The sequence below is a fragment of the Oryx dammah genome, unplaced genomic scaffold (genome assembly GCF_014754425.2).
Source record: "Oryx dammah isolate SB20612 unplaced genomic scaffold, SCBI_Odam_1.1 HiC_scaffold_24, whole genome shotgun sequence".
NCBI classification, from domain to species: Eukaryota; Metazoa; Chordata; class Mammalia; order Artiodactyla; family Bovidae; genus Oryx; species Oryx dammah.
In genome coordinates, this window is record NW_024070208.1 from 78321572 (window position 1) to 78393660 (window position 72089).

A 72089-nucleotide genomic window follows, 5' to 3' on the forward strand; every position below is an offset into this window, starting at 1 on the left:
TGGCAGTCATTCAGATAGAGTGTAGGAGACAATTACATAAGGTTGAGAGGCACCTGGAACTTTGTAAAAGTCAGCGGAATATATGTTTTAAGAGTAAAACTGGTAAGTAAAATGGATGCCAAAGAGGAGTTTTCATAGGATAAATACTGAACTTAAAAGCTTGTAGTGAAAAGCTTTGAAAATAGCATTGCCATGAACCCTCATTGGAAATATAGATAATCTGAGAAAATGAGCAGGCTTAACCCAAAGAGACAACAATAGGAGCTGCAATCTGAAGGGAGGTAATTAAGTCAGCAGGGAGAAAGAAATTCATGGAGGAAACTAAGAAATAGAACTAAAAAAAAATGAAAATGTTTGGTAAGAATATCAGCTGTAACGTTTGAGTCCATGTAAAAGAAAGAGACAATGGAATAGAAAGCAACAAAGCCGGGGGTTGGGGGGGCGGAATTTAAATTTTACCCAAAGACATCAAGGATAGAAGTATGGTTAGAACTACTTGGTCTTGCAATTCCTGATGGAATCTTGATACTAGGTTGCTTCTGGATCAGAACTGCGTGCACTGGGGTCATTTCTCACCCATGTCTTCCAACGTCTTTGTCACCCCTGAGGCCAGGGTTTACTATCTATCTGTGCTTTTATTAGGTAATCAGCAAGCCTTGAGTGGGACTTCCTACATGCTCTCTAGGTTGAGAATATGGCATGGTTTTGCTCCTGCTTCAAGAATTTCACAGAATCTTATGGGAGATAAGCAAGTAAATAAGCTAGGAATTGTGGCCATGCAAAGTGTTGCAACTGGAAAAATATAATGTGCTAGAGGAACACAGAGGACCTACAAACCCAATCATGGGCAGCCAACAAAGATGCCCTGGGAACTAAGTCTGCAGGAGTTCTGAAGGGTAAGTGGGAGCCATCAAAGTCTGAACAGAATCTCTGGATTAGAGAAGGCAGTTTTATATATTTTTGAAATTTTACACGGTGAGAGACGTGCACAGTTCCTCAGAGATGAATGTGGCATCCTAGAGAATTTAAGTAGTCAATATGGCTGGAGTCCTTTGGAAAATAGGCAGGTGAAGACAACTCTTTTGGGAAGATAGATAAACAAAAGGAGCTCATGGAGGTCTTGTTTCCCAGGAGAAGGAATTTGAACTTTATTCTGCAGAAAAGAGCTATTAAGCAGGGGAAGGGCATAATAGGGTTTGATTTTTTACTCTGAACAGTGTGAAGAGATCATTGGAGAGAATGATGGAGAAAAAGAGATTGATTTAAGAGGTTTGTCAGGAGAAGGCGATGGCACCCCACTCCAGTACTCTTGCCTGGAAAATCCCATGGACGGAGGAGCCTGGTGGGCTGCGGTCCACGGGGTCACACAGAGTCGGACACGACTGAAGTGACTTAGCAGCAGCAGCAGCAGCCAGGGTTCTAGTACATTAGGAAAAGAATTGTCAGGTTGCTACTGCATTTGCCACGTTTGTGAACTAAAAAGAAACAAATACAAGCCTTATGTAATCTCAAAAATATTTCTTTTAGGAATATTGACAGTGCAAAGCCAATTTCAGAAGAAAATAAGCATGGGAAAATAAAACAGAGGCACATAAAACACACTGTTTAAGACTGTAGTTATTCACTGTGTCATTCCTGAATTTTTTTCCATAATTTGTTGGGAAATCCAGTACAGAACCAAATATCAAGTTCTCAAACATTTTTATTTTTGTTTCAATTATAATGAACTCTAACAACGTTGAATAATTTTTAGTTTCATTAACAGTATGTACATATTTAATAAACAGTAAATATATGCATATGTACATGTATATATTAATATACCCATGTGCATCTTACATATGTACAAATATATTATATATTATACAACTAGCTCCTCTGTCCATGGGATTTGCCAAGCAAGAGTACTGGAGTGGGTTGCCATTGCCTTCTCCGATACAAATAGATATGTCAAGTTTTAAAATATTTGTTTCTGGTAGACTTTAAAATTACTGTTATGACAAAGAACATTAACATCAATTCTGTATTGGTAAAGTTAAATAATTGTAATTGTTTAAAATTAGAATGAAAGTTCTTTTCCCCACTTTTAATAGCCATAAAATTTAAACAGCTATTTTCTTAGTATCTTTCCAGCATTCTCTAAACAATAAGACAATCTAAGCTGATATAAAATGATATTGTAGTTAGATTTATTGAAGGCTTAATTTGTGCTAGCCACTCAGATAACCAAATGATTTAATCTTTTAGCCCTTATCACAAACCCATGGCATGATGTACATAATAGCAATACTTCACAGATCTTAGTTACCCATTTTTTCTTTCATTAAAGTATTTTCACTTTTCACTTTCATGCACTGGAAAAAGAAATGGCAAGCCACTCCGGTGCTCTTGCCTGGAGAATCCCGGGGACAGGGGGAGCCTGGTGGGCTGCCGTCTATGGGGTCGCATAGAGTCGGACATGACTGAAGCGACTTAGCAGCAGCAGCATTGACCATGTATCATTGAAGTAAATGTATAAAAATCCCCTGTCTACTGGGACATGCCTTCTACCTGGGACAGATAGACAGTAAATGATAAATTAATCTTTAAAAATCCATGATTATATAGGCTATTAGGAAGTGATAAGTTCTTTGGAATCTGATCTACCAAGAAAGTACAGCAGGATAATAGGAATTGCGATGGTCTGGGGGGAGCAGAGTTCAAAGTATTAAATAATGGGTGAGTGTAAACAACACTGCAAAGATGATGTTTGGGCACATGGAGATAACAAGGCAGATGTTTGGGAAGAGCATTCCAAACAGAAGAAACTAGGGCTTTTTACTTCGTAGTGTAGAGAAGAGTGGGAGGGAGGGATTATGAGAAAGTTCTGAACAGAAAATATGACATACTGTGACATAAAATAATATTTTTAAAGGATCCTTCTGGTACCAAAAAGTATGACGAAAAGAAAAATGGAAACCAAGAGAAGTTAGTCTACTGAGATAAAATAGAAGTGATATTTCTCAGATACGGTAGAAAAAGAAATGAAGGATGATGAACAAAGATCTGATTCTGGATATATTTCAAAGGTAGAGTTAACTAGATTTCCTTTCAGATTGAGTGTCAATTGCAAGTTAACTGGGCAGATGAAGACAACCCTCTGAGTTTGACCCACGGAATGCTAGAACGGAGTGCCATCAACATAAATGGGGAACAATTGTGAATAAAACAGATTCGTGGGGTATCAGATATTCAGCTCTGAACATGTTCAAATTGAGATTAGACATCCAAGAGGAGATATCTTTGCTGGTATATATAGCAATCTGAAGTTTGGGAGAGAAGCACAGAATAGATAAGTAAATTTGGAAGTATTTATTATATAACTAACATTTGAAACCTTCAGTTGGAAGAGATCATCAAGGACATGAGTGTAGATAAAGAAGAAGTGTCCTGGGGCTCTCAAACAGAAAGCGAGAGGCAGAACAAGACTGCTGCGGCTGCTAGTGGACATCAAATGAGGAGGAAAGTGAAACGCAAGAGGAGTAAGACATCCTTGAAATCAAACGAAGAATATATTTTAAGAAAGAAGACTAATCAAATGTATATCATGCTCTGATATACATTTATCAGAATTTACCATAGGATTCAACAGCAAAGTGGTCATTGATTGCACTTAGACAAGCAGTTATTTATGTTGGGATGGAGAAAATCAGATTTTTGGGTAGTTGTGAGGATGGAGGGGAAGACACTGGAGGCAGTAACTCAGACATTTAGAAACAAGTAGGTTCACAGAAAGAGTTCTGGTTACTTTACATTTTAATGAGTGACATCAGTTCAGTTCAGTTCAGTTCAGTCACTCAGTCGTGTCCAACTCTTTGTGACACCATGGACTGTAACACGCCAGGCCTCCCTGTCCATCACCAACTCCTGGAGTCTACCCAAACTCATATCCGAGTCAGTGATGCCATCCAACCATCTCACCCTCTGTCATCCCATTCTCGGCCTGCCCTTAATCCTTCCCAGCATCAGGGTCTTTTCAAATGAGTCAGTTCTTCGCATCAGGTGGCCAAAGTATTGGAGTTTTAGCCTCAACATCAGTCTTTCCAGTGAACACTCAGGACTGATCTTTAGGATGGACTGGTCAGATCTCCTTGCAGTCCAAGAGACTCTCAAGAGTCTTCTCCAACACTACAGTTCAAAAGCATCAATTCTTCAGTGCTCAGCTTTCTTTATAGTCCAAATCTCACATCCATACATGACTACTGGAAAAACAGAGCTTTGACTAGACAGACCTTTGTTGGCAAAGTAATGTCTCTGCTTTTGAATATGCTATCTAGCTTGGTCATAACTTCTCTTCCAAGGAGCAAGCGCCTTTTAATTTCATGGCCGCAGTCACCATCTGCATTGATTTTGGAGCCTAAGAAAATAAAGTCTGACAGTGTTTCCACTGTTTCCCCATTTATTTGCCATGAAGTGATGGGACCAGATGGCATAATCTTAGTTTTGTGAATGTTGAGCTTTAAGCCAACTTTTTCACTCTCCTTTTTCACTTTCATCAAGAGGCTTGTTAGTTCTTCTTCATTTTCTACTATAAGGGTGGTGTCATCTGCATATCTGAGGTTATTGATATTTCTCCTGGCAGTCTTGATACCAGCTTGTGCTTCCTCCAGCCCAGAGTTTCTCATGATGTACTCTGCATATAAGTTAAATAAGCAGAGTGACAATATACAGCCTTTCCATACTTCTTTTCCTATTTGGAACCAGTCTGTTGTTTCATGACTGTTGCTTTGTGACCTGCATATAGGTTTCTCAAGAGGCAGGTCAAGTGGTCTGACATTTCCATCTCTTTCAGAATTTTCCACAGTTTGTTGTGATCCACACAGTCAAAGGCTTTGGCATAGTCAATAAAGCAGAAATAGATGTTTTTCTGGAACTCTCTCACTTTTTCAATGATCCAGCAGATGTTGGCAATTTGATCTCTGTTTCCTCTGCCTTTTCTAACACCAACTTGAACATCTGGAAGTTCACAGTTCATGTATTACGGAGGCCTGGCTTAGAGAATTTTGAGCCATACTTTACTAGGATGTGAGATGAGTGCAATTGTGCAGTAGTTTGAGCATTCTTTGGCATTGCCTTTCTTTGGGGTTGGAATGAAAACTGACCTTTTCCAGGCCATGGCCACTGCTGACTCTTCCAATTTTTTTGGCATATTGAGTGCAGCACTTTCACAGCGTCATCTTTTAGGATTTGAAATAGCTGAACTGGGATTCCATCACCTCCTCTAGCTTTGTTCGTACTGATGTTCTTCAGGCCCACTTGACTTCACATTCCAAGATGTCTGGCTCTAGGTGAGTGATCACACCTTCGTGATTATCTGGGTTATGAAGATTTTTTTTGTACAGTTCTTCCGTGTATTCTTGCCACCTCTTCTTAATACCTTCTGCTTCTGTTAGGTCCATACCATTTCTGTCCTTTATTGAGCCCATCTTTGCATGGAGTGTTCCCTTGGTATCTCTAATTTTCTTGAAGAGAGCTCTAGTCTTCCCCATTCTATGGTTTTCCCCTATTTCTTTGCACTGATCATAACATCATCGTTTTGGGATGCTAATGGAAATGGTCCATTAGAGAGAAAATGACTGATTATGTTGGATGATTGGAGAACTTAAATTCTGTGTAGTGTAATGGGAAGGAATGGCTACCCACTCCAGTGTCCTCGTTTGGAGAATCACATGGACAGAGGAGCTTGGCAGGCTACAGTCCATAGGGTCGCACAGAGTCAGGCACAACTGAAACCAGTTAGCACGCATGCAGTAGAAGGCAACAGGGGTCGGTGCAAAAGTGGAAGGAGTCCTGAGAGCTGTTGGGTCTCTAATGGCTCATCAACAGTGGGATGCAGGATGGCGGAGTTCAGGGATGCAAGTGCTAGGAGCTGGGTAGATGTGTGTGGCTCTAGTCTAGGTCTCGGGTTAAAAGTGAAAGTGGTAGGGGATCACTATGGTCTGAGAAGAGAATAGAGACTGAAGGATTACTTTGGAAAAAAGGAGAGTTAATATTCTAGGAACTAGGAAGGAGCATGGTTGCCTGACGTTACTGAGGGCACACTTAAGGTCTGTTGTTAAGCACTGAAAGGGAAGCCAAAGGTGGGATGTTCTGGGAGACTAGGGTGACGCATGTACACTGTTGATACTATGTATAAAATAGCCAGCTGACGGGGCCATACCATGAAGCACTGGGAACTCTACTAATGCACTGTGGTGACCAGAAAGGGAAGGAACTCAAAAGGGGGGGTATGAGTTAGGATGACGGATTTCTTTTGCTGTACAGTAGTTGCTAACACAACATTGTAAAGCAGCTATATTGCAATAAAAATTGTAAAAAGTGAAGCCAGCCACTTAAGTGGTATTTTTTTTCTAGCTGCATATGTGTAATGTGTAGTAGGCAGAAGTTTAGAATAAATCAAAGTTTTGCTTTTGCCTAGTGATAAGGATGGAGGAGCCTGGTGGGCTGCAGTCCATGGGGTCGCTAAGAGTCAGAGACGACTGAGCAACTTCACTTTCACTTTTCACTTGCATGCATTGGAGAAGGAAATGGCAACCCACTCCAGTATTCTTGCCTGGAGAATCCCAGGGACAGGGGAGCCTGGTGGGCTGCCGTCTCTGGGGTAGCACAGAGTTGGACACGACTGAAGCGACTTAGCAGCAGCAGCAGTGATAAGGAAGGAAAGAGAAAGGAGGCTGAAGAAGAGAGTGAGAGAGAAGTGTAACTGAGTTAAGTTCATCAAGTTTGTAAGGGAAGGGGTGGTTATAATAAATTATCAGGGACTGAACTCCCTGTTGGCTTTCCCCATTGCAGGCGGTAAAGAATCCACCTGCAATGCAGGAGATCTGGGTTCGATTCCTGGGTTGGGAAGGTCCCCTGGGGGAGGGCATGGCAACCCACTGCAGTGTTCTTGCCTGGAGAATCTCTATAGACAGTCCACGAGATCGCACAGAGTCGGACATGACTGAAGCAGCTAAGCTGCAACAGCAGAAGTTGGTCAGAAGGAGAGAATTGAAGCCAAGGGAATAATGGAGAGGAAAACTTTGGTAGAATCAATGAACTGGAAATCCTGGTCGAGTCTAAAAGTTGACAAAAATATGGTACAAGATAGAGAAAGCCAGAAAGAAAAGTGGAGGGGACTCCAGACAGGGATATGCAGAATTTACACTGGAGTGGTGGCCCTTATTAGTAGTGACAAGGTCTAGCTACAACTGTGAGCATGCTAGAAATGTAGGTGAACTGAGATTTTTAGATTAATTCATTTTTACAAAGTTTAACAGGCTAATGGAGTGGTTTAATCGCTCAGTGGTGTCCAATTCTTGCGCCCCCATGGACTGTAACCCACCAGGCTCCTCTGTCCATGGGATTCTCCAGGCAAGAATACTGGAGTGGGTTGCCATTTTCTTCTCCAGGGGATCTACCAGACCCTGGACTCACACCAGGTCTTCTGCTTTGCGGGCAAATTCTTTATCGACTAAGTCACCAGAGAAGTTCTCGTGCCAGGATGCAAACCCAGGATGTAGGACCTCAGAGCTCACACAAGACTGCATCGAATTTTCTTTTTTCAAGCTTTTTTGTTTTTCCTTTAGCTATAGAATAATATCAACTACATGGTAACCTCAGAGCTCACACAAGACTGCATCCAATTTTCTTTTTTCAAGTTTTTTTTTTTTTTTTTCCTTTAGCTATAGAACAATATCAACTACATGGTAACCTCCATTTGCCAGTATTGCTGTCAGAAATATGCAACAGACTTTGGTTGTAATGAAGGATAGCTTTCCATTTGTTCTGACAAATACTAAAGGTTCTTACCCCAGGAGGCCTTCAATGTATCCTCAGCAGCATCTGTGGCCACCAGAGTAACCTTGCCAATCAAACTTCATCCCAGAAACACTCAAAGGAGTTTGCAGTGAGGGCTTGACCGGAAGCTGAGCTGCTTTTAGAATTTTCCTTTTAACATCACAGTTGTTCCTCCAACTTCCAGGAAATGATCTGCCCTTTCATATTACTCTTGGATATAAAATGGACATTTTTTACTCTTGGAGTTGTTTATTTAAGTTTGCATTCTTAATGGGAATTTGTACCATTGGCTGATGTTGTTAATTCCTACACTACAAGGGTTGTTTGTATTTAAACCATTTTGCATTTCTCATAACTCAGTGCAAAAAGTATGTTGCTTAGTAAATGGCTTTGGTAATCAGAGTTATTTGCATTCCTTAAGATTGAAATCATTCATGGACTTCCCTGGTGGGCTGATGGTTAAAAGTTCCACTGCAAGGGCCATGGATTCCATACCTGGTTAAGGAACTGACATTCCACATATAAACTGGTATGGCCAAAAAAAAAAATTCTTTTAAGTTTTTTTTTTTTTTTTAAGATTAAAATCATTCTTATGACAACCAAATGGTAATGCATGGTGAAGGAATGGAGAAAGGAAACATGGAAAAGGTTTACTCCTAAATGCCATATCACAATGCACTGAAAACAAAGATTTGTAATAATTATTCAAATACAAATGATATGCTTCTTTTCTTCTAAGGTTTCTGAGTTGAGACTCAATGCCAACCAGATATTAGTGAGTGAAATCATAAATACCTATCATGTAATCTCTTTTTTATAATTTCTGTAACCATGATTTGTGACAACTTTTTTACTGTTATAAAGCAAAGAGAAACAAGAAGAAAAATCCCTAAGAGATAAAACTTGTTCTATTATCTGCTTCCTAAAGAAGATATTAATTTAAAGAAGCTCATTATTTTTCTTAAAAATTGTTCCCTATTATCTTTAAAGTTTGAAGACAGATTCTATTAACATTAATACTTGAGACTAGCATTTCACTTTGTAAATGTGGGCCTTTTGAGAATATATTTGTTATAGACCTCTAAAAATTTTTATTGATTTTCTTATATTCAGAAATATTCCTCACCTCATTTACTGCTATAAGAAGAGAAAGATTTAGAGTTTTAAGGAATACATAAAACTATATTCAATTGTAGAAAATCAGAAAATTTGGTTGAAATTGTTAGGTGCAATCAGATTTCCACTCTATTCCCAGAATCTAAAGAAAATGAGAAAACATGAGAGATAGAAGGGAGTGTAGGAGGCTAAGAGAGGCATAATTTATTATCAGATATGGCCATGAAAGAGAAATTTCAGAAATTATAAGAGAATAATCAAATGGATATAGAGCATATCTTTTAAATTTCCTGGTTATAAAAGCACTGATTCAAAGAGACTGAGAGAAAAAAAAAAAACCACGCTAACTCAGAGACATCAAGACAGATTTGAGTTGAATGACTTGAGAAAAAGAAACTTAATGCTAGGGTGATTGCATTTAGGGGGCAGGTGTCCCAAAGAAAAACCCTGCACAAAAGACTTTGGAAGAAGCAGGAAACCGATATGGCAGACATCTTTATTCAGTGAGCAAGAAGGAAAATAAAAAGAAAGGCTGGAGGTGATCTGTGAGAAAATGCTGAAATCCAAACAAGGAACAACCCAGAGAGTAAAAGCAAAATAAAATAAATTAAAAATGATTAATACAAAGAATAAATATGAGATCAACTTTTAAAACTATGAAATAATAAAATAAATATAATAATGGTACTAAAATAGCATTCATTTTTCTTAATTTCATTAAAGAGGACATTGTCTATAAAGGTAAACACATAATCATGATCATATAAAATGGCAACAAAATTAATGAAAGAATGCTCACTTGTGGCAACTCTTTGCAACCCCATGAACTGCAGACTGCCAGGCTCCTCTGTCCATGGAATTTTCCAGACAAGAATACTGGAGTAGGTTGCCATTTCCTTCTTTATGGGATCTCCCCGAACCATGTATCAAACCCACCTCTCTTTCATCTCCTGCATTGGCAGATGAATTTTTTTTTTTGCCCCTGGGTCACCTGAGAAGTCCTATGAAAGAGAAGGTCTGACTTGTGAGTTCACACTATCCTGCAACAAGGAAGAGGAGTTATAGTGTAAGAAAGTGACACGTGTGATCCTGAAAAGATGAGAGCTTTGTTTTATAGGAAAGATTGCTTGTTTATGTAACAGAGTGGCAGGCAAATGATTTGGGGCTTGTATAAGGATCAGGAAAAATAGAAACTACCCATCTTGCCTCTTCCCTGATGGTTCAGACAATAACAAATCTGCCTGCAATGTGAGAGACGTGAGTTCATTCCCTGGCTTGGAAAGATCCCCTGGAGAAGGCCATGGCAACCCACTCCAGTGTTCTTGGATTCTCCAGAGAATCCCCATGGACAGAGGAACCTGGAAGGCTACAGTCCACGGGCTCACAAAGAGTTGGACATGACTGAGTGACTAGGAACACAGCACACCCACCTTGCCAGTGAGTTACGGGGCGGGGTGGCGGGGGGTGATGGTGGTGAGAGTATAAATTAATCATATGGTGGATAATGGAATAAACATTCCATTTACTGAGAGATAAAAATGTCATCAGTACTATGTAAATCTTGGATATTCTTAATATAATTCTAGAGCACAGATATTTTATTCAATATGCAGAAACTGTAGTTCATAAATACAATTATGGTGTACATTAGCTTACTTATCTACATCAGGACATAAATCCCGTTCTACATGAATACAAATTCCACGTTCTTTCAATTATAATCGATTCTACTCTGTCTCGAGGGATACTTAGTTACTGGAGAGACATTATTAAAGGATCAAAAGATAAAAGAAACACTATATATACAGTATATATATATATAAAAAAATATATGGATATATATATATCAGCTTTTTTGTGTTTAGTCTCTAAGTCATGTCCAACTCTTTTGTGACCCCATGGGCTGAGTCTACAGGCTTTTATATCCATGGAATTTCCCAGATGAGAATGCTGGAGATACATAAACTACAAAAATAAAAAAGTTAAAACTGAAAAAATCTATGGTGGGGAAGACACTCATAGGCTAAATAGTTAATTTCCTTTTTTGTACTTTAGTTTTTACCCGAAGGATTTGATGTCATGGGGACAAAGATCAGGACTGAGGCATTTTGGTAAAATCTCTTATTTAGAGCCACAGCATTAAGACAGACAGCGACAACATCCATATCCCATGTCAGTCAACACGTCTCACATGGAAAAAGTGACAATTTCACAGGACTCCATGCAGCATGGTCTCCATGAATGTGTCTCCAATATGCACCTATGGTCATGATATCCAAGTCATTGAGACTAGTTCTCTCACCCTATGGTCACAATTTTACTTAATTAGTTTTTAAGGAGCACATATTCTCATTATTTTTAAAATGATTTACTAATTCTCCTCTTAGGACACACTTGCTAATAGTGATAACAAGTAGGCCAAACCTTTTCTAACCTTAGGAAATAGGTTTAAAGCATATGCCTTAAAAGATCGTAAATAATTCCGTAGAGATTATAGGTAATGTATATAAAATGGCAGGTCTGAATTCAGTTGCATCAAACAAGGACCATGAGCATGAAACTGATTATACTGAGATCCCTGAAAGCTGCTGCTGCTGCTGCTTCTGCTGCTAAGTCCTTGAAAGCTATGTTTACCTATTTCTCCCCAGCTCTCTTACCCTTTGTCACCATTTTGATTCACTTAAAGGTCTCTACTAACTTGCTTTACAACTCTAAATGGCAATAATGATTGATACAGTCATTTTAGGCGTTTTTAGTTTTTAAGTTTTTTATAGATTTTGTTTAATGTGGACTATTTTTAAAGCCGTTATTAAATTTGTTACAATATCACTTCTGTTTTATGTTGTTTGTTTGCTTGGTTTTGTTTTTGGGTGCAGGAATGTGAGATCTTACCTCCCTGACCAGGGATGGAATCGGCACCTCTTGCATTGAAAGGCAAAGTTTTAACCACTGAACCACCAGGTAAGTCCCTAACATGTTTTTAAACATCTTACTTAAATTTATTTATTTTTTCTAGGAACTCACTCCATTATACCACTATTACTTTATTTTCGAAAACATTAGAGATTTCCTACTCCTACACAAATAAATAGAAACCTCTCTATAATACAAAATTTATACCAAGTCACCTGGTTGCTTTTATTCTGTTTTATTGTCAAATATCATTAGCATTTTTAATTTACAAAAGAAATGTTTTAACCTTCAAAACATTGCATTGCATGAAAATACTTTGTCAATTTTATGAGATTTATTCCAGGTCCTATAATTTAGGCAAGTTATTTCATCCTAACTTAAACCAACAAGAATTGTAATAATCACCTGATTCACTGTTAATAGCATCAAATTGTTGTATAAATTTAATAATATAACAAATTAAAACAACTTAATACATAGAAACCTTCAGTACTCAGTAACTTGGCAACTGTAATTATTCTTCCAAATTACCTCTTTGCCAAACCCTTGTGAATATCATTGCTTATAGTAGACTTCATAATATTTACCTTTTAATTGAGTATATGAAAGACAATCTTATTCAAAGTTTTTAAATTCCTACTCTCGGTGTTAAAAATAAACCTAAGTGTTGAGATTTAACATAGAGTTTGTGTTTCTAATTTCTTTAAGACAAGCTCAAGCTTTTCACATCCCGTGTTACATCAAACCTAGTAGAGAACTGTTACCGAACTACCTAAAATTGGTGGTGGGTTTGGGGGAGCATGCTCCTGGGAGTTAAGGTGAGTCAAGGAAAACTAAGAAAAGTAATTAAGGAATGTCAAGGGGAAGGGTGTCTGACACAAAAATAGTCTGGCTTTCCTGCTGTGCTAGCGAATGTTGTGGAATCTGGCAAGCACCGTCATTAATGAGGGTAATTATTATCTCCTCCTGCTTTTTGTTATTGTTAATTTTTGAAAGTTCCTTTAGCAAGAGCTTGCCAGAAGTTGTCATGATACAGCAAATAAGGTTATTAAGCAGATACTGAGTGTTCTGAGATGCACATGGGAATACGATTTTTAAAAATTCAATCTTTTATAGGCTACATGAGATTGTAAATAGTCCTGAAGGTAACACAGTATTGTCTCTTTTATGTTTTACCTGAATTGATGTTCTAAAAGACTGCGAGAAAGGCGATCTAAATTAAAATTATACATATTTTGAAATTCCTCCATGTTTTAAAAGTGTTTGTGTTCATGGATTTGGAAGAATTGAAGACTAGGATTGTGTGATTTCTCATGACTTTCTGATATATTGATTTAGGTCAGTTGATGTCTAATTTAAGTATTTACAATATTTGGAAACAAAAATACAGCACTATTAAACATTTTAGTGTCACTTGCCTTTAATTCAGAAAAGCAATTGAATTTCATTAGACATCCTTTCTCTTCTGAATCACTATAATTCTACAGATTTTAACCAAGTGCTTTGTCATGGTAGATTCTAAGGCTCCTGTGAGCTTTACTTTAGATCATTAATTCAGAAATATACTGGTTATTGCCATATTGCTATAGCATCTTTTCTATGTTTATCCATATGTGTGTGTATTTTAATTTCCATTCATGGGAATTATTACCTTATCTCTTTTGCTATATTTCTGATTTAGTCCCACATGTTTTAATCCTTGGCTATTATGTAAATAAGATAGACTACCTTAAGGGTTCAAATTCAAATGTAACATATGGGCAGCCAGGTGTCCCTGTCTTAGAAAAAAAGCTTGAGGATTTAGGAAAATATTTTACAGAGCCAACACCCTTGATTGTATATTTCACCCTTAAAATATAGGAATTAAGAATGGTGCTTGCTAATTTTGTCTGAAGATGTGTAAAGCTGATATTCATTCCCTCCTTCTGTCCTAGAAAGAACAAGGAGAACTACGACTAAAGTGAAGCATTACTTTATTTATTTATTTTTATTTCTTTAACATATAACTAGGAAAAAGTTATGGCCTCCATATGAGGACTAGTTGGAAGACCCTCCAACTAGGATGTATGAAGAGACCAGAATATGATGAGAAAGATACAAAGAAAAGCGGACCAGGTCGTCAAAAAAGACCCAGTCAAACAATTCTCAAGGGCTAGGTGTGAAATCCAAACCACTGGTTTAAAACAGAGGGGAAAAATGACTGGAAAGGATGATAGCAGAGAAACATTGAAATGCTGTTTGATTTCAGAAAGTGATGCCACAGACTAATAAAGAATTGCATTAAAAAATCCATATTTGTAGAATAAAATTTGCACCTGTGGAGTGAAAAAATCCTGTCTTTGAATTTAAGATAAAAATATAAATAAGAAAATGAGAAAAAAACACCACACATATTTTATTCCCTCTTGGCTAGGAAGAAGCAAGTAAAACAGTAATTTGGCCATAAGTTTTGGACTAAAAACTATAAGGTAATCAGAAAAAAAAAATCCCAAAATAAAAACAAAAGAACAATAAAACAAAAAAGCAACAAAGACCTGTAGCTATATCTGATACAAGAGAGCCTGCCTGTAAAAATCTGAGACAATAAAAGAATAAAAGGAACTAAACTAATAAGTTTTCCAGTGGTCATGTATGGATGTGAGAGTTGGACTGTGAAGAAAGCTGAGTGCTGAAGAATTGATGCTTTTGAAATGTGGTGTTGGAGAAGACTCTTGAGAGTCCCTTGGATTGCAAGGAGATCCAACCCGTCCATTCTAAAGGAGATGAGTCCTGGGTATCCTTTGGAAGGACTGATGCTAAAGCTGAAACTCCAATAGTTTGGCCATCTCATGCGAAGAGTTGACTCATTGGAAAAGACTCTGATGCTGGGAGGGATTGGGGGCAGGAGGAGAAGGGGACGACAGAGGATGAGATGACTGGATGGCATCACTGATTCGATGGACATGAGTTTGGGTGAACTCCAGGAGTTGGCCATGGACAGGGAGGCCTGGTGTGCTGCAATTCATGTGGTTGCAAAGAGTCAAACATGACTGACTGACTGAACTGAACTGAACTGAATCTAATAATTTGATCTCAAGCATCTTCTGATTGTAAGCAGAATAGAGTAGCTGATGGCAGATGGGACTTCTGCCTAAACAACTAAAAAAGACAGAATCAAAACTGGTAGATTATCTTTTGAAGTGTGCTGAATGATGCAAGCATAAGTGGAAGCAGAGAGCTGAGAACCTGAAGGGGAGAATCTTGTCAGGTTAGGGACCTGCAGAAATTTCACTCAGGCTGATTTATGGAGAGAGAAAGTGACTGAGCATCAGACGTTACATCCATAGGAAGAAGCTGGCAGGGAGGGGTCAGGAGAACAAATAAAGCAAAACCCCCAAGCTTTGCCAAGGACCTGTGGGCTTCACACACTTGGACAGTTTTTCCCTAGGACGTTTCCAGAGACTGGACAGGCAGGATGGAGCCAGGGTGGGCTTCACAAAGGACTGCAGACTAACAGCCAGAGCAGAAAGCTTTTGAAAAGCAGACTGGAATTCTTCTGCCATAGGGTGAGACATGATCGGAGGTGCCCAAGGTAAGTGGCGTGCAGAGCACAAGGGACTCTCTGATTAAAAAAAAAAAAAAAAAAAAAAAACCTTTGATGGTTAAGGACAAACCTCAGGCAGAATTGTTTCTGATTCAGTGACTGTGGTCAACTTGACTCTAGAGATCCCTCCCAGAGAGTCAGAAGAGAAACAGAAAATTGCACAATCTTAGTGACAGATTTTAACATATTTTTCTCACAAGCAACAGAAGTAAAACAAAAAGTCTGTAACGATATAAAATTGGCTTCTTTGTGGCTCAGAGGTTAAAGCGTCTGCCTGCAATGCAGAATCAATGGGTTTGATCCCTGGGTGGGGAAGATCCCGTGGAGAAGGAAATGGCAACCCACTCCAGTATCCTTGCGTGGAGAATCCCATGGACAGAGGAGTCCACGGAGTCGCAAAGAGTCAGACACGACTGAGTGACTTCACTTCACTTTCTCTAAATGACATAAGGATACTATCCCCATCAACATCATGGAACACGTTCTCTTGACATACACAGGTAACATACACCAAAATTAACCATACCAGGGTCAGTAGGTAAAACTGATGAAATTTCTAAAGACTCCATTCACTCAGGGTAGATTTTCTGATTGTGATAGAATTAAGTTAGAAATAAATGATCAAAAGGGAATTGAAAACAGCCCCAACATTTTAGAAAACAAGCAATATGCCTCTAAATAAAGCAAATCATAGTGGAAATTATTAATAGAAAATATGTCAAACTGAATGTTAAAAATATCAGACTTACAGGAAAGCAGATAAAACAGTGCTAGAAATATAATTCATGACCTCAAATAAATCTATTAGAAAACATTCCAGAAAAATGGGTGTTTTTATCCTCTATCTCTAAGGCAAACAATGAACAAGACAAATATTGGTTAAAAATATGATAATCTCTTATTAAGTCTGCTGCTACTGCCGCTAAGTTGCTTCAGTCTTTTCCGACTCTATGCGACCCCATAGACAGCAGCCCAACAGGCACCCTCATCCCTGGGATTCTCCAGGCAAGAACGCTGGAGTGGGTTGCTATTTCCTTCTCCAGTGCGTGAAAGTGAAGTCACTCAGTCCTGCCTGACTCTTCGCGACCCCATGGACTGCAGCCTACCAGGCTCCTCCATCCATGGGATTTTCCAGGCAAGAGTACTGGAGTGGGGTGCCATCTCCTTCTCCGATTAAGTCTAATAAAAGGTAAAAAGGACTATAGGGAGAGAAAGTAGAATAATAAAATATATCAGATTCCCCCTATAGATTCCATAGACATTAAAAAACATATGATGAACAGTTTCATGCTGCAAATTGACAATTTGAAATTGACCAAATCATTGAAAAATATTAATTGAAAATATCACAGAAAGAAATACAGAATAAGATTACTCCTAAAGACACCTCTCATTTTGAACCAATAAGCCAGTTACAAGAAGACAAGTACTATATAGTTCCAGCTATATGAGGTATCTTAAAGTACTCAAACTCATAAACATAGAAGGAGAATGGACCAGGGACTGAGAGAAGGGAGTATGGAGAGATTTTGTTCAATGAGCAGAGAGTTTCAGTTCTTCAGGATGAAAACGTTTCAGAGATCTGTTGCAAAACAATATCAATGTATTTAGCACCATTGAGCTGTGCACTAAAAAATGGTGAAGATGGTGCTGTATGTGTTTCTTTCTCACAATTAACTTTTTAAAATATAAATTTATTTTAATTGGACGTTAATTACTTTAGAATATTGTATTGGTTTTGCCATACATCAACATGAATCTGCCACAGGTGTATACATGTTCTCCATCCTGAACCCTCCTCTCTCCTCCCGCCTGACACCATCCCTCTGGGTCGTCTCAGTGCACCAGCCCCAAGCATCCTGCACTCTGCATCGACCCTGGACTGGCGATTCGTTTCATATATGATATTATACATGTTTCAATGTCATTCTCCCAAATCATCCCACCCTCTCCCTCTCCCACAGAGTCCAGAAGACTGTTCTATACATCTGTGTCTCTTTTGCGGTCTCGCATACAAGGTCATCGTTACCATCTTTCTAAATTCCACATATATGTGTTAGTATACTGTATTGGTGTTTTTCTTTCTGGCTTACTTCACTCTGTATAATCAGCTCCAGTTTCATCCACCTCGTTAGAACTGATTCAAATGTATTCTTTTTAATGGCTGAGTAATACTCCATTGTGTATATGCTCCACAGCTTTCATATCCATTCATCTGCTGATGGACATCTAGGTTGCTTCCATGCCCTGGCTATTATAAACAGTGCTGCGATGAACATTGGGGTACATGTGTTTCTTTCAATTCCAGTTTCCTCGGTGTGTATGCCCAGCAGTGGGATTGCTGGGTCATAAGGCACTTCTATTTCCAGTTTTTAAAGGAATCTCCACACTGTTCTCCATAGTGGCTGTACTCGTTTGCATTCCCACCAACAGTGTAAGAGGGTTCCCTTTTCTCCACACCCTCTCCAGCATTTATTGCTTGTAGACTTTTGGATCGCAGCCATTCTGACTGGCATGAAATGGTACCTCATTGTGGTTTTGATTTGCATTTCTCTGATAATGAGTGATGTTGAGCATCTTTTCATGTGTTTTTAGCCATCTGAATATTGGAAATAAAAACAAAAATAAACAAATGGGACCTAATTAAACTTAGAAGCTTCTGCACAACAAAGGAAACTATAAGCAAAGTGAAAAGACAGCCTTCAGAATGGGAGAAAATAATAGCAAATGAAGCAACTGACAACTAATCTCAAAAATATACAAGCAACTCCTGCAGCTCAATTCCAGAAAAATAAATGATCCAATCAAAAAATGGGCCAAAGAATTAACTTTTTTTTTAAGTAAACCAATATCAAGACTGTTGCACAAAAGCGACATAACCCAGACTCAGATAGCTTTAAGAACAAAATTGGGAGACTTCCCAACTGAATTGTTAAACCAACATAACTTTGATACTCACACTTGAAAAAGATATTACAGAAGGAAAGTTAAAGATCATCTCTGTCAGGGCTATGGATGCAGACATCCAAGTTAAATACAGTGGAGTCAAGCTTAATATAGTAGGAAGGAGTAGAGTTTATTGAGGTTTAATCCAGGAAAGCAAGGTTTGTGTAAGAATCAGCAATCAATGCATGAATTAAAACTGAACACCAAAGAATTGATGCTTTTGAACTGTGGTGTTGGAGAAGACTCTTGAGAGTCCCTTGGACTGCAAGGAGATCCAACCAGTCCATCCTAAAGGAGCTCAGTCCTGGGCATTCATTGGAAGGACTGATGTTGAAGCTGAAACTCCAATCCTTTGGCCACCTGATGCAAAGAACTGACTCATTTGAAAAGACCCTGATGCTGGGAAAGATTGAGGGCAGGAGGAGAAGGGGATGGTAGAGGATGAGATGGTTGGATGGCATCACTGACTCGATGGACATGGGTTTGGGTGGACTCCAGGAGTTGGTGATGGACAAGGAGGCCTGGCATGCTGCAGTTCATGGGGTTGCAAAGAGTCAGACATGACTGAGCAACTGAACTGAACTGAATTAATATGTAAAATTGGATAGTCAGCTAGAATATGCATGATGCAGGGAGTGTAAATCCAGTGCTCTGTGACAACCTAGAGGAGTGGGATGGGGTGGGAGGTGGGAGGGAGGTGCAGGAGGGAAGAGACCTGTGTAAACCTATGGCTGATTCATGCTGATATATGGCAGAGGTCAGCATAATATTATAAAGCAATTATCCTCCAATTAAAAATAAATAAATTAAAAAATAATCAATAATTCATGAGATTAGCAGAAGAACCTATGATCGTCTATGTAGGTGCAGAAAAGGCTGCTCTCATAAGTTTACACCTGTGCTGTTTCCCTCAGGAGGGTGTAGGCTCACTCCACCATCTCTCTCACCAAATGCAACTGATACTCTCGATGGAATGCATGGAGCAAACATGTGAAGACTCTGGTCAGTCAGTGGCAGCAGAAAGTTTGTAGAAAGAAATCAGAACTCAGTTGCAACTGAATTGGCCGGAAGACTCCCATTTTATTTTCCTCCAATATCCTCCAGCCTGGACTTCAAGGAATTGTGAAACCAGAACTTTGTTCTCTGTGTGGGCAGAGCTCTCCGAGAAATGATCAATCTGGCTTGAGTAGTAGGACATGTTGGGCCAGAGTCAGAGAAAGTGGAAAATCCCTTCCTCTTCTTCTTTTTTTCTCTTTTTGCTTCTGATGTTTCTGTACCCTCCTGCACCAGCCTGGAGGCCAGAAGGTAGTCAAAATGCCGGAAGAAACAACTGCTGACGCACAATCCCATATTGAGTGAAATATCCTTCAGGAATGAATGTGAAAGATACCAAGTGAAGGAAACTAGGATAACATTTTCATAGCAGAACTCTGAAAGAAATGCTAAAGGCCGTTTTCCAGACTAAAGAGAAATGATGTCTGGAAGACACAAAACTTCAGAAGTGTGGGTGGAGCAGCAGCAAATACTAACTTTCAAATAACTGGGGGAAAGTTAAATATGTAGATTGCAATTCTCCTTAGAGCCACCACAAGATAAGTTACCAGAAAACAAAGTGTTGAAAAACATAACGAAAAATTAAAATAAACTAGGTTACCAAAAATGTGGAAGTGATTTTTAAAAGTTGGAAGGAGGTGGAGGAAAGAAAATTAGAAGAGAAAAACAGCACTGGGATGACCCTGGGGGATGGGATGGGGAGGGAGGAGGGTGGGAGGGGTTCTGGATAGGGAACACACGTGCACCCATAGCTGATTCATGTCTATGTTTGGCAAAAACCACTACAATATTGTAAAGTAATTAGCCTCCACTTAAAATAAATAAATTAATTTAAAAAATATATATACAAACAAATAATTGCAAACGTATCAGTAATTCCATCTAATGAATTAAACTTATCAATTAAGGCAGAGACTGATGAATCTAATTATTTTGATGTCCAAATCCTTTTCAGTTCTGTTCAGTCACTCAGCCGTGTCTGACTCTTTGTGATCCCATGGACTGCAGCATGCCAGGCCTTCCTGTCTATCACCAACTCCCAGAGTTTACTCAAACTCATGTCCATTGAGTCGAGGATGCCATCTAACAATCTCATCCACTATTATCCCCTTCTCCTCCCACCTTCAATCTTTCCAAGCATCAAGATCTTTTCAAATGAGTCAGCTCTTCGCATCAGGTGGCCAAAATATTGGAGTTTCAGCTTCAGCATCAGTCCTTTCAGTGAATATTCAGGACTGATTTCCTTTAGGATGGACTGGTTAGATCTCCTCTTGAGCATCTTCTCCAACACCACAGCTCAAAAGCATCAGTTCTTTGGTGCTCAGCTTTCTTTATAGTCCAACTCTCGCATCCATACATGATCACTAGAAAAATCATAGCCTGGACTAGACGGACCTTTGTTGGCAAAATAATGTCTGCTTTTTAATATTCTGCCTAGTTTGGTCATAACTTTTCTTCCAGGGAGCAAGTGTCTTTTAATTTCATGGCTGCAGTCAGTTTTTAAACAATCCTTTTAAACATTAAGTAAGTATTGAGGATTTCAAAGATCATTTAGTTAGTTATTTTGATATTCATTGTATTTGAAATTAAAATCAAGACTTTTGAAATACCTACTAATTCATTTTGAAGTATCTACTAATTCATTTTAAAGAAATAAAACTACATGTTAGCATAAATAACATATTTTATGAAAATAACCATTTAAAAAAAAAGATGAAAATACTGGCATTGTTTTGTATTTTGTAAATTTCACTTAAAATTTGACTTATCTGAACCCAGTGTGTTTCCAGTAGGCTCTTTGCGACCCCATGAACTACAGTATGCCAGGCTCCTTTGTCTTTCACTATCTCCTGGAGTTTGTTCAAATTCTTGTCCATTCAGTAAGTGATGTTGTCTAGCTATCTCATTCTCTGCCAGCCTCCTTCTCCTTTTGCCTTCAGTCTTTCCCAGCATCAAGTTCTTTCCCTATGAGTCAGCCCTTTGCATCAAGTGACCAATGTATTGGAGCTTCAGCTTCAGCATCAGTCCTTCCAGTGAATATTCAGGGTTGATTTCCTTTAGGACTGACTGGTTTGTTGTCTTTCTTGGGATCTTTTAAAAGTTGTTTAAAAGTCTTAGCCTTCTGGTGTAGAAGTTGTAAAAATATTAGTGTTTTAAAATTTGTTTAGGTAGAATAAACTTTTTTATAGGAAAGCTATTTGTGTGAAGAACAATCCCAAATACAGGAAAATAAATGATACACCTCAAATAAATCGAGACAATTTTAACCTTTGAAATAACAGAATACTTGACATTTGAGCTAGCTATTCAGAATAAAAATAGTGACAGAGTTTACTGTTAATGAAAATATATTCCTTGAAAACTGCAAGACAAGTGATACTATCTTAATTGAAATAAAAGAAAGAAAAAATAGGACTAGGGGGTCTTTGTTTTTATGTTTGGTTTTGTTGTTGCTATTTTTTTTTTAACACAGCTGTTACATGTTTGAGCAAAAGGAAGGTAAAATCCACTCCAAAGAAATAAGGTTTATATTTGTCTTCTGAAAATCAGAGTCTCCTGTATTCACTGCTTCAACTCGCATAGCGGGATAGCGTGGTGTGAGGTCAGTTCTTGTTGAATTGGAACTTAAGGCATATGCATCTTCAATTATAGTAATAACTGTGATAAAATAACCATTTATATAAGAGACCTTACAAATGTGACACAAATGTTTTGGGCTTTGTTTAAAATGAATATATGCATTGGATCCCTTATGCTATTTATATCTGAACAACAGAAGAACATGTTAGTAAGCGTGCTTTGTTTTTTAGGTTCTAAGTTTGAAATGGGTAGGCTGGAAAAAAATGGAGATTCTGAAGGATGAGTTGGTTGTCATGGGATCCATTCTCTTTCTGTAGCTGCCCTGCTGGTGGTCAGATGCCATGGTGCTTTAGAGTCTGAGCTCTGGTATGAGGCTATTGAGCAGCTACACACCACTCCGTACTGGGAAGTTTATAAAGTACATTCTCTCTTTCCTGAGGCTTTGTCATCTCTAAAATGGGGCGCTAGTAATTGTAGCTGCTTTGTAGACTTTCATTTCAGATGCTCAGTTGCTCAATTATTTCCGATCCTTTGAGACTACGTGGATTGTAGCCAGATTTCTCTGTCCATGGGATTCTCCAGGCAAGAACACTGGGGTAGGTTGCCATTTCCTCCAGGGGGTCTTCCTGATCCAGGGATAGAACCTTCAAAGTGAAATTAGCCATGTCTGACTCTTTGCGACCCTGTGGACTATACTGTCCATGGAATTCTCCAGGCCAGAATACTGGGAGTGCACAGCCTTTCCCTTCTCCAGGGGATCTTCCCAACCCAGGGATTGAACCCAAGTCTCCCACATTGCAGGGAGATTCTTTACCAGCTGAGCCACCAGGGAAGCCCAAGAACCCTCAAACTGGAGTACAAATGACTCATTCATTCTCAGACTTGATTCCTTTGGTTCCAAACCTCAGTACTAAAGAATTTCAGTTTTAAGTATTTTCTAAATGTCAGTAGTTATACTGATAGTTAAGTATTCTTTTGACAATTACCATGCCAAGATCCAGTACCTCATGGAAGTTTTCTTTTAAAAGGCACACTTTTAAGAGCAAGCAGTAATTATCATTTTGCATTTGTGACTTTAGTCCTTTCTCAAGAGAGGATCTGGGCTTCTGTTTGCACAGTGCACAGGGCAGGGGAGCACTGTGAAATTAACTAATGATTAATGACAGCTTTCGCAAAGGATGGATCATGGCTTTGTCCTCCTAGGACACCTTGAAATGATGAAGTTACACGTAATATGTATGTTACACACACACACCTCTTCATGGTTTGTTTGCTATAAATATTGATGGAGTGACAGAGGGAGGAAATAAGGGAAGCTTTCTGAGTTCCCTCTGCTTCTTTGGGGGGAAATCTCCCTTTGCTAATCCACTTTATTCTGCTAAACTCATACCACATCTTATATTTCTGGTTGAATTTTCGTTTGGTTGTTGTGTAGCTTCTTTTGCTGTGGTCCTACGATGTAACTCTTTAAGATGTTTTGGTGTAGAACTCACATGTAATAAACGATGGTTAATCCTGTTCCATCTGTCAGGATGGTGTGGGTTTTGAAGTCGAATAAAGATTGACAGGAAAAGACAGTCTTTGTGTGATAGTGAGCATCTTGGCAAACATAATGATAATCTGGCTGTATTTAGAGATCCAGGATTGTTTCTTATTCAGTGATACCCTTCTGTGCACTCAAGGAGAATCAGTGAAACAAGCATTTGGCTTCTCTGGGCTTGCCTGGGCAGCAGGATGGAAATTCTGATGAGACTAGCATAAACTATAAGGAAACTGATAGCAGCACTCACCACGTTTTTGGGAAACAAAGCAGACATTTTATATTTGATCTCAGTGGAGCTGGGGATAACTGAAGCTATCCACTAGGGTCTCATAGCCTGGTTTACCATTCTCTGCGCTCTGAATTCACTTGGACAATATTCCAAGAAAAGACTGCTTCTACAGAGAATCGCAGTCCACTGGGAAAACACTCCTGCAGTAGCCCTGGAGATGTCTTTTCTATCTCACAGTTCACTTCCACGCTCAGAGGAAATCCGCGTGATACTGAATCTCTTATAAGGGGTATGGTTCTAAAATCAGCATGGGAAGTGAAAATGTATACCATCAAGATAACATAACCAGTGAACTGAGGCCCTCGCTCCGTGAGAGGCAGTCAGAAATGAAGACTGCCTGGGGACGAGAGCGAATCAAATATTTCCTCTCACCATCTCCCGCTTCTCTGCAGGGCTTATCGAGCTGCTGTTTATGTGACACTTGATAATTTAAAAGCACTGTCACACAGATCATTTTATGTCATTTGTACACAACCTACATGTGGCATTATTGCTATTTTAAAAATTAAAAAAAACCCTAAAAAACCTTGCCTAAAGACCTAAGTTAGGACTCACATTTCATAGTAGTTCTATTTTTTTTTTTCCGAATTTCTTTTCACTAATCTTTTTTTTTTTTTTCTTTCCCTTTTCCCAGCTAGGCATAACCGTGTGAACACACTCTGGTAGAGGAGCTGCGAGCTCACGTTCATTCTTGTTTGTTTCTTTTGTGTTCGTGTCCTTCACAGATCTTTAGCTCTTACCTATTCTAGAAGGTTGATCAGTCTGTCCTTCAAAGTTGACCCTCCCCCTTGGGTAGACTGCAATGTTTAAGGATTCTAAGTCACCAGGCTCTGCTTCTGTGGCTATAAAACTGAAAAAGTTACATGGGTTAGCCATTTATCCTCAGCTGGTTTGTTGCCATTGGTTTTAATGTCTACTGCCCAGAATCAATGATGTGAGGACAAACAGCACTTCTAATCTCTTCTGCTGCCGTTGCTCCATCATTTCAGGCTTAAAACACAGCATCGTTTTTTCTCATTTCTTTTCCTCTTCAATAAATTCTTGACAGCTCAAGATCTTGTTGTGTAACCTTGGAAATACATCCAAAAATCTCTATTGCCTCTCAGTCTCTCCAAATCTCTATTTACATGCAAGATAGTCACTGGTTCTCCTCAGTGTTCTTACTGTTTCTAATTTTTAAGTTAAAAAAAAAATAACACTTGAGAACTTATTTGGTTACAATTCTATTTAAAATATTCTGATGAAGCACAACTGCATTTGCCAAATAATTCACTAAAACGGATAGATAGCCTGATCACTAATGGAATATTTGATATTAACTGACTCAGAATGGGAAATCTTTTTTATTGCAAGTATTTCAAATATACACTAACAAACTCAAGTCACCTTAATTGTGAACAACTTATATAATAGTAACATATCTCAGGGAAAACTGGAGAAACTGTGTGTGAATTTTGATTGGATGGGAAATTTAATGTAGAAAAGAATATTGGTTTGCGGTTTAAAAGTTTATAGCAATGTTTTTGAAATCTGACTTTTATCAAATTATAAATGATGGATTAAAAACCATATTTCTATTTGTTGGAAGTATATGTGTTAATTGAACATAATTCTTATTTTTATTTTCTTATTATATAATTGTAAAACATGAGGATATGAGAAATGTCTGTGATAGATTATCAAGTAACATTTAATATTCCTTATGGTATTGAAGGACATCTACACAGTTAGTAACATCCACATTGTACATCCTTCATTACAAGTGAAAAGAAGAGATATATACTTTCATTTGACCATGAAAAGCAATCTGGATTTGTCTCTCTGCTGAAACTATTTTAATTTTTAAAAATAAAATGCAAATCTTCCTGACTGTTTCACTATCCTAATTGTTGATTTTGAATTTATTCTTGATTTCAGGAACTAGCAGAAGGTTATGAGTTAATTTCTCAGTTGTTTTGTGAATTATTCCTTGGATAAAATCAATTCTTTCTTGGTCTACTCATAGTTGATAAAACCTGGATGATTGAAACTGACCCTGGTGTTAGTCTTTTTTCTAAAAATTCTTAATTATTGTCATTTCTTAATTGACTAAAGGATAAATTTGTTGAGGAAATATAGAAACTCCATCATGGGTATTGCCTCTAAGATATTTATTTTATTGGGGTATAGCTGATTTACAATGCTGTTTTAATTTCATGTGTAAAACAAAGAGTTTCAGTTATATGTATACATATATATCAATGTCATTTGTATATATCCATAGTGTATTTCGCATACACTATGTATTATAGCACACATTTTATAAAACTTTCATTAAGTTTAAAATAATTAAATCCTGCACACTTTTGATTTTGTAGTAGGTAAGTAGCATTGATCACTAACTAACTGTATATTCATTGAATTATCATTATTTTCCAATTAAAATGTAGTTATCTAATTTTATTTTCATGGAATGTTCATGCAAAATACTAAAAATTTTAAATTATTTTCATTTAAGGAATTCTGAATACATGCTATTAGAAAAAAATATCTCGAGTCCTTTCACTCTTTTTACTAGATTATACATGATTTGAGTGCATATTCTATGAGAGAATGAAATAGGTTAAAATGAGATTATTTAGTAAAATAAATGTAAGGATTTGAAAAAAGATGAGCACATAAGAACGTTAAGTTAAAAGAATCCAGTTTTTATCCAGATTGTTGTCTCAAATTTAAGAGCCAATCATTTCATTCAACTGGGAAAATAGTAGTGGAAAAATAGGCATTAGAAAGAAATCTCACAAACTTCCATATAATTCTTACCGTACAAAAGCATGAGCAAATGGTCAATTTTTTCGTGTAGGTGTGCTTCGTACAAATTCAATTATATTCCTGCAAAGTGCCATTGGAATTGTACATACACATTTAAAAATAAAATTTGTGGATTTTTCTGTTGAAACCATCTGAACTGTCAGTTTAGCTAACCTTTGTTTGCCTGTCATTGAGTTCCCGTGATTAAATGTGAAGATTATAATCATTAACCATGCCAGGGGTTCACTGTGGGTGGAATTTGATGTGCGGATGACATTCTGTTTGTACGATGAAGTCAAAATCAGACTTCATTTTTTCAGGCTCAGCACCCAGAGGTCTCCAGGTTAGTTATCAAGGGCCTGCAGCCTTGTATTGCCTAACTTTATATTAAATATTGCATTCATATTGACTGGGGAATATTTCCCTACAGCCTGTAATCTCTTCCTCTCTTTTAACTGGGACACATACATAGTTGACATCACAAGGGAAGCAATTTAAGAATTTTCATTTATAGAAAAATATTAATTTATAAACATTTTAAGCTAATAAGCAACTTTAATGAATAAACATTTGCAATTTGATTTTTCATGTTAGTTTATTGTTATAAAGGATAGTAACAACAAGAATATTAAACACTGCTGAAATTATTCAGCTACAAATGAAAGTAGAGCATATATAATTTTAATGGGCTGTGATAAAACAATTTTGCTAAGAGTATGATGGTCTTTAATAACTTTCTCTAGCTGTTATTATTCAAAATGAATCTCAATATGTTTCTTCACTATGTATGAAAGAAATATTACTTAGAATTAAAGTGCTTAGCAATTTGAATTCAAATAAAACAGGCTTTTTGTTTTTGTTCTTTTTGTTGTTGTTTAGTCACTAAGTTGTGTCCAACTCATTGCCACCCCATGGACTGTAGCATGCCAGGTTTCCCTTCCCTTCACTGTCTCTAAGAGTTTGCTCCAATTCATGTCCATTGAGTCAGTGATGCTATCTAACCATCTTATCCTTTGTTCTTTTAGATTGACTTAAACTCTGTTGAGAAGATCAAAATCAGCTGGCATTTTGGCTAACACTTCATATTTGAAAGAATACTAAATTGAAGGAAAAGATTATTTTTATATTTATATTCTTTTACTGTTTATAACTTTTTACTATTCTCTTGCTTTTTTAAAATCGAGACCAGATTTGTAATTTGTATTTCTAACTCCATATAATAAATTAAAGGTTTATCCTGAATATCTGAATTTGCCAATCAACTTCCTTCAAAAGTTACGTCCTTTGCAGCTGATAAAAGTGGTTAAATCCAGTGATTTTACTGACTATGTAAATTTGTAGGCCTCAAGGTACATTATCACTAATTCAGCCATGTTTCAAACAGAATAGTCTTCTCAATAAGCTACCTCTAATTTAAAAATCACTTTCCTGAATTCTGTTAGGTTTCAGTAATTGCTACAGTAAATAAAATTAAAACTAGATAAAATCAAATTATATATTAATAACTTTCATTTTGATTGCTAATCACTGAAAACAAAGAGTATTTTCCAACAAATCCTAACTTTTCAATAGCAAATAACAGTCTAAACATCCTTAAAAATAATAAATTTCACATCATTGGCTACACATATTCAAAGAACTATAGATACAAAGGAAACCTGAGACCCTTATAACAAATGCATGCGTGCAAGCTAAGTCGCTTCAGTTGTGTCCCACTCTTTGCGACCCTACCGACTATAGCCTGCCAGGCTCCTCTGTCCATGGAATTCTCAAAACAAACACTCAGATCTTTATTAAAATTCAGAAGAAATGTTTTAAAATATGTGGAATGATGAATTAATAAATCAGACTATAAGAGTGTTCAGTTAAAATGCAATCTGTTTATTGTGAGTTCAGGTAGCCATCGAGGCAAAAGTCCTTAAAGGAATACTGATAATATTTACTGAACCTGGGAAAATTATGTCTGCCATGCGTTAATTAAAGCCTGTTGATGAATCATAAGATAAGACAAGTTGAACCCAGCATTTAGTGGGCTTCTTTGCCAATGCCTCACATGGTTGTCCTGCTGTGAAGTCTCATCTGACCTTCTCTGTTGTCTTCATTAATGTTACGGTGATTTTTTCCGTTGGGTCTGTGTAGTGGGGCTGCTTTTTTTCCTCCTAGTTGTTCACACTGTTGGACAGCGTGGCGAGGAGGCAGGGTTGCAGCCGCAATAATGTCTCTGCAGGTGCTCTCAATACTGCCCTTCTGGGTAAACTCAGGAGACGAATTAGGATCAAAGGGGACATTGTGCAAAATGCCTATAACCAAGACAGGTGCTCTCTTACGAAATGGAACTCTGACCTAAGCATCATCTCATAGGGCCATGGTTGTTCCAACAACATTTTGATGGACAAAGATAACACGTCCTCCTCACCCCACCACCTGAAAGTATGTGGTGCATCATAGAAGAGATCCATGGGGACCTCAGGGATGTGCAGACTTGGCCAAGGTCAAGTGGGGGTTACACATGGTTCTAGAGTGACAAAAGGATAGTAATAACATGGTAAACACAACAATAGCCATAAACAAAGAAGAGGAGTTCAGTTTTAATTTTGCAAAGCATGATTCAAATTGTTTTACATGTAATACCAATGTAATTCCCAAAGCACTCTGTAAGGTTTTGTCTTTATCCTTATTTATAGATGAAGAAACTGCAACATACAGAGGTTAAGTAAGCGCCCAACATCACACAGCTAGGAAGGAAAAAGAACAATCAGGGCACAAATGCAAACAGATTATCTCTGGAGCCAGCCTCCAGGGTCACTCCAACATGTTGTCATTGTAGCCCATTTGAACATATTATCAAGCATTGCAATCAAATGTTATTTGTCAGCCTCGGGTTATTTCCATTCTATTTTTGTTATATCTATATGATGAAGACAAAAATTGGTTGACTTGAAACCTAACTTATTCAAGTAATGTTTTGGTGATATTTGTAACATAAAACTGCTAACAAAACAGATCCAACTGGTCACTACCATTGCTTGTAGGGCTTGTGTGCTCATATAAGGAGTGGATAAGGGAGTAAAAAGGTAATTAAAAATAAAACAAGCAGAATACAAAAATCGAAATATTTTAAACTCTGTCTTCAATGACAGCATACGCACGATTGATTTCCATATTCTTAGAAGAAGTACAGGGAAGGTTTGTCACAAAATCAACAGTGGCTATTTCAGAATGATTGGAAATCTGGTGGACATCTTTGGTATATCTACTTTTACTTTGAGTTTTGTTTTTTATAAAGACCACTAAGCCATTCAAAGAGCCCATATATTAACTTGGAAACCGTAGTGTAGAAACCTCGGCTAGATTCTAGAAATTCTAGATTCAGGTTCTACAAAGTAGATCTGAGAAAATATTGGGGCTCAAATACTAATGACATGGCTTCTGAGTTGGAATCACAAGTCCAGACATAAAGAAGACTCAATATTTAAAATGTTTGATTCAATTCCTACCCTAGATTGGCTTCATACGTCCATAGATTTCATGAATACAAATGGCTCCCTAAGGGAGGAGTAAACTCATTCCTTACCATGAGTATTTCCTTTGCCCTGTTTTGCTGAGCTGCAAAGTAAGCAAACACTTACCAGTAATTTCGGCAAGATGTGTATTTAGATAATAACTCCTGTATGGACATACTTGTGTATGGGTATATGTGTGTGTATATATAGATGTACATATTTTCTCATAGGTGGGAACACCTGCCATAGAGGGTTTTAAATCTTTCGAATGTCACCCTTGCCATGTTTCTTACATTTCTATTTTCTCATTTCTGCTAATTAAATATTGCTGCTGCTGCTAAGTCGCGTCAGTCATGTCCAACTCTGTGCGATCCCGTAGATGGCAGCCCACCAGACTCCCCCGTTCCTGGGATTCTCCAGGCAAGAACACTTGAGTGGGTTGCTATTTCCTTCTCCAATGCATGAAAGTGAAAAGTGAAAGTGAAGTCTCTCAGTTGTGTCCCACTCTTCGCGACCCCATGGCCTGCAGCCTACCAGGCTCCTCTATCCATGGGATTTTCCAAGCAAGAGTACTGGAGCGGGGTGCCATTGTCTTCTCTGAAATATTGCCAACTTACAACTGACTTTATTACCACGATTGACTGTGATTCCCATTCATACCCTTAGGATAACTTCTACTTTTCACTACCCATTATTTAGTTCCCCTATTTTCTGTCATATAGACTCAGATTTTAAATTTAGTTCCTCAATACTCTATGAAAACCTAATTGGGGAAAGAATTTGAAAAAGAAGAGATACACGTGCATGTATAACGGAACCACTTTGCTGGACACCCGAAATGGACACAACATGGTTAATTAACTATATACTGCAATATAATATAAATATTTTAAAATAAAATACATTACCCAAATACAATAAATAAATAAAACTCCTCTTAAGTTTAATACACATATTTGGCATGCAGTTAGTTGACATCGTAAAACTTTCACAAAAGCCTTTGTACGTAATGGAGCTTCGATCGTGGCTCAGCAGGTAAAACAGTCTGCCTGCAATGGAGGAGACGCAGGAGATACAGGACTCAGGCGATGCAGGTACGATCCCTGGGGAGAGGAGATTCCCTGGAGAAGGAAATGACAATCCACTCCAGGATTCTTGTCTGGAGAACCCCATGAATAGAGGAGCCTGGAGGGCTACAGTTCATGAGGTCGCAAAGAGTCAGACAGGACTGAGCAACTAAACGACAGCAGATGCATAAAGTAGATATGCTTCTGGACTCCTAATGGGGCCACAGTCTGGCCACGTTTCATCCTCTGGCTCTGCCCAAGACAGCAGGTAGCCAGCCTTCTGTCTCATCAGGGACGCCCTGGGAGCAGAGGAGCCCAGGTTCACTGTATTGCCTTACTTTCTGGTTCATTCCCTGTCTGGAGTCCCTATCTTTCCTTCTGCTTATCCTCTTGTGTTGCATCACAAAAGGGTTTTAGCTTAGTGCTTTTCAAACATTAATACAGATGAGAATCACTTGGACATCTTGTTACAATGCAGGTTCTGCTTAGGTGGCTCTGGCCGAGGATATGAATCTTTTCATTTTCAACAAACTCCCACATGAAGATTCTGCTGGTCCCACGACACGACACAGATCACTTTGTGTAGCAAGAATTTCGTTGACAAACCATGGATTATTGAGTGAGATTGTTTGGATTTTGGACTCTGGTTTCACTATTTACTGGCAGGGAAACTTGCATAACTTACATAAATGCTCTCAGCTTCAAGGGCCTTTGCCTATAAAATGGGCGATTAATACTTCACAGAGTTCATGGGAGGACGCGAAATAATAAACTTAAAAGTCCAGGGCCTTTCAAATGGGAGGTGGCTCTGTAATATAAATGTTGTCCTTACCTCTCCCTCTCCCCTTGAACTTTCAGCCTGATTCGCTTATTGAAAGAGTTTGTCACTTACTTTGCCTGCCACCACTTGCCTCTTTTCTGGCTTTTAGTCTCATCTCTGAGGTTTCTCCATTAATTAACTGATCATTCATGGATGGTCTTTCACACCCATGTCTGCTCACAGGCAGATTCTCCTATGACCCTGAGAATCCACAATGGTGAAGCCTTGATCATTGTAGCAGTCTCTTGGTGAACAAAACTTTTTCCTAAACCTATAGCTAACATTCCTTCAGCACATTTTGTGAAATTCACTGAAGTCAGTAAAATTCAATGAGTCTCTATTGGGCTATTTAATTTCAGCATAGTAGGTTCTCAGTAAAACTCAACATTGTCAATCCCCCTGTAAATTTCTTTCCTAATAAATCAGCATACAATAAAGGCCAGTTTGGTTAATGTGCTTAACTATATATGTGGCTTTCCTGAATTGAGTTTGATAGAAATGATTACTTTTAATAAAAGAAGGCTTGTTATTTATATGATCCAGAATGATCAGTTTTCAGAATGATCAATTTTCTCTGATTAAAAAAAAACTCAACAATTGTTTGAATGTCAATTAAAAGGTGCCATAGAGCTTGGAATAGAAATCACCATGATCATTGTGGCATGTGGTGTATAAATGATTAGATGCATTAGATCCCAAAATTAAACAATTTAGTCAATATTAGATCAAACATACTGCAAACCAAAATAATGTAACACATATGGCTTATGCATGAAGGCTACGGGAGGTGACAAGGTTTTTAAATTGCCTTTCACTGATACTATATTAAATACAAATGTGTTATTTGTATATTTATTAGTTGTTTATACATTTTATTCCAACTATAGTTTTGACATTCAATTTTTTAAATTTTCTAAAATGTTTGTTAAGTATAGATTTACAATGTTGCATTAGTTTTGGGTGTAAAACAAAGCTTTTCAGCTTATATATATTTATATACGTACATATATATACTCAATTTTGACCCTATTTCCTTTGACTGAAAGATATAGGCCGTCACCTATAATGGTGAATTATAGTTTAGTGCAATGTCTTATGGGATTCCTAGGTGGCACAGAGGTAAAAAATTTACCTGCCAATGCAAGAGATGCAAGAGACTCAGATTTGATCCCTGGGTCAGGAAGATCCCCTAGAGGCAGAAATGACAGCCCACTCCAGTATTCTTCCTGAGAAATCCCATGGACAGAGGAGCCTGGCAGGCTATTGTCCTAGGGGTCCAAGATTTGGACATGACTTAGCAACTGAACACTCATCTACACTACCTCAAGGATATCACAACTTTATTTTCTGAATTCATCTGATTCAAGGGGGAAGGCTATGTTAAATATTGCATTAGATTCTTTAAAATGTTGTTAGTCTGGCATAGTATGAGAAATAATTTTGTGCTCAATTTTTATCTTCATGTAAAATGTGGTATAATTAAGCTTTAGACTTCAAAGCAGTATTACCCTTGCTCAAGAATGTGTTGCAGTTAGTCAACCAAAATATGAGCAACAAAATTATGTTTGCTTCTCCCAAAAATACACATATAATACACTCATATGTCTGCAACACAACTTGTGGGTCCTTTGTGTGTATCAGATACCTGTTTCTGCTGAGCAGTCTTCTCAAGTTTTACCTTTCAAACCTCAGTATTTTAAGCCACCTATTCTTCATTATTTGACTAGTATCCTAAAGACTAAAAGTTAAATACAAAAGTACACATAAGTATGAAATGTTTTTCTTTCTTTAAATATATGCTCTTCCATTTTTGCTTCTTGGATATATTGACACACTAACATGTGCTGAATCTTACAAAAGAAGTGCCTCATATAAGATATCATTTTTCAAACTTTCTTGCTCATAAAGTTTTTTTTTTAATTTAATTTTTTTTGTGTGTAGAACTTACTAACAGTTGAACTAAATGAATTCAGGTTTGCATCTTGATTCCAAACTTTAGCTGCAAGCAAATTTCCTAATATTATTCAACATGATCATTTCCCAAGGAAAGGGTAACTGGGAGGAGACTGACCAGGGGTGGAACCTAGCCCTCTGCATTGAAAGGGCAAGTCTGGACTGCCAGGGAAGTCCTTAAACACTTACTTTCAAATGTACAAAAATAGCAGAACCCTACTTCACGACTGTCGGATTCCTATATCTAACTTCTACTCATTATCTGCACTAGGATTTGCACTAAGTTTACACAAGATAGAGGTAATGGTTTTCTTTCTGCTGATTTCTCTCGACGCCCCACCCCTTCTCCACCCTCAAACCATTTTCCTTCCAGATAATAATGCCAGGACTCTACACCCAACCACTCAGGAGAAAGTCTTGATCTCTTTCTCTCATACCCATGCTCCCTTCCCCACCTAGTCCTGCCACCTCTGCTTTCAAAATTCCCCAAATCAAACCATGCTCTCCCAGGCCAAAGACCACAGCTGGAGCCCCTATCGGCATCACCATCTCTCACTTGGAACTGCTAACCCCTTCCTGCTCCCACGCTTATCCTCTTTCTGTTCATATTCTAGAGGACAACCAGAGTTGCAATTTCAGATGCAAATACAAGATTCCAAAAATGTCCTGCCTCTCGCGGTGGTGGAGTCAGACAGGACCAGCTGATGCAGTCATCACAGAGATGGAGCATGGTATCATTGGAGGCCCTGGTCCTTGGAATCCTCTGAACTCCAGGAAACATTTTCTTCAAGCCCTACCCTCCAGGAAGCCCCTATGAGTCTCCTCAATCCACCGTTTCTATTATAAATGTTTCAACAAAAGTAATGAAATCATAACAAGTGTGAGAACTTGTTTCTTAATACCCTTTCTACCTTATCAAGACTGTGGGTGGTCCTGAGTGCCCTGACCATGTCTAGAAATTCTAAGGAAAAACATGATTTCTTTCCTGCTGTGTCACACATTATGTAGGGGAGGAAACCCCCAAACCAACCTACAGTCACACGTGATCTGTGACATGCAGGCAATAAAAAGATCAGTCTGGCTTTTGAGGTTAAAGTAGTCTATTACATTGCTATTTCAAGTGACCATCAGACTAGTCCAGGCTGAGCTGATCAATTGTAAGAATCTCTACATACTAACAATAAAATACAGATTTTGTTCAATCTTTAGTCAAAATTGAGAAACCTGGAACAATCCGAAACCCTCCCTGAACTGTCTGAACTTGAAAAGTTATAAAAGACATCAAGAAAAAAATAGCAGTTTCATGAACAATTGTTATTGTATGTTATATTCTATTTGGCACGTCACCTAAAAATATTTGAAAAATATCTGTGATTGACTATGTCTATCATCGGCACTAGGAAGGCAGTAGATAGGATTAGAACAGAACACCCCTCTGGTGGATTCACCACAGACACCTGGCTGGTGGGCCACACAGGCAGCAGATACATTAACGTGGAAGATTTTGAAGGAGGGGATCAGGTCCAAGGGACTCTGCTTACATATCAGATCCATCTCTCCTCTATAATCTAAACTTCAGTCTGTTGAATTAAGATGCAAAAAGATGCTCTAAGCTGACTTTGAAACTGACGAGTTGCTTCCTAACTAGTATTCTTTATCTTAACCTCTTCCTAAGGTAAATTATTATTGAAGCAAATAAGACTGCTGAAAAGATATTAGCTTCAGGATTGCTAGATTAAAAACATGAGAGGAACCTTTCAAAATTCTCTAGAGCTTTAAAAATAAAAGTATTGCTATATTTGCATAAAAAGCAACAATGATATAGCTAAAGATATACATCTCTGGGGGACCATTTGCTCAAAATTTTGAGTAAATTACTGATAGATTTATCTTGCAGGGTAAATGTATATACACACATGAATGGATCTAAGAAACATAGAAGAATATAAGAAATATCACTTATACAATAAGAACCATCTTCTTATAATTAGTGTTTTTTAAAGATAGTTTTCAAACTAGTTAATATTGTTAAGCCAGATACTAAACAACAGTCTTAGTCATATTTACAAAGGTGGTTTTATTTGAAATGAAAAGCTTCAGGACATTTCGCACATAATTAATCATGTATTTTATTGGTCATTTGACTTGCAGTTTCTCACACAATCTCTCTCAATGGTAAATTATCATGTTTTTTAGCTAATTTGTTTTAGCGTCCAGTTGGCAAGAACCTGGGTTTCAAGGTGCAAGAAAAACGAATAAATACGTGCACCGCCATGTTTCCAAATCAAATACTTGATTGCAAGCATGATTACTTCACTCTTGTAAAACTTTTCTCCCCTAAATTAAAAGAAATAAAGTCCTCCGATGTTGTTAGAAAGCATGGCAAAGCCAGAAGCAGGCCCTCTGAAACAATAGAGTCATCAGCCAACTTTATAGCCCAGGCTAATTCGATGTGTCAGACCCTAATCAGCTCCGTTTCACAGCGCTTTAGCTCCATAAAAGCAGATTTGTTTAACCGCAACCTGTGTATTTCAGCATGACTGAGGATGGGGAATAACCGGCCGAGAGCAGGCCGATCTCACGGGTTAGATGGCGGGGATAAAGGGAATCCATCACGGGCTGGAGAGGCAGAGGCAAAGTGACAGGCTCATTCATGCCTCGGAGACATTTTTAGGTCTATTGAAAATTCTAATCTGTGCACTCTAGATGAACCTCCGCACTCCCTAATTTAGAACATGTAGCCATGTGTGGAATCTGTCTGCTTCAGATAGGGCGGGCGGGGCGCGGTCGGCCAGCCAGCCCTCGGAGCGGTGCTCCACTCTAAGTGCATCCTGCCCTGAACTCTCAGCACAACACATAAGCTCCATTTACAGGAGGATTTCAGAGTTAATTAAACGCGGAATTTGTTTCTTTGGAAATCACATATGCCTCGGGGTTGAGTAATAGTATTTCAGCAACTACTTTAATTTAGGATTAAGCCTACTGTACATTTTCCGAGGGAATTTTATTTTCATAAGGACACATCTAAAAAGATGGGGAAATGTGGCCCCTCTGTTACCGTGAAAGGTTTTAAAAATAGCTTTAGGAAAAAAAGACAACTGTATGAAGAGATGCTGCAAATCAGCAAATGCACAATCATCTGTTGCCTAAAAAGCACTGGAAACAGACAAATAGAGGAGCATGCTGGGGAAGTTGTTGCTTTGCTGATAAGGCAGTCAAAGACTTGCGCCAAAGGCTCCCAGGTTTGAGTTCTCTTTGCTCTGGATTTGCTCTTAGCATGCCAAGGTAATGATTCCAGAAGCATAATATTTACAAATATTTGGATCCAAGATGACAGGTCAGACTTTTATGATCATGCTAGCAAGTCAGTGCCAACATATATCAACTCCAACTGAAGTCCCTACAGAAAATAGTACATATTTTCATTCTTAATTTTTTTAAGGTGGATTCTTAAGAGGGGGAAAATGTGAGCAAATGAAGAACAGAGCAATATAAGAATCCTGTACCTTCCTCTGTGGATTTATTCCAGTACTTCGCAAACACCGTGCAATAAAAGCTTCACAATACACGTAGAACTTGAGTTCTTATCCACTGATGTTTTTTGAGCATCACTTGCAGGAATGTTGTACATTAGCCAAATGCCCAGTTGGTGAGGTTGTAGAGTTACAGAAAATCAGGGAATATTAATATTTTACAAAATAAAATTTAGAAAAACAGGGAAAAAAGTGCATTTTAAGTTTGAGAACAATGCCAACTTTTTTCTGTTTAAATTACTAGTGAGATTTTGTGTATTCTTCTCAACCTGGAATACTTCTTTCCTTTCCTGAGCATTTGCACTGGCCTTAAAGATTGAGACGAAAATAATTGTTGCCAGTTTGAGGTAGAAATAAAATTAGGCAGCGTTTGGCATTTTCTGTGGTCCACTGAGCATATGGGCTCTTGGAGGTAAAAAGTTCAATTCATGAGGAAGAGCAGAGACAAGGAAGGCTAAAATGACTACAGTAAAATAAAACAGCCCCAAAGCCCCACTGAATAAGCCCCCATCCATAAATCTCATTAATCAGGAATACCTCAAAATAGAGAAGGAGTGGGAGGAAAGTGAGCTCTCCTTCAGAATGGCCCAGATTCTTTATTACCTGAATGAAAGACTTGAAAGAAAAGGAAATGATTAGGGGAATGGAAGAGGCAAGATCAAGAAAATGGGAAACTTTTGTAGTTTGTAGAATATAAGCCTTGGATAATGTTGTGAGGATGCATAAACGTCCCGTGTCAAGGTTTGATATCAGTCTCTGTGCAGATTTCTCTTGATTGTGTGAAAGATCACATTCTAGTTAGATGCATCTTTGTAGCATGTGATTTCTACCGTTTAACCTGTTAGAATAAAAATTACATTGTCCTGAATGCATCCTCTGCACAAAGACCTTGTCCAGTGTTTAACTTCTGGAACACTTCTAGTTTCAGTTCTTACTCATTTGGAGAGTAGTGATTTATTCCTGAGTTCTATAAACAGGTATTGGAAAAGAAATCGAATAAAGCAAATGGAGAAGATCTAATCGTGAGTGTGTATACGCTCTAGGGCTCTAGGAATCACTGTGATTTGGCAAGTTTATCTTAATGTCTATGGGGAATCTGCTATTAAAGCATTGGTCTTGAGAAAATAATGCACATATAATAATGCAAACATTTAAGAGAACATAATTAGGCCATTATTTGCTGAAAATAATATTAATTGATCTGAATGATTACTGTTTGGGAATTACAGAACATCAATTTTATAAAGTTTCAGTTATGTAGAAAAATTATTTTTAAATTTTTTTACTTTTGATTTATTAGTTATAAAACAACATAATGATTTTATAGGAAATCCATGCTGCATACAGAGTAAGAAAGGAAAAAGCACCCTATCACAGGATATTTAAGATTCTATACTTATACATGATGTTGAAGCTGAAACTCCGATACTTTGGCCGCCTGATGCAAAGAGCTGACTCATCTGAAAAGACCCTGATGGTGGGAAAGATTGAGGGCAGGAGGAGAAGGGGACGGTAGAGGATGAGATGGTTGGATGGCATCTCCGACTCAATGGACATGAGTTTGGGTAAACTCTGGGAGCTGGTGATGGACAGTGAGGCCTGGCGTGCTGCGGTTCACGGGGTCGCAGAGTTGGACATGACTGAGCGACTGAACTGAACTGATACTTATAGAATCCTAAAGCTATATCTATTTATATCTACCAGATACCCCTCGTCCAAGGTAAGGAGCAGCGGCTGTGCTTTGCTAGAGCAGTCGTGAAGAGATACCCCACGCTCAAGGTAAGAGAAACCCAAGTAAGATGGTAGGTGTTGCAAGAGGGCATCAGAGGGCAGACACACTGAAACCATACTCACAGAAACCAGATATCGATAGAGTGTATATACATACATATCAAGTTAATTTTGAGAGGATGTGAATTTTTGTGGTAGGTGTTAATGTATGCTTTGAATCCACATCCTTCTTAGTTACTATTGCTAGATTTAGGAAATTTTTGAATTGAATTTCTATGATTCTTAATATATACTAATTGTATTCCCTTGGCTTATCTCTGTAGTAAATTAAATCTGCAATGATAATTTTCCACATACTATTGTATCAGTTAAAAATCTTTCATAAAAACAGAATGTTCACTCAACTCTAATCATGTCACTTTTCAAAGTGCCAGAGAGACAGCACTAAAATCCCACTTCTCCATCGTGGCTTATACGGTCTTATTTTATATCATCTTTATTCCTATTTTTGATAGGAATGATTTAGTCTTTTATTCTTTAAAAACATCTGATTAAGTCTCTTATTCTTTAAAAAATATGTTATCTATTGTAGTTCACAGGATAATTTTCATGTTTATAATTTTACTTTTTCAGTTGTCTATATCAATTTGTTTTGTTCTTATTACTTTATTTTTCAATGTTTCAGGGGTTTTATACCTTTTCATTTTTACTTATTGGTTTCTTGTAAAGTCTAGTTTAATTCTATTGAGTTGGTTTTCTCCTGCTCAGATTAAGATCTTTCTTTGGGGAGCTTCAAGATTGTCTTAAATATTAGGCTTAGAATTTTAACATTTTCTGTATCAATACTGTGTTATCTATCTCTATTTATATCTTGTATGACTAGATATAAATTGACCTTATATAACTATATCAACAGGTTTAGCGAGATATTGGCAGCTTTAGATACTGGTACAGATACAGATATAGATATAGAATAGATACATCAGAAGTAACCTGAATCTCTTTTGATGTCTTTCTTGGGATGATGCAATTAGTTCCTCTCCTCCTTTTATCTATTTTTGAGGCCAGTTCTCAGGGTCAGGTTGTTAAAATAAGAAAGCAACAAGGTGTTGAAGAGCGTCCAGCCCATCTACGCCCCTGACTGTCACCTGAGCAGGTGTCTGCGGCGCTAAAGCCCTGGATGCCGCCCTTGGTCCCAGACTCCCGGTAAAGGATGACGTGACTTTCAGGGTCAGGCATGTGAGCCTCTGGGTGCAGCCAAGTGAGAAATCGGCTCCAGCGGATAACCTTGAGCAGAGACAATCAGATAATCTCTTTCCAGACAGGGCTGGGAATTTGTGCTAATGACTTCTTCCAAGTTTGAAGGATGAGCCTATGGGTGCCTAACACATAAGGGGCAAAAACAAACAAAAACACCCTAAGTCCCATAAGATATTTCTGGTTGTGGACAAGGGCTCTATTTCTGGACAACAATTTTGCTTCATTTAAACATGTGCAGATGAATTTAAAGCAGGTAAAGAACCCTCTTGCCAACGCGGGAGATGTAAGAGAGAGATGCGTGTTTTGATCCCTGGTTGGGAAGATCCCCTGGAGGAGGGCATGGCAACCCACAGCAGTATTCTCGCCTGGGGTATTCCCTGAAGAGAGGAGCCTGGCGGGCTACAGTCCGTGGGGTTGCCAAGAGTCCGACACGACTGAAGAAACTTGGCATGCAAGGTTGGAGCTGAAATTCTGTCTTGCAGAGCAGAAGAGAGGAAAGTGGAGATTTGGGGCACTATACCATCTCAGTGCACAGGACGCTGTCATCTTTGACCCTTCAACAGCCTTCTGGGAAGACCAGTCTTGACCTTCAACCTCGGAATAGCTTTGTCTTCCTGAAGTTGCCGACCCAATCCACCATGCCTGGGCTGCAGTCCCTGTGTGAAGGATGCCTCCCCAGTGCTGTCCCCTCAGTGTCAGGAATAGTAGGAGGTGAGGTAGGAAGTCACAGGAGTGATGAAGGAAGCTGCCTTTTTCCCTGTTGGTGTTGGATGAGCTTTACCCACCCCCTTCTCCACCCCACTTAAGGGGGTGCTCAATGGATTTTCCTGTATGAAAAATATTGACACAACAGAAAGGGGAGCTGAAGCTATACTTGCTTCAGAATACATTAGATCAACTGTTAGGGATTTGCCTAAGAAGCTAAACTTTTCTATGGAGAAAGGTCAAGTTCAGGGCAATGGGTTATCAAGCCAGCTCCTGGAGTCTTTATCTAGAATTGGAGAAAAATCTCTTCATTATGCAGAAGTGCAAGGTACAAAGCAAGCAGGCATCCAAGACAGCATTCCTTTTAACAGAGCTCTGGAAGTCAGAATTCCAGGGTTGTGATGTTGTCCTTTAGGGAAAAAAAAAGGCTCATCTTTATTTGAACGTGTTGTTCATGTAGAGATAAGAAGTTGAACTAAACTTTGTTTCTGCTTCACTCACAATACCTAACTGGTGCCTTTGGTTTGGTGCTTTGTTTTGCTAAGTGGTTAAGGACGTGAAAAGTTCTCTCCCGGCCTGCAGGTCTTGAAGCGTTTATTTCTTTGTCAGTGTTAGTATGTTAGCAAGTATGTGTGGGGGATAAGAGGTGCCCTGGAAACATGAACCATTCACCCAATTAAGTAAGATATTACAAGGATCATATAAATGAAGATATGAAGGTGTTATCAATGAATCTCCATGTTCTGGCTTTAAAAACTAAAGGTATTTTTGATAAAAGATGCCAGCAGTGCATATGTATATATATATATATGGCCAAATTTGTCATGTCTCCCACAGGGAGAGTTAATGCAATATATAATGCCTTATCTTTGAATATTCTTTAATCTGATGGAACCAAAAGGCTGGGCTATGGAGAGAGGAAACACAGACGTCTATGGCTGCTTCTTTCATGAATAGTTGTAAGCAGCACAGTACAGGAGTTGACTCCAAGAGATGGATTGTTGTAGGCATTTGGCAGAATGGATTGAGGAAACCTGTTAAAAAAAAATAGTAATCCCTGAGAACTGGAGTGAGGTATGTGTCCGCTCAAGGAGAGTGTGGAATTTTCCCTCATTGTCAGTACTATGATTCTGGAACATGTGAGCTGTTTCCTAGGTACATAACTTTAGGAGTAGGTTATGATTTATAAAAGTCACCTCCCCAGGTGAAGTTTTAAGATGGATAAAACAGGATGGTTTGATCTCATTGAAAGGTTTAATGGGAAAGCCAATCCAATGATGCATTTCTCTTTGAGTGTTCTCCTGCATTCATTCATATTTTCTAAAGAAAGCAGAACAATATGAAGAATGTATTAATCATGTTACTCCTCTGGGCTGTAGTAATTTATTAAACAGTATCTTAGTTTCCTGGAAGGTTTACTAAACCTCTTCAATTACTTAACTCCTGCAAAATAAATTACATAGTGACAAGAACTGATGAGAAAAAAAAAAAAATACATGAATGAGGTTGTTAACTTAGAATGTTTCAGAAGTACCTGGAGAATAAAATGTTTTCATTCCTCAGTTTATCATGAAATAGTGTTTCTATGCATCAAGTTCTCAAAAACCCTTTATTTTATTTCATGTTTTTCAATATTGGGGATAAATAGCAAATATTTACTAATAAATTAATTTTTCCTCATAGCTCAGTTGGTAAAGAATCTGCCTGCAATGCAGGAGACCCAGGCTCAATTCCTGGGTCAAGAAGATCTGCTGGAGAAGGAAATGGCAACCCACTCCAGTATTCTTGCCTGGAGAATCCCATGGACAGAGGAGCCTGGCGGGCTACAGTCCATGGGGTCACAAGAGTCGAACACGACTTAGTGACTAAACCAACAAATATTTTCAATCAGTTTGCTTGCTTCTGGAATAAATGTCATATTCCAACTTTCTGAGATCAGACATCAGTTAAAATTGTATGAAGCATTTTTCATAATGATCTTTATGCTTCCTCTTAGTATTTCCCATTTCCTTCCAATTTTCTAAGCATTACTTGCGTGTACCACTTGCAGAAGTCTTCAGATCAATCCAGTGAACTACTTTCTTATACAATTTACACTGAACAAAGAGTGCTTAAAAGTCTAAATAATGGAACTGCAGGCTCTGTGATAGATACAAAGAGATAGTGTTTTCAGTCAAATCTGAAAGACCATTGATTATTAAATGTACCATTGTTTTATGTACCACTCAGAAAGAAAAAAACAATAAACTATAATGCATGCTTAGGAATAATTTACACAGCATATATTCATTACACTAGCCTTTGCAAGCTTTAAGATATATTTAATATATTCCAAGGGAGATGTCATTTTTTTTTCTTGCTTATATTGTTTGCAGGTGATGGGCAATCATTTTGCACATAACTCCCTTGCAAAATGGAACACACTGCAATCTACTTGTGGAGTTTTTCCACTGTGAGATACAATAAAGTACTTTATTTTTGCTTTGCAAGAAAGTACATGGAATTGCAGTCACTCCTCCAATAGCTAACATTGCCGGCAAAGATTGAAAGATGCCATCAGTTCCTAGATGCGTCTTGATCTTAGAGGAGATGTATTGGAGGGAAACATGTTTCTAGAATAGATGAAATGTATGTAGTACTTGGGGAAGGATTTCTTTCTCAAAGCCACTTAATTTGTTTTCCCCAAAGAATGAACTAGCTAGCCTCCCTATCCCTCTTTGGGTATTAACCCTGGAGCTTCATCGGCCTTAGTAGCCTATTTCTTAAGAAATGGGCCATGTAGAGGTAGGTATACTGCAAAATGTAGTCCATGTTGTCAGTAACTATTTACTGTATTAATAATCAATTATTAGCTGTTAATATCCTTAGTTTACCTTCATTATTCATTAAAATATGTATTTATAACTAAACAAATATTTATTCTTGGAAAGATTACAAACTAGTTGGTAGAGAATGCAAGCATATGTGAAATGAAACTAAATCTTTTCAAAATAATGATTTAAAAATTAGATACTTCTATACACACTGATGTATGGATATACTCTATGTTTATTGACACATTAAAAGTTTACATTTGTAATGCAATTTTCAAAACAGTTCATAGTTTCCCCCTTGATCTTTTGCTAAAAGTTTGAGAATGTTCCTAGAAGGTAAAAAAGTGATCCAGTGTCTCGTGTGAGTAATTAAATGCACGGGGGTGGCTACTTCTGTCTGTGCTGTTTGCTGAGTTATGTCTGACTCTTTGCAACCTCTTTTCTGTCTGTGCTGTAGTCTACCAGGCCCCTCTGTCTGTGGGATTCTCCAGACAAGAACACTGGAGTTGATTGTCAATCCCTTCTCTAGGGGATCTTCCCAACCCAGGGATAGAACCTGGGTCTCCTGCACTGCAGACAGATTCTTTACTGTCTGAGCCACCAGGGAAGCCTCAAGCTGGATATGATCTTTGGGAAATCTCTTAATATTTTGAACTTAAAATTTTTCTTCTGTGAAAAATGGAAATAATAACACCAAATCATAAATTTTGTGAGAATAGAAAATAAGATAGTAGTCCAGTTGCAAGTAAAATTGTTTTTGGTTGTGACCATTAAAAAGAGAACTGTATTGATCATATAATAAATTGAAAATGTTTATAATAACATATTATAATAACAATAATAAGTCTGAGAAGAGATCATAGAACCATACTTTATTTTTTCAATCATGGAAAATTCTGAGCAATAAGAGGCTATAAAGAAATGAAAATGCCTCAAGTATTATACTGCTATTGAATACTTCAACTTTTATAAATGTTACTTAATAAAATATACACAATTATGTTGTTTTAAGAGAGATTATACAATAGGTTGTCACAGGGTACTATTTAATATATGTCATGACCAAAGTGTGCAAACTTAGCGAGGAAGTCATTCAAATAAGGATAAGTGGTCTGATATTCATGATATGACATCTTTGGATAAAGAACCAACTTGAGTGTGAATCTGATTTAACTTTGGAGGAGCAGCAAATAAACTGATTTCTCTTAAGACTGAAAGCACAGAATTGCTGTAACATAAAAAAAAAGAATTTAAATGTTACTTAAATATTAGTAAACAGAAAATGTGAAACTTTATTCTAAGAGTTTAGATTAAACACAGTTTGAAAATCTGAACACTGATTTCTTCTTTTTCCTTTTTTGAAGGGGATTTGGTGAAAATGGGAGAAGCAGAATACAAATGGAGCTTAGCTTTACATCCTCACAGGTAGATTCAACATTTGAGAAAAGCAGAAATGAGGGCAGTTTTAATGCAAGTTATTGCATCCTAGATACTTCCCTGGTGGCTCAGATGGTAAAGCATCTGCCTACGATGCGGGAGACCTGGGTTCGATCCCTGGGTTGGGAAGATCCTCTGGAGAAGGAAATGGCAACCCACTCCAGCACTCTTGCCTGGAAAATCCCATGGATGGAAGAGCCTGATGGGTCCGTGGGGTCACAAAGAGTCGGACACGACTGAGCAACTTCACCTTGCCTTCACCTTATTGCATCCTAAAGAGGTTAGGCTATAGACTACAGACATAAAGGGGGAAATAGTTGATCCTACAAATGAGTATATATTAGCATCAAAGGAAAAAGTGAAATTAAAAAGTAACTCAGCTTGTTAGCTATTAGAAGGATCTTCCCCGGTGGCCCAGACGATAATCTGTCTACAATGCAAGAGACCTGGGTTCGATCCCTGGGTTGGGAAAATCCCCTGGAGAAGGGAATGGCAACCCACTCCAGTATTCTTGCCAGGAGAGTTCCATGGGCAGAGGAGCCAGGTGGGCTACGGTCCGTGGGGTCGCAAAGAGTCGGGCACGACTGAGTGGCTAACACTTTCAGTTTCACTTTCAATACCAATAATACTCTAGTGTGATGTACATTTTTAATTTGGGAGGCTTGGAGGGTTGTAAAGACTCCCTTTCATCTTAAATATCCATTTTCAACAGTTATCAAAGGTTGATATTCCTTGGTCAGTCACTCATATACTCACATTTGTATTTATGACACACAGCTGACACTGCCCCTAAAATATACTCAAACGTGTCCACTGTCTGTATATGTATATATTAACAACATAAACACTGAGTTATTTAAGCCCTGATTTAACCTATTCAAGGAATGAAAATCTAGGGAAATGCTCCTTAATGCATTGTACAATTTTATAATGTTATTTTAAAAGCCTTATTAAAAACTTATATTCAATAAGAATATATTGAACCTATAATGAACCTATTATTCAATAAGACACTTATATTAAAACTTTAAGCTTTTCCTCCTACTGAGTATCTTAGAGTTAGTTCTTATCTTTATTTCTAAAACCCAATTACGTATACACATATATGTCTATGCATAGGCATATATATGTATACTTATACATGTATAATATAGATACGAGGAGGGCTTGGCGACTTACTCCAGTATTCTTCTCTGGAAAATTCCATGGACCGAGGAGCCTGGCAGGCTACAGTCCACAGAACTGCAAAGAGTTGGACATGACTGAAGCAACATAGCATGCATGCAGTGTAGAAATATATGTATACACATACGCATGTTATGTGTGTGCACGCATAAATATATATATATATAGAGAGAGAGAGTAAAAGATAGATTTTCAATTCTCATATAGTATCAACTAGATCAGGTTCAATACATTCTTATTGACTATGGTATTCATAGCTCTCACTTCATTAGAAATTAAATAAAATTATAATTTGTCCTTGTACTACATAGATATAATAGAAATCAAATCACATTGTAATGATTACAGTATTCAGGATGCAGAAAGGTGGCTAAAAGTATCTAACAAACTTACAAAAATTGTATAATTGGAGTAACATAAGGACAACATCTAGACTTTCTGGTTTTCAGACTGAATATCTTTCTTGCTTTCTGTAAGAGGCAAAAATATTAATCTTTTTGTATGAATCTTCTAGAAACTGAAAACAGTATATCATGTTGCTTATTGTGTTCATGAAACATGAAAATAAGATATTATTTTGTGACTTTTGAAATTGAAAAGCTTTTTAAAAGTGCTTTACTTTATATTATGCTTACCAAATTCTAAAAAATGCATTTATTTTCTCAAAACTCAATTTAAATTCCATATTCTCTTTAAAAACTTACAATACTGTGTAATGGGTTTCAGTTTTATTAAAAAAAATGCTGCTTTATTTCACTTTGTCAATATTTACAAGAACTGGTATTTATTACCATGAGGTTCAAAGTGCCTTTATAACTATTTTAAATTCTGTATCTTAGATATTATAGGGCTTACTTATCTCTCTTCCATTCTACCCTATAAGAGGTGATAGATCTCTTGTGTAAAATTACATTCTATTTGGAGGAAAAATGATAGGCATATAAGACAAAAAAAGATTACAAAGTTTGTACATCAATATAGCAAAACTACCCATACACAGTATGCATAAGTATTGAGGGTGTAGTATTTATTCTGTTTTATATCTCTGAAATGTGTACAATTGAAAATATGTTAAGAATATAAACCCATGTGGTTTTATTGCCATTTTACTTTGAATGAAGAAGAATTTTATCTTCTGCTTATTGAACATTTCCTGGGAAAAAATGACAACCTGAATGAAGATTTCTAGTTCTACTTGGTCATATAGATTCTACTTTGGAAATTCTGAGAAAAAGCGGTTGACCACCATTTGTTTCTTTCAAAATTTAGGTTGGCAGAGATAAGTGAAACAAAATACCCGAGCATCTCTCCATTATTTTCTTAGCTAAAATGTGAACACACATGCAAGGCAATTCCTCATGTGCACCAGCTTCACGGATGCCATGTTGAGTTGGCTTTCATCTGTCATACTGTGTCATGTCAGGTTGCATGGTGCCTTATAATGGATGCTGACGTGGGGTGGCAAGCTGCCCTCGCACCTATGAAAACACACTCAGAATGAAAGCAGATGGGACATTGTTTGCTGCAGTACCTCTTTTGGCAAGTAAAATCTCCAACCCCAATTATGGAAAAGGATATCATTATCGTGTTGCTAAACCTTACAGTCTGAACTGCATACATAATCTTGATATAAAGCATAAATGTTATGTGATCTAATAGATGCTGCTTTTTTTTTTTTCTTGAATCATGGGATAAAAGAGAAATCAAGCTAAGAAGATTTGTTTTCTTTCCTTAATTTTGCCCTAAATATTACACTGGAAATTATAATGCCACCATGGTCCATGCTATCACGATTAGCTAAAAACTTTTCAGAAACATAAACCCTAGAGCTTTGGTGGTTGTTTGCAGTAACACTGAAGCTAAAATGTTTAATAGTCAATTTTTGTTTTGGAGAAAGTAATAGTAAACTTTTTTTTTTTTTTTTTTTTGCCACTGATCACTTCAGATTCCTAAATTGTGGCAAAAAGTTGCCAAACGCAGATGTCAGCAAAAGTTTCAGAGATGATAACCATTTTAATAGGACACAGAGTGAACAATTGCTGCTAAATAAGGCCAAATGGAGCTAAACTCTTCCTGTATCACCTTAAATTTCAGGCTAGGTCAGTGAACACTGAAAATAAAACCTAATTATTTGCAGTTGAAAAGTTCAATATCTCCATTATGATCTGACCTATTTCAAAAGCCCTTGAAGTTTTTCTGCTGCAATGAGTAACAGGTCATCTAAACTATGTTTGAAGCATTCAGCTGTTGTGAGCCACATCACAGCTATGATTAGAAGACTGATATTTTATATTGTGAAGTAAGTGAATTATGAGAACACAGAATTTATAATTTGGTAAGTCTCTGCAATTGTGTGATTAGAGGTATTCTGTCACAATCAATATAACATTTCAGAAGAAATACAATTAAATACCTCAATTGACCTAATGAATTAAAATTAACACTTCACTAGTTTCTTATATTATAGATTTTTAAGATATAATTATTCCATTAAATGTTTATTTTATGCTAGTCTTCATGAGATTATGTGTTTATTTCAGTTTTAATTAAAAAATCTTTATATGAGAAACAGTTTTATAAGTTGGTGGATCGGTTCAAAACTTAAACTATAAAAATAAATGAACTGATTCAACACTTTGAAAAAAACTCTTTTTTTCCCCCTGGATGTTTAACTGAAATGTCTCAATACAACTTATTTTTATAGCAAAATAAATCCATATTCAAGTGTTTCTGTTGTTCTATGTGAAAGTATCCTGAAAAATGAGGAGGGGGAAGATGATATTTTAATGTCTTTTAGGAAAACAGGGGGGCTTCCCTGGGGGCTCAGTTGGTAAGGAACCCACCTGCAGTGCAGGAGATCTGTGCCGATCCCTGGGTTAGGAAGATCCCCTGGAGAAAGGCATGGCAACCCACTCCAGTATTCCTGCCTGGAAAATCCCCATAGACAGCGGAGCTTGGTGGGCTACAGTCCATGGGGTCGCAAACAGTCAGACACGACTGAGCAACTAAGCACACACATATTAATAAAGTAATTAAATTATCTTAGGAACTAGTCTGTCTAGTATGAGATCACAGAGATCCAAGTTGCATGATATTAGGTTATTTTTCCTTGTTGGAACTTTAGCTGTAGGAGAATTTTAATTTTCAGTAGACAATCTGGGTTATTTTAATTGGCTCTGTTCATGAGTATATTCTATAAATGCCTCGTAAAAAGAGTAAGGAGCACTAAGCTACCTATGTAAATAGACGATTAGATAGAAGAGAGAAACAGATAGAGTTAATCAGATTATATTCTTATATTCTTGCTTCCGCACTGCCAAGTGCTATGCTCATCCTAGTTTCATTTCAATCGTGATTTCTTTATCGTTTCTTTAACCACAAACTCAGACTTTTCTTAGTCTTCATCCTATAAATTTCACCTCAACATCTGAAGCCCTTATTCGACTCCTTTCATGTTGAAATGCTCTTCTATCTCCTTGAGGGCCACTCAGATATCTCTCTTAATGAGCAACCTATCTTCAGAATATGTGATTCATAATTACAACCAATTGTTCATTTCTTCACTCAGCAAACATTAATATTTAAGCCCTAGCTACACTAGCTGTTGGACTGTAAAATCAAATAGAATAGGGTGTCTGTCGTGTACTGAGGGAAACAAGTGTGAAGACATTGAATTCAATGAAGCTCCTTATAAGAAAGATATATAGGGAATGTCTTCAGGGCATGCAAAATTAACTTGTGATTTCATCTTGAGAGTGGGAATTCGTAGGAGAAAGAACAAAATAAAAAGCTTCATAGAGTGAGCGACTGTTTGTGTGAGTCTTAGTAAATAAGGGTTCACTCCACCTGAGATGAATACTTCTCTTGTGGAAGAAGCAACTTTGCAAAAGGAGATATAAAATAAACAAGGCAGAACATTTAGGTATAGCTAAAGCAAGCCACGATGGTAGGTTGTCAGTGCTCACAAACAGATGAGGGTGTGGTCACTTTTAGAGGCTCTATCAGCACATGTGCTGGACTTGACTCTGAGGACAATGGAAAGATAAACAATATTTTTTTCTGGGAAGCTTGATGACCAGGTGTTCATTTGTAAAATGATTATTCTTCAGAGCAGCCAGTATAGCCTGTAGACATGCTCTCAGTCCAAAGCATGATACCGACTTTCTAATTTTGTTTCTCCTAATTTCTTCCAGCACGTTTTCCCTCTGGCAATCTCCACAATGAAAGCCCCAGTTGCCTTGGAGTTTGTCCATTACTTCTCCCCTTCTACGTTATTTAACCTTAGTTAAATCAATTCTACCTCAAAATGTCTCTTTAATCCACACCTTCCTCTCTAACCCCAGTGAAATTTTCCTATCTCAGCTCTTAAAATCCCTTACCTGTACTAAAGACTCTACTATTTTTCTAACTTTACTCATGTCTTAATCCTTTCTAATTTATCACCTACCTTGTCACCAAGGTTGCTGTTTTACATTAATTTTATCAGGACAACTCCCTGTTGGCTCATTACTGGACAAAATCCAAACTCATCTGTAATTTTTTTTCGATCTGACCCCAAATTCTAGTTCTTGAACCACAGGTTTGGCTTGCTACAAAAAGGCCTGTGATATAAGCAGATATGAAAGGGATTCACCATTTTATATGTGTCTAGTATATTTAAAAAAATCCATGCATGTATATGATATTTGCTATTATAATTAAGGAAAACTATAGATGTTGGTGAAACCAAGAAAGTAAATTAAATGGAAATTCAAACACAAAGCTAAGATTAATGAACTAGAAAATAGATTTAGAACACATCTATAAGACTGAGGTTTGGGAAAAGGATGCATACACAAAAATTAGGAATCCCAAATGAATACAATGTATAGAGAAGTAGATAGCAGAAGAATATGGCAAGATAGTTGCTCAGAATCTTTGGTTGCCAACCAAATTTGATGGATGAATCCTGCAACAGGTTTAATTCCACTTGTTCTTGTTCAGTCTGTAATCTGTGTCTAACTCTGCAACCCCAGGGACTGCAGCACACCAGGCTCCTCTGTCCTCTACTATCTCCTGGAGTTTGTTCAAATTCATGTCCACTGAGTCAGTAATATTCTCTAATCATCTCTTCCTCTGCTGCCTGCTTCTCCTCCTGCCCTCAATCTTTCCTATGCTGCTAAGTCGCTTCAGTCGTGTCCGACTCTATGCGATCCCATAGACGGCAGCCCACCAGGCTTCCCTGTCCCTGGGATTCTCCGGGCAAGAACACTGGAGTGGGTTGCCATTTCCTTCTCCAATGCATGAAAGTGAAAAGTGAAAGTGAAGTCTCTCAGTCGCGTCCGACTCTTTGCGACCCCATGGACTGCAGCCTACCAGGCTCCTCCATCCATGAGATTTTCCAGGCAAAAGTACTAGAGTGGGGTGCCATTGCCTTCTTCGAATAATCTTTCCTATAATCAGGGTCTTTTCCAATAGTCATTTCTTCGCATCAGATGGCCAAAGTATTGGAGCTTCAGCTTTAGCATCAGTCCTCCCAATGAATATTTAGGGTTGACTTCCTTTAGGATTGAAATTCCACTTACACTACTCTTTAACTGTCTTATTGTCTTCCCCCTTTTCGTGGGCACTCATATTTAAGACTAAGCATATTTAGGTGAGGTTGATGAGAAACATTCTGCTCTTCTGTACATAGAATAGAGCTACTCCTTCAGCATATTATTCTAATTAGCAATGAAAAGAGAACCCTTGACTTACGCATGCATGCTCCTGCTGCTGCTGCTGCTAAATCACTTCAGTCGTGTCCGACTCTGTGCGACCCCATAGACAGCAGCCCACCAGGCTCCCCCCGTCCCTGGGATTCTGCAGGCAAGAACACTGAAGTGGGTTGCCATTTCCTTCTCCAATGCATGAAAGTGAAAAGTGAAAGTGAAGTCACTCAGTCGTGTCTGACTCTTAGCGACCTCATGGACTGCAGTCCACCAGGCTCCTCCATCCATGGGATTTTCCAGGCAAGAGTACTGGAGTGGGGTGCCATTGCCTTCTCCATGACTTATGCATGAGGAAAAGTTAAACAGATGATGTCCTCAAGATCTAATGACAATTTCACTGGTTTTGATTTTGATCTGTTGCCAGCTAATCCAATTTGAATTTCCACTCACCTGTGTCCAGTGAAGTCTTGCTTTACTAGCTCCAGTAAGAGCTGAGTGGCAGCTTTTCCCCAGCAGATGCTAGAGTCTTTAATAGGGAGAAAATACATTAAGCTCAGACCTTCCAATTTGAGTCTCTTCAACCACATCTAAGCACTTGGCACCAGATTGCTCTCTATCCTGGGTACATATGGTTTGTTTTGGAACTAAATCTAATTTAGCTATTTCCAAGTTCTGGTCAGCAAACCAGCCTTCTTCCATAATGAGATTTTATTGGTCCATGTCAAAATGAAAGAAACATGATTAATTCAGTAAAATTTTTCTAAATACAAATTTATCCATTACTAAGGACTTAAGAGTTGACATTATGTTTTCTAAATTTTGGTATTGAAATATTGTTCCTTCCATGAAATGATTCTGGTGAAAGATTTTATTTTGGGTGGCAAAATCTAGTTTTGTTTTGACTTTTTATATCCTTATCAGAAAAAAAATGACAATTACAATTCATATATATATCTTTAATTTTACTTATATATTCATATATATTTATTTAAATTAATAATTAAATATGGATATATTTAATTAGATTTAATTCATTAAATCCAAATATGTATGGATTCTTCTAGCATATATTAACAATGAACCTGACCCTATCATTTTAAAGAGGGATTTTATTAATAATATTGGCCCTAGCCTGCAGAGGACAGCAACCTCTGAACTTGGGTATCTTTCTCACCATGGCATTCTTCCTGGCCCTGATGAATGGTACATGCTCTCTATGGCCCTAGGGGACATAATCCTTGAGTGGGCCTTCTGGCATCACATAATGTATCTATTCCAGCATGTCCTTCTCCGTCAGCCTCCATCTATCTTCCATCACCATCTGTTGCAGCAACTCAGGTAACTCAGATCTGTACACCTTCCTAAGCATTTGCTCCCACTTTCTTGAAGCTTCTAACAGCCATACTACCAGTGTGTCAGGCTCATCCTGAAGGCTTCAGTCAGAATGTAAAATGGTATATCCCAAGAAACTGCTGGGCTTCCTGGTAGTTCAGTGGTAAAAGATCTACCTGCCAATGCAAGAGACACAGGTTCAATCCCTGTGTTAAGAAGATCCCCTGGAGACCGAAATGGCAACCCACTCCACTACTTTTGCTTGGAAAAACCCCATGGACAGAGGAGCCTGGTGGGATACAGTCCATGGAGTCGCAAAGAGTCAGACATGACTGAGCAACTAAACAGTGCCACCAGGTCAATGACATTTTACTTTTCCAGTCTTCAGTTTCAGACCTCTTAATCAAGTATTGTTATGTCCAATGAGATGTTTGGATGGCATCACTGACTCAATGGACATGAGTTTGAGTGCGCTCCGGGAGTTGGCCTGGGGTGCTGCAGTCCGTGGGATCACAAAGAGTCAGACATGACTGAGTGACTGAACTGAACCGAACTGAATCAAGCTTACTTGAAATTTCATCGCAAAGATACTCCTGCAAGCACAGACTCACTAGCTCTTGTAGCTCCTCCATTGTATAATTTTGTTTCTCTTTTGGCAATCCCAGCAGGCCCTCAGCCAGATTATCTTTGCTGGGGTTAAACCCTGGTTATCAGCCCATGAGCTCTTAGGAGTGAGTTTCATTCCCTGGGCATATCACTCACCACAGGGGAAAGAGTATATTTACTAAAGAGAGGGGAACCACTTCTGTAAGCAGAGATATCTCAGTGGTCTGTGAAGTGAGAATCAACTAGGGCATCCATCCAGATGTCCAACTCCTTGTTTCCAGTTCTCAGATTTTTCTAAGCAGGGTTTCAAACTCAGTCCAAAGACTGGCTTTGGCTGAATATTGAAAGATATTTTGGAGATCTGTAACTTTCAGGCTCTTCATCTTTGTCTGCTGTCTCACTAAAGGCAATGTGCTGTGCTTTGTGGATCAGTCATGTCTGACTCTCTGTGACTCCACGAACTGTAGCCCACCAGGCTCCTCTGTCCATGGGGATTCTCCAGGCAAGAACCCTGGAGTGGGTAGCCATTCCCTTCTCCAGGGTATCTTCCCAACCCAGGGATCAAATCCAGGTCTCCCACATGGCAGGCAGATTCTTCACCATCTGAGCCACCAGAGAAGCCCAAGAATACTGGAGTGGGTAGCCCATCCCATCTCCAGGGGACCTTCCTGGCCCAGCAATTGAACCAGTGTCTCCTGCATTGCAGAAAGATTCTGCCAGCTAAGGAACCAGGGAAGCCCACTAAAGGGGATATGGGCCTCTTAACAAACTTATGAATAGGACTTCTAGTTCTCACAGTCAGCCTTTAAGGACTTGGTAATTGGCACTCTGTGTCTCATTGTCTGCCTCCAGAGAGTATCCTTCCTGTCTTCTGTACGGAATGTTTGTGTCTCCTCCTCGACTCAATTCATATGTTGAAGCCTTAATATTTGAAGGTGGGGCCTATGAGATGATGAAGGTCTTAAGGTTGTGGTGCTCATCCAACAGGGCTGATGGCCTTCTGAGAAGGGCAAGAGACACCGGGGCTCTAACCCCATCACGAGAGGTCACAGGAGAAGGCAGCCCTCTAAGGCCATGAAGAAAGCTCTCATCAGCAAAACTATCAGCTGCACCTTGATCTTGGACTTCCCAGGTTACAGAACTGTGTGACACAAATTTCTGTTACTTAAGTCACCCAGTGCCTGCTATTTTGTAATGGCAGCCCAAGCTAAGACAGGAGGTTAACATGCTTTTTCAATAACCAGCCAACTCCTTGTGTCCATTGCTTCTCGTACATAGTTCAAATGCCTAAATCACTTGTTTCTTCCCACGGAACTTCTTCCTAGGCCACCATCAGCGAAACTGTCATTGATAAGACTGCTGCCTTGAGCCAATAAGTATCTCTCCCCACATAGCCTTCAGCCTGTGGTCTTCCTTGCTTATCAAGGGACCAGGCGACAGGTGTGCTAGGCACCAAATTTTCATCTTACCGTCTGCTTTCTCACCCTTATTACCTGAGTTTTTGTTCGCTGAGAACACACCAAGAAGAGATTAGACTTGGAAAGGAAATATGAGTGACTCCTTGTGAAGGCCCTCGCTGAGATGACATGATATGTTCATAATTCTACAAGAACATCCTGGAGAGTAGGAATTATGACTAATACTGATCTTGGAGTATCAGAAATACAGAAGGCTTCAAAATGTGTAAATAAAATTGCATGCTGGATTGAATTGCTATATATTGGAAATATCTTCATTTGTTTGGACAGTCTGTGGAGTATTTCAGAGGTCAACAGCACTAAAGAGTATAAAGAGGCTATAGATATTGATTATCTCCAGTTATCTTCCTAAGCAGCAAGGTTTAAAATCAATGGAGTGTTATCTCTATTACTGATGTTTTCTCAGATCAAATATGCTGTAGCTCTCCTATATTTCTTTATTGTCACCAAACATTTATTGTATTACTTTTGGATCTTTTCCCATACAATATTTTGTCTCCATTTCCCTCATTTTGTTGGTAGGATGGGAAATAAATTCGTATTATTCTGTGCAACTAATGATGACCTTGAGGGAATGGTGGGCAGATTAGAGATGTGGGTGTGATCCAAGCCCTAAGTGTTTGGCTAAATTGGATATTTCATAAAGGTAACTGACCACTTAGAGAGTTTGTAGGATAAACATCTGACACTCTGAAGTGGGGAATCACCAAATAATGAATAAATTATTTTTTAAACCAAATTTTTTAGGCAATTAAAGTTTATTTAGCAGAAATTGGAATAAACTGACTTGTATTGACACATATTATTTCTAATTTACTGTTAACCATTATGTTATTTTCTATCACTGCTTATATAAGAATTGTTATATTATGTACTGCATATTTTAATTCCAGATAAAACCAAATTACTTGCTGATTTATTTACACTGAAAAAAATAGACAATGATAAAAAATTGATAAATCTTATTTTAATTTTCCTGTTATTTTCTTCAATTTGTTTTCCTTTTATTTCGGAAATGGACAATTATTATGAGACCATAATGAAGGACTTAAAATTTAAATTAAACATAACTTATTCTAGGAAAACAGCTTTAGACTCTGAATTTCTGTTTTGAAATTTTTAACCACTGAAAATTCATTATGTAAACGAAAAACTATCTTATAAATACAGTGTATGCACATGAGTGTGCTTATTTGGGACTGATTTTTGTTTCACCAATGTATTTGGTGTAATATTCCAGGACTGTACAAATTGGCTGCCTGCTCTTATATCTCTTGATGGGATACTCTATAACCTTGGTTGTGGAGAAAGAGAGAGAAAGCACTTTTAGTGGGAATGAGAGTCGCTATCATAAAATGTTGCAGTGAAATAGAGGTTTGTTTCATCTAGTTCTCATAAAATATGAAATGTCACTTTTTGAAACTAAGACAAGAAAAAAAAAACAAAAAACCTGCATGACCTACCTTCCAGGATGTGGCAGACAGAGTGAGATTAATCAAATATTTTAAAGATACTTTTAGCAGGCCCTGAAACAAGAGAGGATAGCTGTTATTGATAATTAGGCTTTGGGAAAGCCCCCAAAGAATTTGTGTGCCAAACATTTAGAGACAGAAAATTAGCTTCTTGAATTTTCAAAGTCCAGAATAAATGTTAATCGTTTGGTTTAACTGAGTAAGTAAGTTCAAAGAGATAAATTTTTACATTGAATTTCACACAGGTGTGTTACAGCGGTCTCAGTGTGCATTGGAGGCGCACTGGGAAACGGAAGATTCTATTACATATAATGCGGCAATGTCATGAAATCCAATAATGAATGCATTTCAGATGACTTTCATTGATTTGTTTTTCCAGTCCTCCACCTTTACTCACCTGCTCAGCTGCCATTTCGGTCTGATGCTCCTCTCTTCCCAGCCGCACGATGCTCATACTTTTAAGAGTTCTTTCTCATGTATGTGACTGGAGCAACAGAGGCCATCAAATACGACAACTCCAAACTTCCTAAAGTTTCCAGAATTCTGATTCATGCTTTGCTACTTCCTGCTGACCTCAGCGTAAGAGATGCTCCTCTTTCTGTCCATAGAAAAACTTGAATTTCTGCTCTTGATCTGACGTCTTCGCCTCTTCTCTTATCAGCTAAAGAAGGAAGGGAGGGAGCGAGGAGGCAGGAAGGAACGAAGGAAGAGTAGGAAGAGAGGAAGGGAAAAAGTCCGTTTTCTTTGGATATTTTCCCAGAGAAAATGTGCTTTTTCTCTTTCATTTTCAGTTCACTTTTTTAATGGATGATGCTAGAATGGCTGTTTCTGTGTTGTCATTCCTTATTTCATCCACAGTCAACTAAAATCTTGCTCAAACAGAAGGTCACTAGTGATTGCCTACTAACGCCTGCCAAATTAAAAAACAAACAAAAAAAATCCTCCCGATATTTTAAGCATTGTTTTTCAGGATTCTATGAAACATTTAAGGGCTTCCCTGCTAGCTCAGTTGGTAAAGAATCTGCCTGCAATGCAGGAGACCCCAGTTCAATTCCTGGGTTGGGAACATTTAATAATACTGACTGTGCACAAATGCATAGGGTCCTATTGTCAAATCTGGATAATAGAATCAGACGTTTTCCTCATTTTATAGTATTGCTAGTAGGATCCATGCTCAGTTAAAGCAGAGAGGAGTCCAGAACATCAACAATATTCTTAAAGCTTTTCTCAGATTGAGGCTGAAGAAGAAAGTGTGTCTCTCTGTGTGTCCCTCCCTTCTTATTTTTTAAATAGAAACTTCCCGATACTAAGCACACAGCATTTCTGGGTAGAGAAAGATATCACAGGAATTTTGCAAAGCATTACTGGTTTCTGGCTCCTTTCCTTCTTGTCATCAGATGGAATGTCAGAGCCTTGTACTACCAAGCTTTGGAATAAAAGATAGTGATGGTTTATCAGATTCATCTGTTCCCAGGAGAAGAAAACACTACACATGACTGATATCATCTGGCCTCACAGAGAACACTTTTTAGTCCGTGCCTCCCTTTGCAGTTGACTTCTTAATGAACCGATCCACATAAGTTAGCCTTCATTTTCCCTTGATTTCCTCAACTTTTAAGAATTTATTTTAAAATATATATCAGTTTTATATGCATGTCATAGGAAACGGGAAAGCCATAATGAAACTGCTGAGAGAGGAAGGGCAGGTAAGAGGAGAGAAGGCAGGAAGGAGGGCAGAGAAGGAAAGAAGGGGTAAAGAAGAGTGAACAACATGAGAGGAATTTATGGGAAGACACAGATCAGGGAGAGAGAGGTGGTTTGAGTTTTCAGATCAGCCCAGGACTTTAATTCAGGTTGGAATATTTATGCTCGTGCATATGAATGAATTTTAGCCGTTGACACTTCTGACATTTGTTCTTTGTTGCATCATCATTTGTAATACTCTTGGAGAGAAGTTGAATTTTATTTTGGTCTCATCGTCTTATTCAAGTTCAGTTCAGTTCAGTTGTGTCTGACTCTCTGCGACCCCATGAATCGCAGCACGCCAGGCCTCCTTGTCCATCACGAACTCCAGGAGTTCACTCAGACTCACGTCGAGTCAGTGATGCCATCCAGCCATCTCATCCTCTGTCGTCCCCTTCTCCTCCTGCCCCCAATCCCTCCCAGCATCAGAATCTTTTCCAATGAGTCAACTCTTTGCATGAGGTGGCCAAAGTACTGGAGTTTCAGCTTTAGCATCATTCCTTCCAAAGAAATCCCAGGGCTGATCTCCTTCAGAATGGACTGGTTGGATCTCCTTGTAGTCCAAGGGATTCTCAAGAGTCTTCTCCAACACCACAGTTCAAAAGCATCAATTCTTCAGCGCTCAGCCTTCTTCACAGTCTAACTTTCACATCCATACATGACCACAGAATAAACCATAGCCTTCTCGTAAATATAGTCTGTCCTCATTTGCTCACTTTCTGGTCTGTCTTCTAGGCTTTGAAATTTGACCTCTGCCCACAGCAAGCTACTCAAACTGCCTTTACTAATTTGGCCTCCTACTTGTTAGAGGTAGTAGCTTTTTCAATTTCTTTTTCTGTTTTTTAAGTCCATCTCTTGTTAGAGCTCTCTGTTATCTATTTTGTAAAGTGGATTGTAAAGCTCTGTTCCTTGGGTTTCCATGGGATGCTCTGGTGATGTTTAAGACTTTATCACTGTTTTCTGCAGACTAGTTTCTGAGCCTCTCCACTTAGCTCCTTCAGGAATTCACAAGGTGGTGTCTTAGACTTCCACTCTTCACTCCTGATCCGTCATCCCTTGATCATCCCACCTACTTCTACCCTTCAAACCCCTACATTTATGATGGAGACTGGGAAGTCTCCATCTGCAAGCCCAAGCAACTCATTTGAACTTCTGAATTATGATGAACTCGACCATCTATTCAATACAGGCCTTTATGTTTCATGAACATTTCAAGTTTCATACGTCAAAACCCAAATCCATCCTCTTCTTGTACAAACCTGCTCATGTCGTTTTCTGTGTCTCATTATCTCCATTCAAGAATCTGGAGACATTTATCACCTTACTCTTTTCCTCCAGGCAATCTCTAAATTTTATGTTACTTCCTCAGGTTTAAGGAAATTGGTCCTTATTCTCTATCCCCATTAATGACAACTGTCACATAGATAGACTCTCTTATCACTTTACAATTGTGCTGCTGTTATAAAGTGCTAAGCAGTCATCTTGCATCCATTGGCAAGCCTCCTGAATGTATCATTTGCACATACAATCAAGATATATGTAAGCTATAAAACTCACCACATTAACACTTGCAGAACCCTTTCTTTTTATAACCCAACTTCTTGTAACCAAGAGAACAAGTTTCTACACATAGATTTCTCCTTGGGAATCTCCCTTCTCTGAAACCCCATTTTTTCCTTTGACAATCAATTCCTAAAGAGAGTTTCTCCTGAGTGCTGGGAACTGGGGCCAGCGTCCCTCTTCTGTGCTACCATCAACCTGGTCTCACTATTAAAAGATTGTATTGGTTTTGCCATACATCAACATGAATCCACCAATATTAGCCTCCAATTAAATAAATTTAAATTTAAAAAATAAAACTAACTAATTATGATAAAAAAGATTGTATTATAGCTGTATTCCTGTGTCTGTCACAGACTAAAAGCTTGGATATTTGAAGAGCAAGAAAGTATTGCTCTTTCCCTTACAACAGGAAAAACAGAGGACAAGTATTAAGTAAGCCAGTTCCCTTTAAATCAACATGGACCTGAGATCTCTGAGTAATCAAGTAACCCCCAATTTTGAGAGCCATGTATCAGCAGGGAGAAGCAAGACTTGGACATTTGTTTATCTGGGAAAGACTTCCCTGAACTCCATAAAAACCAGTAAGATACAGCTAGATACGAATAATGCATTCTAGAAAGCCAACTATGGGCTCCGGAGACAGGATGAAGCCCTTAGTGCTGCAGACCTAGAGAGACCGGTGCCGTCTTGTATATTTTACACCAGGCACTCAAAGGGAAGATCAGGAAGAATTCTGACCCTTTGTTGTGCCTGGGGATGGAGAACAGGTGCTTCTGCCTAAATTTACCCAGACCTATGTCCCCTATCTGCCCTATGGAAATAAAAGAAAGACTTAAAATGTAAGAAAAGAATAACTGAAGCCTGAGGGCAGGAATGGATTGTCACATCACTCGTTGATTCTGTTAAAAATTAGAGAGTAAATACATTGAGTTCCAAATATTTATATCTAAGAAAAACATGTCCTTGAAACACAAAGGAATTGGAATCTAAAGATTGGAACTATAATTTGCTTATAATTGGTGGAATAATTTTTTGAGTCATTGCATCATAAAATGGAAATTGCTTTGATCATTAACATATATTAAATGAGTAGTTGGTTGAAGATACTGTATTTTTTTGAAGATTGAGAGTATAAATGAAGAATTTGTTTTTCCCTGGGGAACTATGTCTACCAGGAGTGGCTGAGACCAAGACATTAGGTCAAGACCTCAGTGCGTCTTTACTTCTTTCCAGTCTTCACTTAGCATAAGAAAATGTATTCCTGAAGATGGTGGGAAGTAGCTACATGGTGTCCAAGGTAGTGAACATCTAGGCAATTGCTCTGACACCGGCAATGTTTCCTCAGACATACACTGATTTTCACAATCTCAATGATCAGTCAGAGCCGATAACAGATAAAACTGGCATGGCAGAAAGGAGTAACAAATGACACATCACTGTTTGGATGGTTTAGTAGCTGGGTAACTATGGAACTAGTTGCTTCCAGGTTCCAAACGTGACTCTGCTCTGCTTAAATCCATGACTCTGTCAAAAGTAACTAATTTCTTTGGAATTTAATCTCCTTAGTTGTAAGAAGGGAAATAGTACCTACACGGAGAGTTGCTGTGAGGTTTAATATCTTGACGATGCCAGTCTTTCCTTTTTTTTTTTTTTAACCGAAGTATTCCATAAAGAAATACAACTACTATTGGCAGTACTACTACTATAAGTTCTGCTGCTACTACAACTATTAATAGAGGTTTCCTTACTTTTAAATAAATAGAATTGGTATTTTTATTTTATATTTTATTTTTGAGTAAATGGATTCTTATATTGGATATCTATAAATATATAATAAATATATATTGCATATAATATGTAGAGAGTTTGATATAAGTGCTACTGCTTTATTTGAATTTGCTGAGATCTTTACATTAGAAGAGGAAGTACACCTGTTTGACTAGAAGAGCCTTGTCTTAGGTAAACTAGTTCACAGTTTATCAAACGCTAAAGCGCATTAAGAGTTCTTTGAAAGAATAACTGTCTAAACTTGCAAACTGCAGATGCAAGAGTTGATGTGCTTATAATGGACTCACTGTACATGACATTTCATCAGGCATTCAATGAGCTTAAATTAGGGCAACAGCTAGCATAATGGTACCATGGAGTCAAATAAAATCCGTGCTATGATGGCAACCTGCAACATTCAAAGACATTTGCAATGTTAATACATTTGATTTATTAATCTCTTCCACTCAGCATCTTATTAGGTTTTAAATGGTCAATATTTAGCATCACATTTCTGGAGAGAAAATGAATCCCTGTCATATACTAAATCTAAAATAAAAGGCTTATACTTGGTGACTAGATCTGACCCCATTTGCATTCATTATGGATGAAGCAAATGCTGTATAAAGACCATTTTCTCTTGTCATTGAATTCACTTGAGAGGCAGACATTTTTAGATGTGTTTATGTCTATGAAATTCAGCACAGCATAAATATGGTCTGTTAAGAGCAAGGTAACACCTAGTATAGAAAGGCTGTACATTCTGAAGTCTCTCCTCACACACACACACACACACACACACACTCCCCAAGCAATGGCAGTGTTGTGCAAGGAATAATAGGGAGCATTTGGGTAAAGTGAGCATACAGCTGAGAGTCTTATGTTCCCAATTTTCCTTCTGAATCTATAGAGCTTTCCTTTTACTCCTTCCCAACCTTCTCATTCACAATTTGCAAAATAGGCACCAAAACAAACAAAGTCACACTATCTTTGAGAAAACACCCTTAGTTCTGAGAAGCAAGATTTGCACATGAAATGATCTGTATTATAATCAAGTTGATATTTGATGTCATCTGTGTTTTATGTATAAGTGTTAGTCACCCAGTCGTGCCTGACTCTTTGTGACCCCATGGGACTGCAGCCCACCAGGCTCTTCTGTCCATGAGATTTTCCACGCAAGCATACTGGAGTGGGCTGCCATTTCCTTCTCCAGAGGATCTTTCCGACCCAGGGATCGAACCCAGGTTTCCTGAACTTCAGGCATATTATTTAACGACTGAGCTACGAGGGAAGCCTTTGAGAGCTCAAAATATGTTTCCACAGGATCTTTAGGTAAACTACTATCAGAACAAAATATTTTAATCTAAATATTGAATAAATGAGTAAAATAAAAAGTTGTATTTAAGAAAATTGTTAATCTACAGCTTTTTTTTTTAATCCCCTCTCAACTGTAGGTAAAGCTGTTTAGTTGGGCATGTGAAGAAATGAACATTGATGCATTTTCAATTTCAAACTTTTTCATTATATATGTTAAGGTCATCTGTGATCAGTGATATTTGACATTACTATCATAATTGTCTTGGGTGGGAGCATCAAACTAGTACATAAAAGACAGCTAAGTTAGTCGATAAATGTATGTGTTTTGACTGTTCCACCAACATGCTTTCCCCCATCTCCACTCCTTTTTGGGGGCCTCCTTACTTCATGAAACACAGAAACATTCAAACTAGGTTAATTAATAACGCTACAGTGGTACTCAATGAAACTAAGCTTGCCATGTAGGGCCACCCAATACAGACGGATCTTGGTGGAGAGTTCTGACAAAATGTGGTCCACTGGAGAAAGGAATGGGAAACCAATTCAGTTTTCTTGCCTTGAGAACCCCATGAACAGTATGAAAAGGCAAAAAGATAGGACACCAAAAGATGAACTCCACAACAGGTAGGTGCCCAATATGCTACTGGAGATCAGTGGAGAAATAACTCCAGAAAGAATGAAGCAACAGAGCCAAAGCAAAACCAACACCCAGTTGCAGATGTGACTGGTGATAGAAGGAAGGCCCAATGCTGTAAAGAGCAATATTGCATAGGAACCTGGAATGTTAGGTCCACGAATCAAGGCAAATTGGAAGGGGTCAAACAGGAAATGGCAAGAGTGAACATCAACATTCTAGGAATCAGCGAACTAAAATGGATTGGAATGGGTGAATTTAACTCAGATGACCATTATATCTACTACTGTGGGCAGGAATCCCTTAGAAGAAATGGAGTAGCGATCATAGTCAACAAAAGAGTCCAGAATGCATTACTTGAATGCAATCTCAAAAATGACAGAATGATCTCTGTTCATTTCCAAGGCAAACCATTCGATATCATGGTAACCCAAGGCTATGCTCTGACCAGTAATGCTGAAGAAGCTGAAGTTGAATGGTTCTATGAAGACCTACAAGACCTTTTAGAACTAACACCCAAAAAAGATGTCCTTTTTATTATAGGGGACTGGAATGTAAAAGTAGGAAGTCAACAAACACCTGGAATAAGAGGCAAATTTGACCTTGGAGTACAGAATGAAGAAGGGCAAAGGTGAATAGAGTTTTATGAAGAGAATGCACTGGTCATAGCAAACACCCTCTTCCAACAACACAAGAGGAGACTCTACACATGGACATCACCAGATGGTGAACACCGAAATCAGATTGATTATATTCTTTGCAGCCAAAGATGGAGACGCTCTATACAGTCAGCAAAGACAAGACCAGGAGCTGACTGTGGCTCAGATCATGAATTCCTTATTGCCAAATTCAGACTTAAATTGAAGAAAGTGGGGAAAATCACTAGACCATTCTGGTATGACATAAATCAAATCCCTTATGATTATACAGTGGAAGTGAGAAATAGATTTAAGGGACTAGATCTGATAGACAGAGTGCCTGATGAACTATGGACGGAGGTTCGTGACATTGTACAGGAGACAGAGATCAGGACATCCCCAAGAAAAAGAAATGCAAAGAAGAAAAATGGCTGTCTAAGGAGGCCTTACAAATAGCTGTGAAAAGAAGAGAGGTGAAAAGCAAAAGAGAAAAGGAAAGATATACCCATTTGAATGCAGAGTTCCAAAGAATAGAAAGGAGAGATAAGAAAGCCTTCCTCAGTGATCAATGCAAAGAAATAGAGGAAAAGAACAGAATGGGAAAGACTAGAGATCTCTCCAAGAAAATGAGAGATACAAAGGGAGCATTTCAAGCAAAGACGGGCTCAATAAAGGACAGAAATGGTCTGGACCTAACAGAAGCAGAAAATATTAAGAAGAGGTGGCAATACACAGAAGAACTGTACAAAAAAGATCTTCATGACCCAGATAATCATGAAGGTGTGATCACTCACCTAGAGCCAGACATCCTGGAACATGAAGTCAAGTGGGCCTTAGAAAGCATCACTGTGAACAAAGCTAGTGGAGGTGATGGAATTCCAGTTGAGCTATTTCAAATCTTGAAAGATGATACTGTGAAGGTGCTGTACTCAATATACCAGCAAATTTGGAAAACTCAGCAGTGGCCACGGGACTGGAAAAGGTTAGATTTCATTCCAATCCCAAAGAAAGGCAATGCCAAAGAATGCTCAAACTACCGCACAATTGCATTCATCTCACATGCTAATAAAGTAATGCCCAAAGTTCTCCAACCAGGCTTCAGCAATATGTGAACCGTGAACTTCCAGATATTCAAGCTGGTTTTAGAAAGGCAGAGGAACCAGAGGTCAAATTGCCAACATCCGCTGGATCATCAAAAAAGCAAGAGAGTTCCAGAAAAATACCTATTTCTGCTTTATTGACTATGCCAAAGCCTTTGACTGTGTGGATCACAGTAAACTGTGGAAAATTCTGAAAGAGATGGGAATGCCCCACCTAACCTGCCTCTTGAGAAACCTATCTGCAGGTCAGGAAGCAACAGTTAGAACTGGACATGGAACAACAGACTGGTTCCAGATAGGAAAAGGAATATATCAAGGCTGTATATTGTCACCCTGCTTATTTAACTTCTATGCAGAGTACATCATGAGAAACACTGGGCTGGAAGAAGCACAAGCTGGAATCAAGATTGCCAGGAGAAATATCAATAACCTGAGGTATGCAGATGACACCATCCTTAGGGCAGAAAGTGAAGAGGAGCTAAAAAGCCTCTTGATTAAAGTGAAAGAGGAGAGTGAAAATGTTGGCTGAAAGCTCAACATTCACAAAACTAAGATCATGGCATCTGGTCCTATTACTTCATGGGAAATAGATGGGGAAACAGTGGATCAGTGGCTGACTTTATTTTGGGGGGCTCCAGAATCACTGCAGATGGTGACTGCAGCCATGGAATTAAAAGACGCTTACTCCTTGGAAAGAAAAGTTATGATCAACCTAGACAGCATGTTAAAAAGCAGAAACATTACTTTGTCAACAAAGTTCCATCTAGTCAAGGCTATGTTTTTTCCAGTAGTCATGTATGGATGTGAGGGTTGGACTGTAAAGAAAGCTGAGCACCGAAGAATTGATGCTTTTGAACTGTGGTGTTGGAGACGACTCTTGAGAGTCCCTTGGGCCACAAGGACATCCAACCAGTCCATCTTAAAGGAGATCAGTCCTGTGTGTTCATTGAAAGGACTGATGTTTAAGCTGAAGCTCCAGTACTTTGACCACCTGATGTGAAGAGCCGACTCATTGGGAAAAGACCCTGATGCTGGGAAAGATTGAAGGCAGGAGAAGGGGACGACAGAGGATGAGATGGTTGGATGGAATCACCAACTCAATGGACATGAGTTTGGGTAAACTCTGGGAGTTGGTGGAGGACAGGGAGGCCTGGCATGCTGCCGTCCATGAGGTCGTGAAGAGTTGGACACAACTGAGCGACTGAATTGAACTGAACAGTGTTACTTAATAGTTCAAGTCAAAGGAGGTGTCAGTGGATATGCAAACTTTATTTTTGTCTTATTTTAAGTAACTGCTTAGCTGTGAAAAGAAGAGAAGTGAAAAGCAAAAGAGAAAAGGAAAGATATAAGCATCTGAATGCAGAGTTCCAAAGAACAGCAAGTAGAGATAAGAAAACCTTCCTCAGCGATCAATGCAAAGAAATAGAGGAAAACAACAGAATGGGAAAGACTAGAGATCTCTTCAAGAAAATTAGAGATACCATGGGAACATTTCATGCAAAGATTGGCTTGATAAAGGACAGAAATGGTATGGACCTAACAGAAGCAGAAGATATTAAGAAGAGGTGGTGAGAATACACAGAAGAACTGTACAAAAAATTCTTCATGACCAAGATAAACACGATGGTATGATCACTCACCTAGAGCCAGACATCCTGGAACGTGAAGTCAAGTGGGCCTTAGAAAGCATCACTGCAAACAAAGGTACTGGAGGTGATGGAATTCCAGTTGAACTATTTCAAATCTTGAAAGATGATGCTGTGAAAGTGTGGCACTCAATATGCCAGCAAATTTGGAAAACTCAGCAGTGGGCATGGGACTGGAACAAGTCAGTTTTCATCCAATCCCAAAGAAAGGCAATGCCAAAGAATGCTCAAACTACCACACAATTGCACTCATCTCACATGCTACTAAAGTAATACTCAAAATTCACCAGGCCAGGCTTCTACAGTATGTGAACCATGAAATTCCAGATGTTCAAGCTGGTTTTAGAAAAGGCAGAGGAACCAGAGCTCAAAATGTCAACATCTGCTGGATCATCGAAAAAGCAAGAGAGGTCCAGAAAAACATCTATTTCTGCTTTATTGACTATGCCAAAGCCTTCGAATGTGTGGATCTCAATAAACTGTGGAAAATTCTGAAAGAGATGGAAATGCCAGACCACCTGATCTGCCTCTTGAGAAATCTGTATGCAGGTCAGAAAGCAACAGTTAGAACTGGACATGGAACAACAGACTGGTTCCAAATAGGAAAAGGAGTACATCAAGGCTGTATATTGTCACCCTGCTTATTTAACTTCTATGCAAAGTACATCATGAGAAACACTGGGCTGGAAGAAGCACAAGCTGGAATCAAGATTGCTCGGAGAAATATCAACAACCTCAGATATGCAGATGAGACCACCCTTATGGCAGAAAGTGAAGAGGAGCTAAAAAGCCTCTTGATGAGAGTGAAAGAGGAGAGTGAAAAAGTTGACTTAAAGCTCAACATTCAGAAAACAAAGATCATGGCATCTGGTCCCATCACTTCATGGGAAATAGATGGGGAAACAGTGGAAACAGTGTCAGACTTTATTTTGGGGGGCTCCAAAATCACTGCAGATGGTGACTGCAGCCATGAAATTAAAAGACGCTTACTCCTTGGAAGGAAAGTTATGACCAACCTAGATAGCATATTGACAAGCAGAGACATTACTTTGCCAACAAAGGTCTGTCTAGTCAAGGCTATGGTTTTTCCAGTGGTCACATATGGATGTGAGAGTTGGACTGTGAAGAAAGCTGAGCACCAAAGAATTGATGCTTTTGAACTGTGGTGTTGGAGTAGACTCTTGAGAGTCCCTTGGACTGCAAGGAGATCCAACCAGTCCATTCTGAAGGAGATCAGCCCTGGGTGTTTTTTGGAAGGAATGATGCTAAAGCTGAAACTCCAGTACTTTGGCCACCTCATGCAAAGAGTTGACTCATTGGAAAAGACTCTGATGCTGGGAGGGTTGGGGACAGGAGGAGAAGGGGACAACAGAGGATGAGACGGCTGGATGGCATCACGGACTCGATGGACATGAGTCTGAGTGAACTCCGGGAGACGGTGATGGACAGGGAGGCCTGGCGTGTTGCGATTCATGGGGTCGCAAATAGTCGGACACGCCTGAGTGACTGAACTGAACTGACTGAACTGAAGAAACTTATGCAGCCACCTCTCACCTTCAATAGCCACTACCCTTCTCAGTCAGTAGCCATCAATATAGAGGCAGGAACCTCCCCCAGCTAAAAGATTACAAATCACTGATGGCTTTTTACTATTATATGAAGCTTTTTAGGTTCCTCAAAATAAATATAGGTTGCATTGTAACAAACTGACATATTACCAGGGCATACTAAAATTAGTGGATAAAGCTGCCTTAGTTTAGACTATATCCATCTAAAGTTGTGCAGTAGGGTTAAATGACATAATTTAAATTGTAAAATGGTATGATTATATATAGTAAGCCAGATGATATAGATAAATTGAATAAACAAAAAATAGATAGATAGATAAATGATAGGTAGGTAGATAGTAAGATGGAGGGAAAGAAGGAAACCGAGGACTACGTAGATAATATGGCCACATAAACACTGTAATAGGGTTATGGTCACAAGCCTTTTGCTAATCTGAATTCTTATTTAATTTTTAAAAATTTATTTTTAATTTGAGGATAATTTGTTTACAATATGGCATTGGTTTCTACCAAACTTTTTAGAGCTAACATATATTGCCTTTCACATGTATAGGAACAGAATTTCTGGTGATGTCTCCACTTTGAAAATACTAAACTGTTAACATTAATAAACAACCTTTCAGCACTATAGTCTTCTTTAACTATTTAAAAATATCTGTTTTCTCTTTAATAAACTCTAAACTTGTTCCTCTTTTTAATTTTAAAAATCTTGGAAAAATATTTAAATTATTTAAACACTCTCTGTGCTAATTTTGTACACTTTAGTGACTTAGTCAATAAACATCTGAAGCTTTAATAGCCTACGAATTCATAAGAGAAATGAAAGTTTAAGGCCTAAAGAAAAATAACAAACCACTGATCATAGGTTGTTCTTTAAATCCTATTTCTGTTTGAAAATACAAAGCTCCTTTTCTTCCCCATGTTTGATCATGCAGTGATTGCTTCTAATGGGACCTTGTAAAGTTCCTGTTGTGCATTTTAGAAAAGATTAGATGACAAATTCAGCGCAGTTGAATTGAAAAAAGATATGTACGCCACATCCATGGATTTAAGCTATTTATTTTCTTTAGTGACTCACATCGTTTTTGATTGTTGCTTTTAGATGGGATTAAAATTATAGCAGTTGAAAGTTAGTACTACTGAAATAAGTATAAAATATTATCCACTATATGAATCTAAGAAGTTGTCTCAACTTCTATAGCAGTTTCACAAAGTTCAAATATGAAACACAAAATAGTATATTAGAAAGAGGAAAAATGGGCTCTAATTCTAGAAAATAGTTAACACATATCTTAAATGATCAAAACTGCATACACACTAGAAAGTCCATTAAAAGGAAGCTATAAACAATATGGAATTAGTGAAAGAAGGACAAATTTAATTTTATGGCATTATAAGTAAAATATTAGGATTGTTTTGGCCAGAAGAAAGACCATTGGCTTGCTTGCTGAAAGAGTTTAAAAGAATTCCCTTTCTTTTTATATGTGACATTTTTATATACATGTTAAGACTGAATCTGAGTGGTTAGAAATGTCTGAGGCCTTCCCTGGTGGCTCAGAGAGTAAACAATCTTCCTGTGCTGTAGGAGACCAGGATTCAGTCTCTAGATTGGAAAGATCCCCTGGAGAAGGAAATGGCCATGGACTCCAGTATGCCTGCCTGGAGAATTCCATGGACAGAGGAGCCTGGTGGGCTACAATCCATGGGGTTGCAAGGAGTCAGACACAATGAAGTATCTAACACACACACAGAGAAATGGCTGATGCCACTGAAATACAACATCTGATAGCACCATCTATACTGTTATGAGCCTTCTCAGGTAGAAAGATAATATAGTATTGAAAAAATGTAAACAGAATTTCATACCATATATTATTTCCCATAAGCTAAATAATAACTTTGATTATAGACTAAATCATAGTTTGTTTATCTAGGGGAATGCTCCAAAGTCATTACAATCTCACTGCAGATTGGGAATACATGAATGTTTTAAAGAAACAATATTTATTGGTCAACTCATATATAATGAGAAATAAAGAAGAAGACCTTATTCACAGATGGCACAGCCATTGCAAAAACAGCCACCAAGCAGCAGAGGAAAATGAAGTGAAGTGAAAGCACTTAGTCACGTCTGACTCTTTGCAACCCCATGGACTACAAGGTCCATGGAATTCTTCAGGCCAGAACCCTAGAGTGGTTAGCTGTACCCTCTCCTGGGGAATCTTCCCAACCTAGGGATCAAACCCAGGTCTCCTGCATTGTGGGTGGATTCTTTACCAGCTGAGCCACGAGGGATGCCCAAGGATTTCTCTAAACCAAGTTAGAGGGTGTTTTTTAATGAAGCATGGGAAGAAAATATTAGACACTCTATTTATATACTTCTATAATGATGAAACAATATCACTAATTGACGATATTTGAATTGCTAGTAATATATTTTTAAGTGTGTAACTACGTATACTGATGTTCAAATTCTTATTTCCTGACAGTACAGGGACCATGTAAATTCTGTTTATGTCCTGCTGTTGTGACAGGAGCAAGTTGTTTTGAGACTACTTCTCTAAGCAATGGGAAGAGGCATAAGGTTAATATTTCAGTGAGTACCCTGTCTTCAAGTTCTTTTCAAGAACCTTCTTAAGCTTGAATGTACTGAGGTGTGTCCACCCCGCTGCATCTACTAGCAGAATTTTGCAGCAGGGATGTTGCAGAACCCACACTAGGAAAAAGAAAAGCACTTCTGTACTTCAAAGGTCTACAAAGTATGTTTGTCAACAAAACAAATAAACCCACAGAGCAACCCGCAACAACAAAACAAAATAAAGGACAGTAAAACTGAAATAATTTTAATGTAATAGTAAAACATTTAGTGGTGCTTGGTACATAGCATATGCAATCAA